Source organism: Enhydra lutris, unplaced genomic scaffold (assembly GCF_002288905.1).
Source record: "Enhydra lutris kenyoni isolate GAN:26980312 unplaced genomic scaffold, ASM228890v2 scaffoldscaffold56, whole genome shotgun sequence".
NCBI lineage: Eukaryota > Metazoa > Chordata > Mammalia > Carnivora > Mustelidae > Enhydra > Enhydra lutris.
Window position 1 is genome coordinate 10,358,517 of NW_019154140.1, and position 69,096 is coordinate 10,427,612.

The window sequence follows — 69,096 nt, forward strand, 5'->3', positions numbered from 1 at the left end:
CACAGCCCTGTGCCGTGCCTATGTGGTCTTCTCTGCAGGCTGCCCTCACTCGCAGCTCACCCACCTTCTGTCCCCTTCTTGGGCTCCAGCCTTGGCACAAGGCCCCAGCAGGATGTGACCACCTTGTGGGTGACACTGGGACTTCCGAGGATTTGAAGGAAGGGGATTTTGGGGAGATAGGGTTGGTAGGAACAGGGTTGAATAGAGGAAGGTGCCTAGAATGAGAGGGATTAAGGCTGGGGCTGGTCTGGGTTTTCTTTAGCCCCTAAGCAGGGGAGTGGCGCAGGCGCCCTGATCGTGTCCCCTTCCTCTACCCACTTTTCTCAAGGCTCAGCTCTCCACTGCCTAGGGAAATGCTCCAGGGAGACCGCAGGGGTGTCCCAGGGCTTGGAGGAAGGACTATGGCTGTGTCCTGTCCTTCTATCTGTGTGTGCCAGGCAATCCCCCCTCAACCTCCAAGGGAATGGAGAGGTGAGGGGGCTCAAGAAGGGACTCCTCTGTGGTTCACGGGTGTTGGGGAGAAGGGCTGAAGCTAAATTCTAGCCCAGTGCACGGCCCCTTGGCGCCTGTGGGCATAGAGGTGCAGGGAGAGCGGTGGTCAGCAGGGGGCGCTCGAGGTCTGCGGATCACGGGGAGCTGTGGGGCAGGAGAGACTGAACCATAGGTACAGACTCACCCACAGGTGGGGTGGGGACAGGGGTGGGAGGATGGACTTAGCACCACTTGGGGCAGATTCCCAGAGGGACAGATCTACATCCCCTCCTTAGAGGGACAGACTCAATTCTTCCACTAACAGATTCACAGGCCCTTTGAGGGACAGGCACGGAGACAGCCCCCTCCCACGCTGGAGTCTTCCCGGCCTGGCCCTAGAGTTAGACAGGCCTGGGTCAGGTGCCAGCTCTGCCCCCCCGGGTGACTTGAGGCAAGTCACTCAACCTCTCCTGAAATGGGGGCGATGTGGGCTAGACGACGTGGCCGTGGAGGTTATGACAAGTTGCCTGAGCAGGCTCTCACAGGGATGTCCTCACCCTCGTCAGCAAATATTTAATGAGCATCTGCTAAGTGCCAGGCCTTTTGTGAAGTGCTGGGGGTACAGCGATGAGCAAGTTACAAAGGCTGGCCCCTGTCTCAAGGAGCTAACATTCTGATGGCAGGGAGGTGTCCTAAGGCTTGTTGAAATGAAAACTAGTCAACACCCCCCCACCTGCCGTCTCAATGCTTTAAAATGGAAATCATGAATTAGGAATTAAAGACTGGCAGAGATGGGCCTTTCTCTCTTTTATTTCTTGTCACATGCAGGGCTGGGAAAATCCCAGATCTTACTGTTCTGCTTCAACCCTCAACCTCTTAGCACAGAGTCAGATCCAGCCACCGTCCACTCTAGACCCTGTCCTCACTTAGTCCCAGCTGGAGTCCAAAGATGGCCCACAGGGCCTGGCACAGTCTGGTCCCGGGTCTGGCCAGTCTCCTCCCGCTCTCTCCTCTCCCTCCACTGCCCCCAAGCTGGCCTCCTTGCAGGTCCTCAAACACACATCAGGGCCTTTGCCCTTGCTGTTCTCTCTGCTGGAATGCTCTCCCTGGGCATCCATGTGGCTTGCTTCTTCACTTCCTCCTGGGTTTTGATGAAATGTCTTCTTGGTGAGGCTTTCCCTGCCCTCCTGATTAACCATCCCCACCCCCTGCACTCCCTGTGCACCTGCCTCCTTTATGTTTCCCTGGGAGAATTCATTATTGCCAGCAGGCCAACTGTCTCTTTTACAATACGTTTCTTTCTCATCTTTCTTCTCCTGTGAGAATGTAAACTCCATGTGAGCAGGGTTTGGGCAGATTTGTTCCTGCTGTAACTTCAAAGCCTAAAATATGCCCGGCACATTGCAGGCATCAACAAATACTCATCATGGGAATGTGAGCACTGGCTCCAGGGCAGTATGCATTCCTTGGTGACTGGAGCATGCGTTCCCTGGAGGCGGGGGTGCCTGACTTCGCAGCTGCAGCTGGGCCACAGCAGGCACAACCCTGTTAGGGGCTGGAGGGCTGGGGGATGGGGAGAAGGCAGAAGTATTCTGGTTCTTTCTAGCTCCTTATGGGAGAGAAGCTGAATGGCTATGGTAAACTCCACCAAACTCTCATGTCTTATTTGGGACATAATTGAGAGGCAGCTTTCTCCCTTTGAAAAAAATGAAAAATGTAAAAAAATCTAGCAGTCAGAGGGGGAGGTGGTAGGTGATCATTCCCCTTTCCCTCCCGCCCTTCCTCCTCCCTCTCTTTTTCTTCCCCTCCCTCCCCCCTCTTTCCCTTCCTCCCTTCCCTTCCTCTCTCTCTTTTTCTTCCTCCCTTCCCTTCCCTTCCTCTCTCTCTCTTTCTCTTTCTTTCTTTCTTTCTTTCTTTCTTTCTTTCTTTCTTTCTTTCTTTCTTTCTTTCTTTCTTCGGGGGCCAGGCACTGGGGTGGCCATGGGCAATGGGTTGTCCTGGCCTGGCAGAGTTTTTTAAGGAGATTTGGGTCCTAGGGAGAGGTGGTCATGAAGATATTGACTGGCATCCTTTTTTCAGGAGGCCATGGGGATAGCACGTGTGGGACAGGGCACGGTGGATCTGAGGGCCTCCTACCTTTCACCTGTTTGAGGCATGGTCTCAGAAGCCTCATGCTTGTGGAGCAATGGAGCTGGGGAGAGGGCTGTCAGGCAGGCTGGAGAACCCCCAGGAGGACCTTCAGGTTTTCCCAGTCTCAGGGAAGGCCCCCTGAAGCAGCCCCAACTTGCGGTGGGTGGGGCAAAGCCTCTGATGGCTTGGAGGGTGAGTGGGTCCCCGAGTCCTCCATTTTGTGGTGGTGTCTGTGGCCAAGAGCAAGAGGGAAGGCAGCAGGAATGCAGGAATCCTGGCCAGGCCATGTCCCAACAAGCTGGGGTGGGAGGGCTCTTCAATCCGCCTCGTTGCTAAGCAGCCTGTGCAAACAGCAGAGACACACAGACAGCCTCTGTGTGTGTGCCCGTGCCGGGGGTGCCTCTGGGCTCAGGGGACCCATCGCCACACACTGCAGATGGGAGCCCTTGCTGCCATGCGCAGGCCTGGGGTGGGGGTTGGGCCTGCCGACACCTGCCGGGTGCTCACCATGTACAGGTTGGATCCATTCATTAGCTCCTTTAATCCCTACACCCCGACAAGCACCCCTCTTATCTGCTTTTATAGAGAGGGATACGGAGGCTCTGAAAAGTCACACACTCCCTAGGGCACAGAGTGGTTCAGCCAAGCCAGGGCTCACACTGAGGTCTGTCTGACTCCACAGTGTAGTCTTGCCCTAGATGCATGTGGCTGTGTGTGCCTGGGAACATCTGTGGGAGGCATGCCTGGGATGGGTGCTTTGGTGGTGGACCTGTGCTGGTCTGTGCCCAAGGACGCTGGTTTATGTGTGCATACCTGTGTCCACACCTGGCGTGTGCACATCATGCCCGCGTGTGAGCACGGGACATACATTAGCTGCGGATGTGCGCTTGCATGCACAAGCACACGCACACGTGTGTGCCGAGTGCATGTGCATCTCTGTGTGCCCACTTGTGCACGTCTGCACACAGCCCTGTGCCGTGCCTATGTGGTCTTCTCTGCAGGCTGCCCTCACTCGCAGCTCACCCACCTTCTGTCCCCTTCTTGGGCTCCAGCCTTGGCACAAGGCCCCAGCAGGATGTGACCACCTTGTGGGTGACACTGGGACTTCCGAGGATTTGAAGGAAGGGGATTTTGGGGAGATAGGGTTGGTAGGAACAGGGTTGAATAGAGGAAGGTGCCTAGAATGAGAGGGATTAAGGCTGGGGCTGGTCTGGGTTTTCTTTAGCCCCTAAGCAGGGGAGTGGCGCAGGCGCCCTGATCGTGTCCCCTTCCTCTACCCACTTTTCTCAAGGCTCAGCTCTCCACTGCCTAGGGAAATGCTCCAGGGAGACCGCAGGGGTGTCCCAGGGCTTGGAGGAAGGACTATGGCTGTGTCCTGTCCTTCTATCTGTGTGTGCCAGGCAATCCCCCCTCAACCTCCAAGGGAATGGAGAGGTGAGGGGGCTCAAGAAGGGACTCCTCTGTGGTTCACGGGTGTTGGGGAGAAGGGCTGAAGCTAAATTCTAGCCCAGTGCACGGCCCCTTGGCGCCTGTGGGCATAGAGGTGCAGGGAGAGCGGTGGTCAGCAGGGGGCGCTCGAGGTCTGCGGATCACGGGGAGCTGTGGGGCAGGAGAGACTGAACCATAGGTACAGACTCACCCACAGGTGGGGTGGGGACAGGGGTGGGAGGATGGACTTAGCACCACTTGGGGCAGATTCCCAGAGGGACAGATCTACATCCCCTCCTTAGAGGGACAGACTCAATTCTTCCACTAACAGATTCACAGGCCCTTTGAGGGACAGGCACGGAGACAGCCCCCTCCCACGCTGGAGTCTTCCCGGCCTGGCCCTAGAGTTAGACAGGCCTGGGTCAGGTGCCAGCTCTGCCCCCCCGGGTGACTTGAGGCAAGTCACTCAACCTCTCCTGAAATGGGGGCGATGTGGGCTAGACGACGTGGCCGTGGAGGTTATGACAAGTTGCCTGAGCAGGCTCTCACAGGGATGTCCTCACCCTCGTCAGCAAATATTTAATGAGCATCTGCTAAGTGCCAGGCCTTTTGTGAAGTGCTGGGGGTACAGCGATGAGCAAGTTACAAAGGCTGGCCCCTGTCTCAAGGAGCTAACATTCTGATGGCAGGGAGGTGTCCTAAGGCTTGTTGAAATGAAAACTAGTCAACACCCCCCCACCTGCCGTCTCAATGCTTTAAAATGGAAATCATGAATTAGGAATTAAAGACTGGCAGAGATGGGCCTTTCTCTCTTTTATTTCTTGTCACATGCAGGGCTGGGAAAATCCCAGATCTTACTGTTCTGCTTCAACCCTCAACCTCTTAGCACAGAGTCAGATCCAGCCACCGTCCACTCTAGACCCTGTCCTCACTTAGTCCCAGCTGGAGTCCAAAGATGGCCCACAGGGCCTGGCACAGTCTGGTCCCGGGTCTGGCCAGTCTCCTCCCGCTCTCTCCTCTCCCTCCACTGCCCCCAAGCTGGCCTCCTTGCAGGTCCTCAAACACACATCAGGGCCTTTGCCCTTGCTGTTCTCTCTGCTGGAATGCTCTCCCTGGGCATCCATGTGGCTTGCTTCTTCACTTCCTCCTGGGTTTTGATGAAATGTCTTCTTGGTGAGGCTTTCCCTGCCCTCCTGATTAACCATCCCCACCCCCTGCACTCCCTGTGCACCTGCCTCCTTTATGTTTCCCTGGGAGAATTCATTATTGCCAGCAGGCCAACTGTCTCTTTTACAATACGTTTCTTTCTCATCTTTCTTCTCCTGTGAGAATGTAAACTCCATGTGAGCAGGGTTTGGGCAGATTTGTTCCTGCTGTAACTTCAAAGCCTAAAATATGCCCGGCACATTGCAGGCATCAACAAATACTCATCATGGGAATGTGAGCACTGGCTCCAGGGCAGTATGCATTCCTTGGTGACTGGAGCATGCGTTCCCTGGAGGCGGGGGTGCCTGACTTCGCAGCTGCAGCTGGGCCACAGCAGGCACAACCCTGTTAGGGGCTGGAGGGCTGGGGGATGGGGAGAAGGCAGAAGTATTCTGGTTCTTTCTAGCTCCTTATGGGAGAGAAGCTGAATGGCTATGGTAAACTCCACCAAACTCTCATGTCTTATTTGGGACATAATTGAGAGGCAGCTTTCTCCCTTTGAAAAAAATGAAAAATGTAAAAAAATCTAGCAGTCAGAGGGGGAGGTGGTAGGTGATCATTCCCCTTTCCCTCCCGCCCTTCCTCCTCCCTCTCTTTTTCTTCCCCTCCCTCCCCCCTCTTTCCCTTCCTCCCTTCCCTTCCTCTCTCTCTTTTTCTTCCTCCCTTCCCTTCCCTTCCTCTCTCTCTCTTTCTCTTTCTTTCTTTCTTTCTTTCTTTCTTTCTTTCTTTCTTTCTTTCTTTCTTTCTTTCTTTTTTCTCCCTTCCTGCCTCTCTCTCTCTTTCTTTTGAACCCATTCCCTCTTTCTACCTCCCATCTCTGATGACCACTGGTCTGCTTTTATGAGTTTGTTTGCTTGGATTCCCCACATAAGTGAGATCATACAGTATTTGTCTCTCTGTCTGACATTTCACTTAGCATAATGCTCTCAAGGTCCATCCGTGTTCACAAATGGCAGGATTTCCTTCTTCTTGTGGCTGAATAGTATTCCATCATACATGTACAGTACATCACACTTTCCTTATGCATCCATCCATAGATGGACACTTGGTATATTTCTGTATCTTGGCTGTTGTGCATAATGCTGCCGTGAAGACGAGGGTCCAGAGATCTCTTCGAGGGTGTGGTTTTGTTTCCTTTGGATCTATTACCAGAAGTGGAATTGTTGGATCGTATGGAAGCTCTATTCTTGGTTTTTGGAGGAACCTCCATACTTTCCATAGTGCCTGCACCAATTCATATTCCCGCCAGCAGTTCACGAGGGTTCCCTTTCCTTCTGTCCTTGCTAACACTTGTGATTTCTTGTAGTTTTGTTACTAGCCATTCTGACAGATGTGCAGTGGCATCTCATTGTGGTTTCCATTTGAACTTCCCTGATGCTGAGTGATGTTGGACACTTTTCATGTATCTGTTGACCACCTCTGCCCATTTAAAAAATTGGCTTGTTTGGTTTTTTTTTGTGACGGAGTTGTATGAATTCTTTATATATTTTGGATTAGACCCTTATCAGATACTTACTTTGCAAATTTTTTCTCTCATCCCATGGGTTGCCTTTTCATTTTGTGGATGGTCTCCTGTGTTGTGCAGAATCTTTTTAGTTTGATGTGGTCCCACTTGTTTATTTTGGGGGGATGTCTGTCATTTCTGGACAGAGGGGTTCCAGCAGAGGATTTACATGTGTTACACATTCTCCACCTGGGGCATAGGTGCTGGCCGCCTTCTGGAAGCCCAGGCGGCTGTAGCCATCTTGTAAGAGCAGTTAGCCAGGCTTTAAGTCCCAACTGTTCCAGTAGAAGGAAGACACTCTGTCCAAACCCCCTGCCCCCGTGTCCAAGAACTGGCTCCTTGGGGCCCTCGTCTGAGCTCCTGGGTGTAGGTAAGCCCACCTTCTTTGGCTCTGGAGGAGTTGCTGCCTCCTGTGTTTCCTCAGCAACCCTACCCCCATCCCTGCCACCCTCCTCCTTCTTCTTTAAGTTTCCCGTACCCACTCTATCAGCTACTTGCATCGAATCCCCTCTGTGTGAAATGACTGGATACTAACTGATAGACCAGAGAAGGAAAACTCTAGAAAAGCATATTGTGCCCGATGCCCCAAAGAACACAAGATGGGGTAATAGTAAAGCAAGAAATAAAAAGTAGTGTGGAGGTGGTAGGGGGCTATTTTTGGTGGGTGGGTCTGGTGAGCTCTGAGCTGACACCTGAGAGGAGCCAGAGCCGAGGGAGCGAAGTTTCTGGTGTGCACCGGCTCTCTGGGGCTGGTGGGCTGGGGCAGCCTACTCAGTACCGGGTGCGGCCCCTGACCCGCCGGCTGGGCGGAGAGATGGCTTCGAGGGGCTCAGTCCGGGAGCCTCTGAGCTCTTAGGCCCGAGATTTGAGCTAAGTGGGTGGGGATCTGAGCTCCAGTTTGAAGGCTGGGAAGAGCAGCCCCATCTCCCTTCTCCCCTGCCTCCTCCTCCCTAAGCCAGAGGAAGCCCCGGCAGGCTCGGGGCCGGAGAAGTGCTGGTCTGGCCGCGGCCGGAAGAGGGCAGTGGTTGCCGCTGGGCGCGCCGGCGGGCGGGGGTTGGGCGTGGGGCGGTGAACTTGGGCTGTCAGCGCCTGCAGGGAACTGGAAGGAAGGGTTCCCTCCCTCCCCTCTCTAATCCTTAGCCCCCCACCCCCGCCTCAACAGAGCTTTGAGCCTGGAGGTCTCTCCTGGAGGGGGGAAGGTGAGGGTGAGGCTGGGCAGGTGGTGTGGACCCTCCCCTAGCTGCTCCCTGCCACCACCTGGGCCAGGTAGCAGGTGGAGGCCGACTCCCCTAGCGATAAGGGGGAAGAGTTTCATAATTAGCATGTTTGCTATTACTGCTGTTGTAAAGCACGGAGCATGTGCCAGGCTCTGTGCTAAATTCTCTCATCCTGCATCATCTCTTTAAATTTTTTTTTTTAAAGATTTTTTATTTATTTGTCAGAGAGAGAGGGAGAGAGAGCAAGCACAGGCAGACAGAATGGCAGGCAGAGGCAGAGGGAGAAGCAGGCTCCCCGCCAAGCAAGGAGCCCGATGTGGGACTCGATCCCAGGACACTGGGATCATGACCTGAGCCGAAGGCAGCTGCTTAACCAACTGAGCCACCCAGGCGTCCCTGCATCATCTCTTTAAAGCTGTGCAATAGACCTAGGAGACAGGAGGTCCATCTCCCAGAGTTGCCCAAGACCACGCAGCTAGAAGCAGAGCTTGCTCTCCAGGTCATGTGTCAGTTACTCTGACTGCTGCCTCTGTAGGGCGGTGAAATGCCCACAGTATCAAGGCGAGTACGGAAGGGATGGGTGGGCGTCAAGGTATGGACATCCGAGGGACCTGCATGGGCACCCAGCCAACTCTTTTATTTTACAGATGGAGAAACAGATCCAGAGAGGGGACAGTGACCTGCCCAAGGTCTGGCAGAGAGCACATGGCTAACCACAACAGAGGGGACTTGGGTACAACAACAGAGGGGAGTAGGAGCCAGATCCTGGCCAGAAGCCAGAAGCTCCTTGAGGGCAAGGACTCCTTCTAGACCCTTTATTCTCTTCTCCCTCCCTGCTGGGCCTAGCGCAGGGTGCAGCACGCAGTAGGTGCTCAAGAAGTCCTCTGTGGTGGGTGTGCCTGTCATCCTGACGTAGCTGCGATCAACTGCCATTCATGCCTTCATTCATTCGTTCAGCACTTTGTAGCCTGATGGTGTGCTTGGCACCCTGCTAGACAGGGGGATGCACAGCTGAATGACACAGTTGGCTTATCTTTTGGGGGGACTTCGGGGGTTACCCCACATTATGACCCATGCTTCCATCGTCTGGTAAACTGTAGTTTGGTCTCTGCCTCGGCTGGAGGCTGAACAAATCTGTTCCACTTCCCTCCCCCAGGCCATTTTCCCTCCTTATTCCTTGCTAGCCATAACATCCCTTCCTTTCAAGCTGCTTCCTTCCCCTCACCAAGCCCTAACTGACTACCGTCCCTTCCCCCTTCCCTGCTCTGCAGACCCCAGGGCAGAGGTCTTGGCTCTGCCCAGGTATCTCTGTTTCTGTCTCTCTGTTTCTGTGTGGGTGCCCTCCCCCACCCGCATCAGCCTCTGGAACTTCCCAGATATTGGGACCACCTCTCCTCTAGTTGTTTTTCCTCAGGCCTAAATAGTCCAGGAGAGGGGACAGGAAGGGGAGGTCGTGCAGTCCACACCAGGACCCAGGGCTGGTCCTGGGCTCTGGCTCCAGCATCCCCTTTGGGGAAAACTTCTGGAGCCCCCAGGGTGCTGACTTACTAGTCCAGGCCAAGGGCCTGAGCTCTGACCACCCACGCTGAGCCCCGGGGGCTGTGGCTGGGTACTGGCTGTTGGGTGAGTGCTCAACAACCCCCCCCACTGCCCCCTCCCTTCGAATCTGAGGATGGGGCCTGCGGTCTCCACTTCTTCAACTCTGTGGTTGGGTCCTTTGCACCGTCCATCCTACGGTGGGCAGTCTGCAGGTAACAAATGGTTCTTCGGAACCCAAATCCTTCCTTTCACCTGCTGGGTGACCAAAGTGACAGTGATTGGCCTCTCTGGGCCTCAGCTAATGATACCTGTCCTGTTGGTCTCACAGGTAGTTAGGAGGACCAGAGACCAAGGAGAAGAAAGAGCCAAACCCGGGTAAGGTCCTCGTTTTGTTATACTCAGAGCAGGGGTGGTGTCCTTGGCCGGGTGTTCAAGAATCACTCTGGAGGGCAGGAGTGGGAAAGGGGAGGAAGGAGGAAGCTTACAGAAGGGAGCAGCCAAAATGCTTCTTAAAGGGAAATTTATGGTCTTCTGAGAATCTTCTATTGAAAAAGTAGAAAGATGGAAAATTAAAGCATTCAACACAAGAAGTTGGAAAATAATAAAAATAATAAATTCAGGGGCGCCTGGGTGGCTCAGTCGGTTAAGAATCTATCTTCGGTTCAGGTCATGATTCCGGTTTCCTGGGGTCCCGGGATTGAGCCCCACATTGGGCTTCTTGCTCAGTGGGGGTTCTGCTTCTCCCCCTCCCTCTGCCCCTCCTCCTGCTTGTGTGCTCTTGCTCTCTCAAATAAACAAATAAAATCTTTAAAAAATTTCAAAGAAAATGGAAGAAAGGAAATGACAAATATGTATTTCTTGGCTACAAAATTCATATTCAGATTCAGAAATTCAGATTAGTATTCAAGAAATCCATAGGTAAGGAATGCACAGAAATAAGCAAGTAGGGAGTCAGTCTCAGTTCTGGGCCTCTCCTGGAGGGGAACATGGATTTTTCCATCAGTTTCTCCTGCGTTTCTGAGAGCGGGGCCCATCCTGCAGGGGCCTCAGAAGAATGGACAAACTCTGAGCAGAAGTCTTGTGACTTCCAGACCTGGGGCCTGGCCGTGCTGTGTGTGCCCTGAGAGGGCCAGCCAGAGGCCTACTGGCCCTTATTTGATATCCAAACTAGTGGGTTGTTTTTAATCTACAATTTGGGCTTATAATAACCATAGCAACATCACCAATAATCCTTTACACTTGTTATAGTTCAGAGTGCTGGTAAGGAAAGACATGCTGTTCCTGATAGGAATGAACACAGCGCTCTCATCAGGTCCTCAAACACCCTATCAGATAAGTAGAGAAGGTCTGTGCTCCATTTGGCGGATGAGTAAAGTGAGACTCCATTTGTCTGAGGTCTCAGTGAGTCGGTGAGTCAGGACACCAATGCTTCCAAGTCCCTTCTTTGCTCCTAAGATTCCTGTCTTGGAGACACCTGCTCTTTCTTCTTGGGGCTCACTTAAAGCCCCACTTCCTCCAGGAGGCCTGTGCTGATTATCCGGTTTCCTGAACAAGTTCTGTTCTCCTTCCTGAACTTCTCCCTTGATTAGGAAGTTTGGGATGGCTATCTTAGGTAGATAGCGTATCTCTCAATTTGAGTGTGAGCTTCCTGTGGTGGAGGGGTGGGGACAGTTGTAGGTGTCTTAGTGCAGGGCTGGGTTTGGAGAAGATCCGGGATCCTTGTTTGTTGATCTAGAATTTGGTTTGGCAGGATTAGGCCTGTACCCATCAGAATAGATTCTGGGCTGTGCCAACCCCCACGGTCGGGCAGAGTGCTTGAGAAGGAACCCGCCATCAGCTGGGGGATCCCCCATGTTTGTGCTTGCTGAGGCGGCCATGCGGTGCCTGGACACGTCAGAAAGTGCTGGGAACATAGGTCAACACTGGGAAAATCTCCTTATAGGATTGCAGGGTGGGTCGGAGACATTTTTGTGTCCAAGCTGCATGGGTCTGAAGGTATGATTAAGTCCCTGGACCCCTTCCCCCATAATTGGAGAATCCCAAAGTTCTGTGGTCAGTCTGTTTGACCAGGGGCTGACCAGTCCGGACAGGAGAGGTAAAAACAGACACACAGCTTTATCCACGGACAAATCTCAGCACTTTATTCATCCCTTGGCAGGGAGAAGGGGGCATTGCCCCAAGATAGTCAGCCAGCCAGGTGGGGTGGCTGGGATACGTATTGTCTACCCAGATAGTAAATACAGCACTGATTATGCAGAAACAGGAAGGGAAGCAATAAGTTAAAAGCCACATAAGTTACAAAAAATAACATATATATACTTTATGTATCTTGTATCCCCACTGAGGATTTGCTCCCTTGGAAACCAATAAATAGGCAGAGAAAGAGCAGCAATCAGCACCCTTTTTGGGACTTCAGGGATGAGTCTATGTCCGATTTCCCTCCAGCCTGAGCGTCAGTAGCCCTTCAGCGCCCCCCCACAGGCATGGAGGACCTTGAGGCCTTGCTGAAGCCAAGACCTTGGGGGATCATGTCCTGGAAAGTGAGATGAAGGAATCAAAGACTGGGGCTAGCAGAGGAGTGAGTCAAGGGAGAGGGAGGAAGCAGGGAGGGAAGGAGAGAGGGTGGGTGGTGGAGTGGGAAGCTGGAGCCACCAGGATGGCCCTGCAAGCCCCAAAGGTGAGAGCCAAGACAAGGAAAGAGGAATGCTCCTCCGAGCACCAAATCTTCTCTTTGGATGCAGAATTCCTTTTTGGTTGTCACTGGAGCACCCCACCTGGACCAGAAGGGCTCAGAAACTCCCAGACCTGCCTGGACTGTGCCTTCTTCATGGTCCCCCACTGGGGAGGTGAGGAGGGGGGAGTGGGTGTAGTGGGAAGAGGGGGCAGAGGGAGAAGAAAATAAGAAGTTCTAACCCCACAGGTGTGGGGTGTTCCTGGGCTCCCCAGCAAATGCAAGGAGGGATAGAAGGGAGGGCCGGGCTGTTCGGCTTGATGGAGAGAGCAGGGACCCTGAGAGGGGGAGTCATGGGAAATGGCCCATGGTTTCGTGGTGGGGGTGGGGCTGGGGGGTTCTCCAGACTTGGTCTACCAAAGCCAGATTTCAGGCTGGGTAAACACCTAGGCATGGGAAGGGGGAAAGGGTGTGGGGCTTGGGGGGGTGCAGAGAGCTTGGATCCTGGGCAGGGTGGTGAACCCTGGGGTGGCAGAGAGCAGAAGGAAGGGCCAAATTCCCCTGCCTGGTCTCGGGTTGCCATCTGGCCTCCTCCTCACAGGGGGTTTATCATGGCAAGATATCATGGAGAAGGAGCCAGAAGGGAAGGGGCACAGGCATCTGGGCTGACCTCAGAGGCCCATGCTCAGGTCCCACAGACCCGGGGAGCTTCCTCCCTTCACTCCCTAATACTGCCAGGTCTCTGGGGGCACCCAGATCTCTGGTGCAGGAAACCCAGGGGTGCTCCGCACCCAGCCTCCCCAGGAGCTGCAGATAGGGGGAGGGTGCCCAGGTCGTCCTCCTCTGCCCCTGATCCATGGCTGGCTGGGGCTGGGTGAGCGAGGGCACCAGCCTCGGTCCTGAGGCAGAGGCAAGGTAAGGCTTGATATCGGAGTTTAGGGCAAGGGTTGGGCGAAAAGTGTTGAAGGTTCCTTGGTCAGAGCCCTCTGTTTGGGGAGGAGCCTCAGAAGAGAAAGGAGGTGGAGAAAAAACTGATCCCCAGTTCCAGTTTCTCCAGTCAGAAGACCTCTGGCCAGAAGGCTGGAAGGGTAGGACTGAAATATTGAGATGGAGTGGTGTGATTCTTAATAGCTGGTGACAGTCCTGTAGCACCCTCGGCCACCCACAGAAAAGCAGTCCCGGTTTTGAACGCTCCCCCTTTCAGTTCAGGATCAGGTTTGCCTCCCCGCCCAACCCAGAGGCTCCAAGCTGCTTGCTTGAGTCCCGCTGAAGTCCCTCCAGCTGCAGGGGAGTGACCTAGGCTCCTGGGCTCCAGCTGCCTTACTCTGACACCTCTGACTCCTGCAACAGGAACTTCTCGGACATTTCGGTGATTTTGATCACAGGGCCTTTTCTGTTCTTCTTTTTCCGGGAGGGCGCTCTCGAAAGGCTGGGCTTGGAGGCGGCTACAGGGAACATAAGGGGTGGGGCAGGGAAGGGGCTGGAGGTTGGGGAACCACGTAAAATGACACCTTTAGGGTCAGGATTCCCAGCAACCGTGTTCCCTTCCCCGCCATGGGTCCCTAGGGAAGTAGACTCACCGGTTCTGGATCTGGACTGCACCACGCTGACCATGGAGGCTGAAGGCAAGTCCATTCTGGGGGAGGACAGAAATGGGAGCATGAGAAGGGGTCTGTGGCCGAAGCCCCCCCAACCCGCCCCTAGGCCTGGGGGCCCTGGGGAATGGCAGGTGGAGGGCAATTTTTGGTTGTTATTCCCAGTCCCGTGTTGCCCTGCTGTGTGACCCTGGCTAGCCCGTTTGTCCTCTGTGGGCCTCTGTTTCCTCTCCCCTGCATAAATGGGTAACATTTACAGAGCACTTAATTTTGACAGACATTTGCCTGCAGAATCGTATCAATCCTCCCCACCATAGACTGTGTTATGATCAGCCCATTTTCCAGATAGGAAAACTGACGATTTGATGAATGGGCCAAGTTTGCAAGTGGTTGAGGCTGGCCACAATCCCAGGTCTTCCTGACTCAGGGTAGCCTGATGGAGGGGAAGTCTGGGTTTGTGTGGGGGTGGCCCTCTAGTCCTGCCCTTCCCATGGCCCCTCACTGCACCCTGCCGGGGCCCCAGCCCTCACCGGCTCTCCTCGCCCTCCACCAGTTTGCGGTAGGTGGCGATCTCAATGTCCAGGGCCAGCTTGGTGTTCATGAGCTCCTGGTACTCGCGCAGCTGCCGGGCCATGTCCTTCTTGGCCTGCTGCAGGGCATCCTCCAGCTGGGCCAGCTTGGCTTTGGCGTCCTGGAAGGCCAGCTCTCCCTGTTCCTCCGCCGCCTTGATGTTCTCCTCCAGCTTCAGGCACTGCAGAGGGAAGGGGCTCGTGAGCACTGGTGGGAAGGAGGGAGTGGGCCGGGAGCCCACCTCTGCCCTCCGTCGGGGTGCACAGGGCAGGGAGGGCTGAGCAATGGAGTTCTTGGGTGTGGCAGGGGGTTGTCTTGCAGCAAGAGGGCATTCAGTGAGACCTAAGGAGATCCATTCCAGAGGCCATGAAAAAGGAAGGATCCACAGCGCCCAGAGGAGCCTGTCCCAGCTGTCCTGACAGGGCAAGCACCTTCCCCAGAGCACTGGCTGGAACCGAGGCCAAGGAGGGAGGAGGTGGGCTCTGGGTGTTTGTGGAGGTGAGGCTCTGTGTCACTCCCACAGCCCTGGCCAGTCTACGGAGCACCTTCACTTGTGACACTCTTGGGATCCTCACAGCCATCTTAGGAGGACAGGAGAGGAAACTGAGGCACAGAGCTGCTAAGTGACCTGCCCAGGGTCTTTCATGGACTCAGTGTGTGTGTGGGAGAGAGAGAGAGCCCTCGAACTCCTCCCTGCCTCACCCCCACGTGGGTCCTGCAGATACTCACATGGCTCTTGATGGAGAGGATCTGGGATCGAAGCTTCTGGATGCGCACGTTGAGGTCAGCGATCTCACTGCGGCTGCTCTGGAGGCTGTTCCCAAACTCAGCTGAGCAGGCAGCCCGCTCCTCCAGCTGGAGGGCGTGCAGGAGGTGACAGTGAGGGACAGTTGACTGTGTCCCTCCCAGCACCCTTGCCCCTTGCCCCTTGTGACTCCTTTTTTCTCTCACCTCCTAGGCCGTCCTCCTGCTCTGCCCCCCAGCACTCCCCGGGCCAGCCTCGCAACACCCAGCTCTGGCTGGGCCCACCCTTGGCCAGCTGTTACTGGGTGGCAGCACTGAGAGCTTCTGATGGGAGCAGACCCTGGCCTTTCCCCCATGGCATGGCCCCTCGGCCCCCTGCAGTGAGGGGCGCTCACATTCTCCATCGCGGCAGTGCTCCCCACTCCCCTCTCAGTGCTCAGAGCTGAAGGTGACTTCAGCCTTCCCCACTGCAGCCCCTCCTGCCCCCTCGGTCAGCCCGAACCTGTCTCCGGGAGTAGGCCTCGGCTTCCTCCAGGCTGCGGGCCGCGATGGCGTCATACTGCACCTTCACCTCCTCCACGATGCCGCTCAGGTCGATGTGGCAGCGGCTGTCCATGCCCACGGTCACCGACACGTCCTTCACTTGGGCTGCCAGGTCCTTCAGCTCCTGGCCGGGCACAGACGTGGGGGCCTCAATATTTTCATTTCTCCCCATCCTTTAGGATCCTCTTTCCTCCTCCTCTCTGTCCTTTTCTCTGCTTAGAAAATGCTAGCATTTCCCACTGGGGGACTTGTCACAGGCCAGGCTCTGGCTTTCCCGCTGTCCCCCCCACTGTCCTCGCCAGGCCCGCAAGACTGCCAGCCCCAGGTTACAGAGAGGAAAGACATGGCGGCACGGAGAGGCTATGGAGACAGCTGTGGGTGGCCCCCAGAGCCCTTGCTGCTCCCGCCAAACTCTCCTAGAGGGGCAGAGACAGGAGCCGGAGCCTCTGTCTGTCTTTCTAGCCCCAGCTTTGCAGCCGCATTGCACATTGCCCTGTCACAGTGAGTCAGGTGGCAGGGAGCAGCCAGGCACTGTGGGAGGCAGGGGTGGGGCTCACCTGGGGGAGGGAGGGCGAGGGGCCCACAATTACTCCTGCTGGCATTCACAGGTCCCCCTGTCCCTTACTTAAGTACTTCAGTCAGCAAGTCTTGGTCAGTGTTCCCATTTTTCTGATTGCCTCATATATGTGTGTGTGTGTGTGTGTGTGTGTGTATGATATACATGGTTTTTCTTTTGTTTGCTTGTTTGTTTGAATCTGTGAATCCGGACCCAAAGAAGATCCCTATATTACAAACAATCCAAGTCTCTCTTACTCTGTAGGCACGCCTCCATCTCTCTGTCTCTCTCCCCCTCTCTCTTCTTTGCTGTTTTTTGTACTGAAAACACTGGGTTGCCTGAAGCAGTCCCCACAGCCTGGACCTTACTGGCTGCACGGTGGGCTGGTGTGGAACCTGCTCTTTGGCCGTGTGCATGTCCTGAGACCTGGCAGCTGGAGCTGAGGCCTGCTCAGATCCAAGTTCAGTTTTCATCTCATGACGGCATTCTGACCTTGGGTGCTGACTTCGGGCCCCCTGCTGACCCTCAGTCTGGCCTTATGCCACAGAGTGTGTGGGGTTGAGCCTTTGGAGTCTGCAGCTGCCAAGGCCAGTGCTCTGACCCCCAGCTCGTACCCTGCAGGGTGGGCTGGGTCAGTTAGAGCCCCAGGGATGGCTGTGGAGGCCTGCTGAGGAAGGCTGCCCCTCCCTAGGCTGCTGGCTGCCCGACCCTGCCTACCCACACCCCTGGTGACCAGGATTGGCTCCCACAAAAGGAAGCTTGGGGCGAAGGTCTGCTGCGGGAACCCTGTCTCCATCCCAGAGCTGGCAGGACCCTGAGCCTAGTGGCTGGCCACCCCGTGAGGTCTCCTGATGAAGGATTTTGGTTGATCTTCAAATGAATTTAATAAACATCTCTGGGCAAAAGCAGGAGGAACGCGCGGCCCCTTGGCAGAATGAGGTGGATGGTACCTACAGACTCATGTCCCACCTTTGCTGCTCGGGTCACCCTCAGGGATTGACATTGCCCACATGGAACCGGGTCCTGGGCAGGCCTTGGCCATGGACACTTTCAGGAATGCAGCTTTGAGGCTTCCTTGGTCAACGTGCTATGGGGACGATCCGTGGGCATAGAGAGTTCCAGAGAAAGCCCTTTAGCCCAGGCCCGAGCTGGCATTTGTTATGGGCCAGGAAAAGGGCCGTTGTTATGTTGGCATTTGTTATGGGCCGGGGCCTGTCAGAATGCACTGGAGCAGGGCTTCTCCTAGCGGGGAGAAGGGACTGGCAAAACTGAGCAGACGGAGCAGCCTCAGATACTTTCTGGAAAGAGGTGGGGTAGGCATGAGCTTGGTGAGCAGGAGTAGGAAGTGGAGGGTTTAGAGCATCTGTAGGCCTGTTGAGGCACGCTGGCCCCCGCTGGGCCACAGATGGCATAATAATGCTGGCTTGCATGCTGTCACCATGGGACGGGCCCTCCAGGCTGGCAAGAACTGAGCCAAAGTGAAGTTTAAAGCTTGTCTTCAGAGCTGGGGCCCGAGCAGACGGCCTCGTGTGGGACCATCTTGTTTGTGGTCCCTGGGTTAGGGGAGGCGGTGACCCTCAGAGGGGATTTAGTGCTGCTCCATGAAATGTCATGCTTAATTAATGGCACCAGGCTCTGAATACTAACCCCTTCTTAGCAGCTGTGTAACCCTGGCCAGGTTTTTAAACCTCTTGGAGCCTCTGTTTTCTCATCTTTAGAATGGGTATGATTATAGAATTGAAACCAGCTAGCATCTGTACCAGATTCTGTTCTCACCACTTTAGGATATAGTAACAAAACAGATCCTCACCGCAGGCCAGTGAGCTGGGCTCTATCATTTCCCCCATATTACAGATGGGGAAACTGAGGTATAGAGAGATAGAAGAACGTGCTGGAGCTCACAGAATGACGGACCCAGGATTCAAATCCAAGCTGCTCTAACCATGATCCCTCCCTTTACAGGGTTGCCATGAGGAGTGAATGAGATTACACCTGGAAAGCATTTCTCACTGTGCCTGGGGCATAGTAGGTGCTGAGTAAATAGTAGCTAAGGATACTACTATTGTAACAGGTGATAAATGCGGGGGGTGGGGGTGGTGGAGAGGTCCAGGCACCGAGGAGTCTATTCCTGGAGCAGCCTCCCTGGATGCATGAAGGCAGGCACCAAAGCAGCTTAGGCACACCAGGCTCTCTCTGCAGAGAAGGGCCTTCTGGGAGGTGCGCCGGCTGCGGGGGGCTGTCAGTAGATTGCCCAGTTCGTCTCCCCAGAACAATAGCTTATGTACGAGTGGAGTGGGTAGCATTCAGGCTGGAGGCAGCCAGGCCCCAGACACACCTGGGAGCTGGCGTGTACCTTGGAAGCAGAGGGGAAATGTGAGCCCTTGGGTCCTCTCGCCAGCTCATGTCCCTGGAGGTGAAGGGCAGAGGGGTTGGCCCGGAGGCTGCAGTATATATGACGAGGCTCTGAGTGGCCCATGGCCATTAGCATCTGAGAATTTATCCTGGCCTCATGCGTGCGTACATGTGTGCATGCGGGCTAGAGGGAAGGGCTGTTTTCTGAAATGCATGAAAAGCCATGCTTTTCTGGTCTGGTGTGTGCTCCAGAGTCAAAACTAGAGTGTGCAGCCCTCCCGGGGCTCCTCGCGTCCTGCCATGTTTTTCTTTCACCCGAGACAGCCATGATGGGCACCTTCCTCTGTAGAGACCTGCTCGGTCCCACGAGCCCTGTGTGGTCATGGGCACTTGAAATTCGGCTAGTCCGAATTGAGATGAGTTGCAGGCGTAAGGTGCACATCTGATTTTGAAGACTTGATGTGGGGAAAAGATTGTAAGAGAGTCCATTAATTTTTTGTATTGGGCGCCTGGGTGACTCAGTTGGGTAAGCGTCTGCCTTCGGCTCGGGTCATGATCCCAGGGTCCTGGGATGGAGCTCCGCATCAGGCTCCCTGCTCAGTGGGAAGCCTGCTTCTCCCTCTCCCACTCTCCCGGCTTGTGTTCCCTCTCTCGCTGTCTCTCTATCTGTCAAATAAATAAAATCTTTAAAAAAATAAAATAAAATGTAGTTACTAGAGAAACAGTTGCACGTGTAACTGAAAAACAGTTACTGTTTCTCTTAGTGCCAGTTTAGAGACCCACTGGTGTGGGGAATCTTTTTACCACGGGATTAGGGCTGCCTTCTCAGCCTGCAGCAGTGCCTGGAGAGAAACACAGACCTTACGACCTGACACCAACTTGGCACCTTGCTGCCCCCAGAGTAATAATCACTGGTCCGTGCACCGAGCAAGCCCACATTCACAGCAGTCCCTCTTCTCCACAGCACTGCCGTACAGCACGAGCCATACATTTACCCTCTCTGTACCACCCCCTGCAGTACCCCCAGGAGCCGCCAGTCACAATGAGAATGAGATCCAAACCCAGCCACAGCTGCTCCTTCCTCTCCCCTTCGTCACCAGAGTCACTGCTGCCTGAGATGCTTGGCCCTCCTTCTGTCCAAAGCCTTCTTGGCTCTCCACCCGGCCGGTCCTCCCCAGTCTGGACCTTCCCTCACTTGTACCACTTGCGAGAAGCCCCCTGACCTTGACTTTCTCCTCCCCCTCCAGCAGGACCGCATCACTGGGTTCTGGGCAGCCCGGCCCTTTTCATCCTCCCAAATGATCTTGCTCAGATATCTGTTGACTTGCTTATAACCTGTCTCCCCTCTTAGCTCGGTGGCAGCCCCCGAGAGCATGGACTTGGCCCATCACGCTCATGGCTGTGATACCGGAACCAGGCACCCAGCAGGTGAGCAATAAACACTTGTTACACAGAAGAACGGATTTAGTCATCAGCAGAACCTGATGAGCCTGGTATTATCACTCTCCCCATTTTACAGATGAGGAAACAGGCAAAGAGAGGAGAAATAACTAGTCTGAAAGTCCTAGAAATGCAAAAGGAAAGCCAGGATTGGGGTCCAAGGGCTGCTAAATCCAAATGGAGCAGGGCCAAGAAGATTTGTAGGGGCGCCTCTGGCAATGCCCAGGCCTGTCCCTGGCCATGCCTGGCCTACCTCCAGTTAAGTCTCTATGCCGGCTGGGCCTCGATCCTGGCTGGGAGCTCGGGCTCTGGGCTTGCCGAGGTGCACAGAGCCCAGTGCAGAATCTGAAACACTAGGCCCACTGCTGTCTGCCTGGCTCCACAGTGAGTGTGGGCAGAGGAACTCCTAGCCCACTTCTCCGGCCCGTCAGCGGGCCCCGTGACCTGCTCATCTCCAGAGGGCTCAGCCAGGGGTGGGAAGCTGCTCAGGGCAGCCGATGTCCTGGTCTGCCTGGAACGGCTACCTTCCTGCTGCTCCCCAGGGTTGTGCTATTCTCTCCGCCAGGCCACCTCCCAGGGCCACAAACAGGTCTCAGGCCCACTGAAGACCCTGCTGGGGGCCGAGCCTGCTGGAAAGCAGAGTGGCCTGTATGCGGCCACAAGGCCCCATCTCCCTCTCCACACGACGAGGCTGCCAAGCTGTGGTCAGCAGCCCCTAGGGCCACTTTAGCAGAACCTTAAATTTAATTTAATTCTTATTTTTTTAAAGCCTTATTTATTTATTTGAGAGCGAGCGAGCGAGCGAGCAAGCAGGGGTAGGGGCAGAGGAAGAACGAGAGAGAATCTCAAAAGGCTCCCTGCACGGCGCTCGATCCCACGACCTTGAGATCATGACCTGAGCCAAAGCCAAGAGTCAGACACAAACTTAACCGACTGAGCCACCCAGGTGCCCCCATTTTAGCAGAACTTTCTGATGGCAGCGGTGACTTTGATCCCTGCTCTGATCTTGGTTGCACTGCCATAGTTTGGCACCAGCGGTTTACGGCACACTGCCTGCCAAGTCCTGCCACCCCCCCCCCCCCCCCCGCCCGCCTGCTCCTAGCTGAACTGCAACATGACGCTTCTACCTCCGGACACAGGGGATGTGGAGCCCGGAGGCGGAGTGGAGTGGAGGGGAGCATATGCAGGCAGCAGCAGGGCCCGTCTGTGGACTGCACTGGCTGCGTGCTAGGCCTTGTAGGGTCATTGTACCCCCAGGCTCAGCAGAGGACTTAGGGACACAATCAGAAGATATCTGGAGGCTCCCCGTCTGCATTTACCAGGTGCTTTTTGTTCTGGCAAAAGCTAGCATTGTCTGGGAACCCAAGAATCTGACTGCAGGTCCTCCCTGCCTAAGCCCCGAACCGGGGAAGGCCAAGGGCATGACTGTCCGGCCTAGGCCTGTGGGTGCCTGCCATTTACGCTGCAGGGGTGGGAAGAGATGAGTCCAATAAGAACAGCTATTCTCGGGTGCCTGGGTGGCTCAGTGGGTTGAGCCTCTGCCTTCGGGTCAGGTCATGGTCTCAGGGTCCTGGGGTCGAGTCCTGCATCGGGCTCTCTGCTTGGCAGGGAGCCTGCTTCCTCCTCTCTCTCTCTCTCTGCCTGCCTCTCTGCCTACTTGTGATTTCTCTCTGTCAAATAAATAAATAAAAACTAAATTAAAAAAAAAAAAAAAGAACAGCTATTCTTAAGTTGGTTCCCTGTCTCTCAAGCCACTTTCCAACCCTTGCCTGGATGCATGGGTCCCCAACATGCCCTCTGCACTCCAGCACATTCCAAGAAATAGGTCCTTCTTGAGCATGAGGCCTCTTGGGAATTTGCCTGTGCTCCATGAAAGGAGGGGTGAGGGGACGCATTGGGTTATTGACAGCAGTGCGGGAAGGGGATGGGAGAGCATTAAGTCTGTGTTATGTCTGTGATGACTGCTGAAGGTTCCATGCCCCGCTAGACACCCTTCCCTCCCCCGCATCCCTTACCCGGGGACAAGTCAACTCTTGGCTCAATGGGATGCTGGTCTCATTTTCTCACCTGCTCATAGATGTTTTTCATCAGCTCCACGAAGCTCTGCAAGCCTTTTAACTTGGTTTCCAGTTCGGTCCGACGGAGACACTCCGCATCCAGGTCCTGGGGGTGGGAGCAGTGGTGAGTGTCGGGGAGGTGTTCCAGGGTGGGAGTGGGGTGCCCATCTTCCTGAGGGAGATGGGGGTCATTCCCAAGGAAGCCCCGGCTCAGTGCCTGGGAGAAGCCGCAGGGTGAGGTCAGGTACCCATATCTGTCTGTGGTCCCGGGACTCAAGCCTTGGAGGGCTTTGCTTGGGGAGCCTGAGGGAATGAGGGCAGAGGGTCCATGAGGAAGGAGCCCCTGGGGCAGGTTGGGCTGGCTACCTTCTTTAGCTGGACGAAGGTGAACTCCATGTCTGTGCGCTTGGAGATCTCCTCCTCATACCTGGGAGGGGAGAGGGAACGAGGCAGCAGGAGAGAGAGAGAAAGAGAGAGAGAGGCCACTCAGCTACAGATGGCAGGAGCTTGGGGTATGATTATCCCTCCTGGACCGGGGCTCAGGGCCTTTGCTGCCGCATTTGGTGTCTTGCGCACCAAAACTGACCTTTGCCTTGGGTAAGATATAGCCCCTCGTCTATGACACATCCCATCTAAGCCCATGACACCATTCTCTCACTCCTTCCAGATGATCAGCTAGACCTCTCCCCAGAGGCATCTGTCTCCTTCCCGGCTCGTCGTCATAGCCACCTCCTCCAGGAAGCCTCTCCTGATTGCACAGCCCTGTCACCCTAACTTTGTTCTCTCACCTTTTCCCTCTCTCCTCTCCCAAGAATCTCCATTTCCTACAAGCTGTGCCTTTGGCGAAGTCTGCTCTGAGCTGTCTGCTCACAGATCACCCTCTCCCTCCTCCCACCCTCTCCTCTGCAATTGCTAGCTGGTAGGACACCATTCCAACACGTTCCCTCCTGAGGGGAGAGTGTGGATGTTGCAGAGAGACCCACAGTGTATTCTTGGGCAGGTAACTGCACCCTCCTTCGTCGGCTTGCCCATCTATTAGGGGTGTGTGTGTGTGCATGTGTGTGCACGTGCAGGGTTCAGACCAAGCCCAACCCTGACACGGTGACAGATGTGCATAGTAGACCCTCCACGAGGGGGGTTCCCTCTCTTACCTTTGCCTCCTCCTTGCTCTACTCCTCCTTGTGTTTGCAAGGAGGACATTGTTGGAGGAGAGACGGATCTCTGGGTCTCTGACCTTAACCCCTGGCTCTAATCAAACCTCTTGGCCCTCTCCGGGCTGGGTGTCTGCCACCACAGACTTCTCCCCCTCGGCCCTGCCTGCCTTCATGGATGTGGGGCTTCTGTGGCTTCCTGTTTTCTTCCCTCCGTTCCAGGGAATGCTTGAATCACTGGCGGCTCTAATTACAGCCGCCCGCCCGCCCCGTTCCCTGACCTCATGGGCAAGGGCAGCGTCACCCATCGCCCACGTCAGCTGGCTGGGCCCGCCATCACTCGGGCCTTGTTTCCTACCAGCCTTTACCTGAGAAGCTGAGGGGAGCAGACCCCAGCGGATGAGAGCCCGCTGGACACTGGGTCTCTGACACTCAGTGTGCTTAGCATACACGTTTTCCTGGCCACAGCCTTGGCTTCCCGGGGTCTGCAAGGGGCTCTCAGGGTGCCGGTCAAGGGCATAGTGTGGAGGGAGGACAGGGGGAACTGGTTGGCATTCTGGGGCCTACCAGAGCCAACAAAACGCCCAGGAAGCTTTTACTTGTGCCCTTTTCTTTGCAAGGAAGCTCCAGAAACTCACTACTTGGGTTAGATCCTGGCTCCTTGCTAATAGGCCATTGGACCATGGCTAAGCTGCTTGTGTGCCTCGGTCATGACAACACTGATGTCATGAGGGTTATATAAGTCAATATACGGAGCGTTTACAACAGTGCATGACACCTGCTAAATCTATCATTATTACCTGAGGTCTGTTCTAGCTAACACCAGCCTTGGCCTCTAGCATTTCTGGAGAGGAACCGTGGGAAGCCTCATGCAGAGAGTGGGTGGTTCTCTGCATTTCCATCCCAGACTTTCCACTGGGAATTTGGTAGCCTCTGAGGGGTTCTGTGCCCAAGCTGAGAAGCCCCTCACTAGCTGGCCCTCCCTGTGTAAGCCCAGTGGTCAAGGCTCTCCCCTTCTCCCCTCCCATCTGGATAACACAGTTCTGCCTGCTTGGGGGCAGGACCGTAGAGAGAGCTGTCCAGGGGGTGTTCTCTGAGGTGTCGAACCTCCCTCCTCTCTATCCCTCACTGTCCTTTTAGTCTTTTTGTATAGTCTTCCCTCCTCCTTTATCACCAGCTCCACTGGATTTCAGCCCTAGTTCACCCCCTCACCCAGATGCTCTTGTGCAGTGAACCTCCTACACAACTGTACACGACACCCCCAAGTCATTTGCTCTGTGGCCTTGGGCAAGTGGTTTCCCCTTGGGGGGCGTCAGCTTCATCCTTAGTAAATACAAGGGTTAGCTAGATGATCCTTGGGGTCCTGGCTACATCCTTTTGGAAGTCTCTATCATTATAGAGACTTAGGTAAATGCTATCTCCTCTACTCTACTCCTAATCCCCTGCCAGTCTGCCAGCCACTAGTTCCCAAAACCATTCCCTGCCCTTTTCAGCTTGTCACACCCACCCCGGGCTCCCCCCCCAACCTTGTTTATTTCTGGGAGTGAAGCTGATCTCATCAGCCTTGTAGAGGCAAGGCACACCCCTCCCTGTCAGGGCTTGGCCTGGCGTCTCCAGGCTCCTGGGGCCCCCCAGGCTCTACACAGCTAGGCTGCAGCTTCCCCAGCTCTGGCGGTGGATCTAGAAGCCCTCCAAACTCACCTCCCCCAAATCTGGTGGGTTTCCTACCCAGAGACAGGGAAGAGAGGCCCTGAGCCAAAACGGCAAGCTCAGGCTACAGGTGGAAACCAGGCGGCCGGCCAACTGAGGAGGCTGAACCAGATTAAAGCAACAAGTAGTGTTTGTACAGAACTTCCAGTTACAGTTTCTCCATGGATGTGATCTGGCTGGGCTCATGGGAGCAGCCTCCTCCCGCAGCTGGCTGGGGTTACAGATGGTCTTAGTGCACATGACTCTGTGACCCAGGACAACTCCCTGCCCTCTCTGGGCCTGTGTTTCCTTCCCCGTGAAAGGACGATCCCAGGCCCCCCTCCAGCCATTCTCTGGTTCTTTGAGGACCAAAGAGATGCCAGACATCAGTGAAATGACTCTTGGATTCTGGTGTGCTAACATGATTCCCCTCATCACCATCGGATACTGAAACTAGGCAGCTCAGAATGGGCAGTGAGGTTCCCCGTGGGTTTCTGTAGTAGGGCGGGGCTGGGGGAGAGGTGGCCCCTCGGCCATGGAGGGGCCCAGCCATGAGGAGGAGTCCAGTCCAGGGCTGCAGATCACGCTTATTGGCCAGAAAATTCCAACTAGATCCACAGATAAGGAACTTGAGGCCCCCAGAGTGGGGAGAACTTGCCACGTGACCATCTTCTCTGAATGTGGCCTGAGCAGGGGAGGTCACGTGGAGAGGGGGTGGACAAGCTGAGCCACAGCCCAGATCTGGGCTCTAGACAGGCTACCCCAGGCCCTTGGCTGCTCCCAAGACTGCAGGCCTTGCCTTGGGTTGGCAGATGCTGGGGCTGGGCCAAGCGCTGGAGGAGGGGAGGGGAGGGAGGGGTCCAGGCACATCCCACCCTCCCTCACCCAAGCTGAGGACCTCCTCAAAAGGAGACCAGACCAGAGGAAGGAGCCCAAGGACACAGCTTCTCTGCTTTGTCTCAGCTTCCCCGTCCTTGAAGCCTTGCCCGCTGTTTGGTCACAGATGTCACCTCTCCTGTGAGGGACCCAAGCACCTGGTCTGCCTCGCCACGCGGCCCAGTTTAGTTCAGCAAACCTCTGTCAAGGACTACTGTCAGCCTTCTAGGGGGTAGAAGAGTGGCCATTTATGGTGGTGTGGGGCCAGGTTGAACTCCCACTTCCTCCTCTCATGCCAGCCTCAGAACGGCTCAGCATCACCCTTCCCGCTCCACACGGCGGGTACTGAGGTTTGGATATTGAGTGACTTGCCCAAGGTCACAGAGCTAGTGAGGGGTGGAGGCCAGGAGTGAACTCCTTCCAGTCTGTGAGCACCTCACAGGCCGGGGCTGTGGCTTCCTCATCACTCTAGACCCCAAGGCGCCCACGGAGCTCAGGCAGGCATTACCCACCGAGACTGTGTCTTTATTCTGACAGACCTCACCGTTTCTGTCCCCTGCCTGTCCCTGCTTCCCTTTCCAGCCCACTTGAGATCAAGTTTCCAAACCGTATCTGAGGCAGGAGCCCATCAGTTGCTCTAGCCAGTGACAGTTTCCCATTGCCAGTGGAATGTGTGGGTGAGAGCAAGTGTGTTTACGGGCACAGGGCAGGGGACAGGGGACAGGGGACAGGGGACAGGGACTGAGGTGGTGTCTGAGGCCAGCAACCGCACGGCGTAGCTGCCAGTCAGCATGAGACTGACTTGGTTGCAAGGGCCACTATTTGAGACGGTGGCTCTGGGTTCACTGCCATCTCCTCCCGGTATTTAGAATACCGGCCGGCCCACAGTAGGTCCTCAGTAAGCACGTCTGTAGTAGATAGATGTTCTTTAAGGACCTTTTCTCATTTTCCGGCTTGGGTGCCCGAGGCCTTGCCTCGGGGCAGGTTGGTTCCCACCCTCCGTCCCTGCCCACTGCCCCTCTCGGCGCAGCCCACCTGATTCGAAACTCCTCGACCTTCTGGAGCACCTGCATCAGGCTGGCCTCCAGCTGTCCCCGCTCCTGGTTCACTTTGCGTAGCTCCTCCTGCAGCCGTGCTTGGTACCCCTCGTAGAGGTGCCCGAGGTCGAAGGTGCCAGAGTCCTGGCCTTGCAGGAAGTGCCAGCGGGTCTCCAGCAGCTGGTTGCGCTGCTCCAGGGCCTGTACCTGGGAGAGGAGGGGAGCGGCGGTGAGAGCGCCTGGCATGGACAGGTCGGGCGCCGAGGCGCCGGGCCAGGCTTCGGGCCCGCATGGGGGCTGCCCCGGGCCCGGGGAGCTCATCTGCTCTGAGCTCACCACCCGGGACCTCTCTCGGCGCATCCAGATCTCATCTCCAATTGCTGATGCTTCACACAGAAGATGGCAAGATAAGGAGGGAATCAGAAAGGGGTGGAGCCAATTAGCGAAGGTTTCCTCAGGGAGGAGCAGGGCCCAAGAGAGGAGGGAAGGGGCTGAATGTGCCAATGAGATGACAGGCCCTCCACGTCTGCCTGGGGCTTGGGTGGGAGACCCCAGGGAACATAGGGTGTCAGAGGCCTGTCTGCCATCCCCCCTCCCACCTCAAGCCGACAAGCCTTGTCTCATCTTGCCGTGGAAGCTCAGCAGGGGAGGGCCTGGTTCATCCTTCATTGTTAATCCTTCCGACAACCCGGGACTTGGAGCTTCTCCAAGCCTCAGTTTCCCTTCTAGAAGTTGGGGCTGACATGGCCTGTTCTGGCCACCTCTCAGGGCTGCCTGGGGGAGGAAGCTGGGGACAGGCCCTGGGACAGTAATACCAGCAAACATTTATGCATTCCCTACTGTGGGCCAGGCCTTGTTCTAGAGGCTGGACATCTTTGCCTCATTAGCGCCCCACAACCTGATGGGCTAGGGGTAGTTGTGGCTGCATTTTACAGAGAGGCCAAATAACTTGCCCAACGTCACTAAATTAGCAAGTGTCAGAGGCAGGTGTGGAATCCAGGGTGGTGGGAGTTTAGATTCTTTCAACCCTCAGAACTGGGGGCTCCTGTCTGTGGCTGCAGTCTCCGTGGGTGCTGGGACCCACCTGCCCTTCCTGGACCGGCTTCTGCCTCTAGTTGGAGACCAGTGTTGCTTCGAGGGTGACGACTGCGAGAGCTCTGGGCACAGCTGTTTCTCTCAAACTGCCTCCTTCCCGCTCTCCTGCTCACAAGGCTGCAGGGACCCCCAAGGCTCCCAGCTCAGCCAGCGCATGCAGTCAGGATCACTCTTGAATCCTTTCCTGCCTTCTACCCAGTCCAACCTGGGGCAGCCTGGGGTGAGGGGGGGCGTCCCCTGCCTCCCCAGCCTGCCCAGGCTGCCTGTCCTCTCCAGGCTCTAGTCTTCCTCTGACTGTCTTTTCCACCATCCCCGTCTTTCCTGTCCCTCCCCATTTGCGCTCCCAGCTCCCCTGCTGCAGGAAGCCTCTAAGAATCAGAGCTCAAAGGGCACCAGGCTGGCTTAGTCGGAAGAGGATATGACTCTTGATCTTGGGGTTGTGGGTTTGGGTGTAGTGATTACTGAAATAAAAAAAAGAAAAGGAAAGGAAAAAAGAAAGAATCGCAGCTCAGAAGAAGTCCCCAGCCCCCCGGCTTTTCTTACCAGGTCCTCAGTTTATCTGCTCCTCGTTTGTCCAGACCTCCCACCCTTCCCGTCAGACTGGGAGCCGCCTGCTCTCTTCTTGAGACCTCTACCATTTGGCGCCCACGCCAGGGGCAGCTGGGAGAGACGGCTGGGGCCTGGCTCCTGGGCAGGCTGTGGGAGCTAGGGTGTTGTGACGACCAGCCCAGTGATGTTGCCCATGACCACAAGCAAGCCTCTGGCTCTGCCTTGCCCGCTCTGGCACTGGCTCCTGGGATCACAGCTCAAAGAGCCAGAATCCTAGCCAGATCACCTGGCTTGTACTCTTCATCTACAGAGGGGGAGGTGAGGGCCCAGGGTGGTCCAGGATCCCATGGAGACTTGGGGGCCAAGCTTCCCAGGCAGGCGCATCTGATGGCCACTGCCCACTCTGGACTTTCAGGGACTCTCTGTTTCTCTTGAATTTTGGGGGCCGGGGGGGCCCTCTCTTTCTTCCTGTCCTGCCCACATTCTTGCGGTTTTCCTGTGACACCTGAGCATTCTTGCGAAGTCCCCTTTGACAATGCATTAGACAATACCGGCTGGAATCCTGGGCTAGGGCCTTCGTGGGCTGTCGTTCCCCTGCTTAGATCCCATCTGTACTGGGACCTTCTGCTCACAGCCAACCTAAGCCTGCAGTCTGCTGTTGTCAGAGCCAAATAGGTTCCATAGGGATGGCAATCAGGAGGGTTTCTGTCTTCCTGGCATGTTCGAGAAGGATCTCTGGTGGGGGGAGACACTTGCTCACTCCACCTTCCTTCTGTTTTGACAAGCTAGAGCCCTGTGTTTACACTGAGGGTGAGGTGAGAGGAGAGATGTGAGGCTCCTTCCTCCACCCATAAGCAACAAAACACCCTTGCCATCAGGAAGTTCTTCCCTTAGTCTAACCTCAATTTCCTATGCTTTTGTACTAGCCGTTGGGAGAAGGCGTGCATTTGGCCAGCCAGTCCAGTCACAGGGCACTTTTGTCCCCTGTCCCATGCTGCTGTGTGTGTGTGTGTGTATGTGTGCGTGGGGGGTGCAGTGATTGTTGTCTCAGTGGGTGGGGATGGAAACTCACCCCCATCCAGGACCTTCCCAGCCCAAGGCTCCTCCCTCTCTGGAACAAAGGCCTAGGGAGGGCTGGGTAAGCAGTTAATTGCTCTAACCTGTCAAGGCTGCTGATCACTCACCTCTTGGTCCCCTTCCTCCCCGTTCTGGCTGACCCCCCCACCCCTGAGATCATAGGCAGCACTCCAGGAGGGGCCTCAGAGAGCAAACCCCTGGTCTACTTGCCTCCCATTTTACAAGGGAAGAAACTGAAGCCCAGAAACACAGAGCTCCGTATGACCCAGCAACACCATCAGGCTGAAAAGCAGGCCCACCCCCGGATGGGGGGAGATGTGCTTTTTGTATTGGGAACTGAGCAGCCCCAATGGCCTGGAGCTCCTGGCTGGGGGGTCCCCGCGGAGGGAGGCTTCCGATCCCTGGCCCACAGTCCCGGCAGTGGCGACCTGAGTGGTGACCCCAGGTCCTTTTCCTCCCATGGGGGTGGTTATCAGTTGTCAAACTCCCAGCCCACCAGGAAGGGATTGTTTGTGCCCTTCTGCCGCAGACGCTGGCTGCGCAACGGCTCCAGTGACTTCCAGAAGCCACACGGGCCCACGGAAAGATATTGTGCCCATCCCGCTCTCTCTGGGCCTTTCACTGCCCCTCTTAGGTCCCCTTTTTATAGCCTCCTCAGGTGGGCTGCTGGTGGTCCTTTCTCTTGTCCCGTCTCCATCCCATCTGTGGTCTGGACATGCAGGAGAGAGGGTCCAGCCAGTAGCCTTCTCCCTGCCTGCCTCAGCCTCCCCCCCCCAACTGCTGCTGCTGCTCGATCTTCCTCCTCTCGGGACTGTATCCCTCTCTGTCCTGGCATGAGCTTGGGGCCATGTACAGAGCAGGAGCAGAGCAGGAAGGCAGAATGTGAAGCTCAGAGAGGGTAAGTGGCTTGCTTAAGGAAACACAGCCTGCAAAGGAAAGAACCAGACCCGCTCCAGGGACCCTCGGCCAACTCCTAGGGATCAACCCCCCAATCCTCTTTCTCTGCCTTCTCTTCCTCCTTCTCCTGCTTGGTGCTCTTTGATTTCTCTTGGTGCCTCAGAGGGCCCAGAGGGAATGAGGAGTTGAAGGGCCCCTGACTGTTTCTTCTTTGTCTAGAGCCCCCAGGCCTGCGTGGTTGTGGCATCTTGCCCCATGAGCCGCTCCTACCCATGAGGCTCTCCCACCCTCCCTCCCTCTTCTCAGGCTCCTGCCTGGAAGGGGCCAACCAGGTTCAAGAGCTCCCCATGCTGGGCCCATTGACGATATTTTTTGTTTAACAAACAGAACCCACTTGGTACATGGTAAGTGCTTCATAAATGCTTTTCAAAAATTATCCCATTTGACCCTGACCAGCCCATGACACGGATGCCTACTGAGAAACAGAAAGGTTAGATAATCTGCCTGAGGTTAAACAGCTGGCCAGAGGTGGAACCAGGATTCAAATCCAGGAATGGGGTTTCTCCTCAGGCCCTTGAGGCCTTTATAGGGAGACATGGAGGGACATGAGTTAACAGTCTGAGCTAACAGCCCCCTCTGTAGAGCTGGTGGACCAGCTGGGGCTCTTTGGCCCCAGCGATCAGGGTCCCCAAGAGGCTGGCATCCATGGCTCCTGGTGTCCTAACTTGAAGAGCACCTGTCTCAAGGCCAAGGCTCTAGGGTTGGGAGGCTCCAGTTCTGCTAAAGACCTCAGAGGGCGTCGGCTTGGCCCCTGAGCACTGGACCCCAGCCCCTTGAGCCCCCTGCCTGTGCCTATATACGTGTCTCATCCCCATGGCCCAGGCATAGGGTGATATCAGCGTTGGCATTCAGAGAGAAAAGCCACCCATCCAAGCCAAATTACATAGCTCATGAAGCATTCCTTTTAAGGGATTAAAGCGGTTTCGAGAGGAGGTGGCTTTGCAGGGACCTGCCTCCCAGGGCAGCGGGCTGTTTTCCTAGGGCACACAGCCCAGCAGTGCTGGGCTCTGCACAGGCGGCTGGGGCTGGGGGAGGGAACGCTCCACCTCAGTGGACGGTTGTCCTTCTCCAGCTGTCACTTTCCCTCCTCATCCCCCCACCCTGGTCGCCCTGGGTGTGGGTCGGGGGAGAGGAAAACAAACCTGCAGACCTGAGTTCAAGTCCCGATTGTACTCCTGGTGGTAGTGTGACCTTGGGCAAGGCACTTAACCTCTGGGATGCTGTTTCCTCATCTCTATAGTAGGGGAAATGGCCACTGCGGAGTGTGGCTGAGGGGGCTAATGACACATGTTTGCACAGTTCCTGCAGAGAGCTGGGTGCAAACAGATGCTCCATACGTGTTAACCTTTCTCCCTCTGCCCTACTCCACAGATGCCTGCCTAACGGGGGACCCTAGCAACATGCAGAGGAACACCAAGACAGGGAGACATGCACAGGAGAGGACTGAAGTGAGGGCAGAAGGATGGGGCTCTGGTGTACTGAGTAGGAGGGAGAAGTTGAGTTTTCCTCATCTGTAAAATGGGCACAAAAGGACTTCTTTCATAAGGTTGTTGAGGGAAACTGAGGGAAACATGTAAAGCTTCCAGCATGGTGTCTGACATGTAGTTAGCAGCTGATGCAGCTGTTACTATTATGACCCTTGTTTCTGGGCAGGGCAGGGGGTGCAGAGCTGGGAGGGTCAATCTGGAGAGGTCTCCTGGAGGAGGAGAATGAGGAAGGGGTTCTGGAGGTGAATAGGACTTTCTCAGAGCTCTTGAAGACCATGCCCTGGGGTGCAGATGGACAGGAGTGCCTCACACCAGCATGCCAGCCAGGGCAGTGGGGTCTAGGAAGTCTGGGTGCTGGGGACTCACTCCCTCTCTCATGTGGGTACCGGGGAGGCCTGGCTGCCTGTCTGCTTCTGACTCGAAACATCAATTCTCCGCATTCCTATCTCCTGACAGGCTACCTCCTTCTGGAGGCCCGGGTATCCCTTTGGCTCAGCTGATCCTTCTGACCTCCAGAAGCTGAGCAGGGTCAAGGCCTGGAAAGAAGGACGGACTCTTGGGAGCTCACCTCCTTTGTCCACCTGCCTTGGAGTCATATGGCAAACCATGTCTCCATCAGCCATTCCCATGAGAGGGTATCCGCCTGGCCACATTTGGGGCTCCTCCCTAGTGTCCGCCGAGGGGGACAGTGACCCCACGCCACGAAGCATGTTATTACGCAGATATCCCTCAGGGCCATCCCGGGGCCTCTTTCTCCCCCAGCGCCTGCCCGGATGGCTCAGGGACTGCCCTTGCCATCTCTCTGTTCAGAGCCAGCCTGCTGGCTCCTCATTGGCTGGGATCAGGGGTGGGGCAATCCTCCCGAAACACAGAGCTCAGCCACCTGCCCAGGTCTGAAGGTCCTTAGGTTTCAGGACCCACCCCCCTACTTCTGCTCACCTTGCCAATCAGGGAAGCAAACTTATCATTGAGGACCTTCATCTCCTCCTTCTCTTGGTTCTTCTGCTGCTGGATGGCTGGGTCCACTTTGAGGTCCAGGGGCACCAGCAGGCTGGGGTTCACGGTTACCTTGGCAATGGTGCCAGCCGCCTCACAGCCTGTGAGGCTGCGGGAGCTGAAGCCTGGCCCGGGGGTCCCGCAGATGCCCCATCCCGAGGTCCCAGGCCGGGGGCCGCCCGCAGGGGTCACCTCACAGCTGCTAAGGCTGCTGAAGCCAACGACGCAGGAGCGGCAGGCCATCGCGGCCCCCGGGCCCGGGACGCGGGAGGGCACGGGTGTGTGTGTGTGTGAATGAGCCTTTGAGGGGTGGCAGGCAGCTGGCTCTGGTCTCAGGCAGGGCAGGCTGGGGACTGAGGAGCAAACACCTGTCCTACAGTGCTCATTAGCTCCAGGAGGGCGGGACGCCTCCCAGCCCGACCAACCTGTTAGATGATGCGATGTTCCTGCCCCTCCCCCCGCACCACGCATGCATCTCCTCCCCAGGGCCTGAGACCTGCCTGCTTGAGGGGGCTCTTCACAGCACCCTCCCCCCCATGGAGCTGGGTCTGGCTCCAGGGGAGGGGGGGTGAGGCCAGGCTGGCAGGCAGGCTGGGTGGGAGTGCGGTGGTGGCCGAGGAAGGGCAGACCGGAGGAGGAAGGAGAGAGAGGCGCGGAGAGCACCTCTCAACACAGACCTCACTGCATACCTGAGGGCTGACGTAGCTGGGCTTACATACTTCTGGAAAAGATGAGGCAAGCGCGGGCTGTGCGCTCCTGGAGTGCAGGGCAGCCATCCCGGGCAGCATGCCATCCTGGCACTAGGAAACAACACCTTTTTATTTATCTTCTAGCTGCCTGAGAGTCTCCTGGGCTTATCTTCTCTTCCTGTCTTCCTCCCTCTCTCCCTCCTTCCTTCCTTTGACCTAGGGTTTATTGAGCACATACTAGCACATCCCACTGTCTTAGAAGATGGAGAGGAAAATGATGGCCGAGACCAAGAGCCCTTGGCTTTGGACAGGTGAGACTTGAGCTCCAGACTCAGCCTGGCCGTTCGCTGCCGGTGTGACCTCAGGCAGGTTAGCTGATTTCTGTGTCAAGGACGGAAATGCCCACCGCCCCTGCCAGGGGAGCCAGTGTAGCACAGAACTTAGTGGAGGGCAGGGCACGAAGCCCTCAGTAAATGGTGGCTAAGACCTGCGGTCTGCCTGCGGGGAGATGGTGGGCTCGCGGGCAGCTCTTCCTTGAGGGCTATGGGAATGTGTCCCTGGCCCCCACCCTTCCCCTCCTTGCCTTTCCTCTGTCCTCTGTTTCATCTTAAGAATGAGGTATCACAGAAAAGATGCCACGTGGTTCCCACAGAGCCTCAGATGGGGCGGCAGAAGGTTCTATGAGCCCATAGGCCCCCTCCATCACCGCTTCCCGCCCCCTTCTCTCACTTCTGCAGTCGCTGACTCTCTGGGGCCTGCTCTTCCTTCCTCCCTGGCCTGTTGTCCCTGGATACTCTTGCCCTGGCCGGCTGGCCCTGTGTGCCCTCCCTGGGTCTGGTGTGCCACTCTGGAGTGGTGGGGCCACAGCAGGGAGAGGGCTTGTCTGGGAGAGCCTCAGGTGGATAGGGATGGAAGGGACAGGCTGGAGACGGGAGCCACTGTCCTGATCACATGGCCCATTCCAGGACTCCTGCCTCCCAGGCTGGCCTTCTTTTCCACATAGTGGGCCCTTCTGGCTCCCTAGGGTACAGCAAGCTGTCCCAAGGCCACCACTGTGTCCTGAGGCTGAGTACCCGGGATCAGGTACTTTTGATTTGTGACCTGGTCACTGTGATGGTGTCTGCATCCCCACTTCTCACACATGGTGCCCCATTCCCCACTCAGCACCCATTGCCTGGCCTACCCCAACCTCCCTGACCTGGTATCTGGATGGCATGTGCTTTACCTCAGCGGCTTTACCTCCCCCACCGTGGTCGCCCCTGAGTGCTCTGTGGGGACAGGGAAGGCAGGCAATGGCCTCCGTGCTCTGCTGGGGCCAAAACAACAGCTAACATGTCCGGTATGTCCCAGATGCTTTACCTGGATTAGTTCCCTTAGTCCTCATGGCACTTGAGGTAGACGAGTTTGTTCTCATTAGCCCCAGTTTACAGAGGAGGAAACTGAGGCTCAGAGGGGGTTAAGATCTGAAGGCACACTGTCGGATTATGAGCCCCCCTTATCTTAGCCTTTAAGCCTGGGGACCCCCGGAAAGGGCAGGGGGGAATACAAGAAGAACTGTCTTCTCACTGTCCGGGGCTCGGTTCCACCGCCTTATTTTCTGTGAGCGGGATGCCCCAATTCTTGAATGTGCCTCCGCGTCTCTGAAGCCTGCCACTTCTTGCTGACTTGTGCTGACGTCTGTCAGTCTCTGAGTTGTAACAAGTCACAGTTAATGGCCAAGTCCCTGGCTTGGCGGCTGGCATGGCAGGACTGGCCTTCCTTGGGGTGGCTGGGCCTCGTGGAGGCATGGAGGGCATGCTGGCCTGGGGCTCTGGCTGGGGTGGGGCATGGGTCCTGCTGTTTTCCCTCTGGCCCCGCAGTGTCTCTTGGGTGCAGTCCTAGAGGTGTCTTTAGCTGTCACAGCTCTGGCTGCCAAACAGGAAAGGCAGCGACAAAGCTGCAAACAAACAAAACTGCTTGATGCACCCAGTCCCTCCTCCTTCCCTGCCCCTCCCCCTTTCCTCGCTAAGCTCCACCCACACCAGCCTTTAGCCCCACATGGCGGTGCGGGGCAGCGGAGGGTGGAGTGTGCAGGCCCCCGCCTCTCCAGCCTCACTGAGGACCGGACATGACCCTCTCCTGGCCTTGGTTCAGAGCTGAACCACCTAGGGTTTCTGGCCTCCAGGGGATCAGGAAGCCCTGCAGGGAGGGATGGGGAGAGAGGAAATGGAAGGTGGGCGGCATTTTCAGTCTCTGTGGGGATGTTTAAGTACCTGGGCAGTCTCCACACCCCTCCTAGATGTACTCACAAACAAACCTACTTTGGGTTTCAGGTGGGGCGCAAGCTTGGGTGACCCCAGCTGGAGATGGCATCTGGACGTCCTGGGCCCCTCTGGTCCAGGGACAGAAATCTCAGTCCCCCTTCCTCCGCCTTGAGCCTCCCTCCTGTGCTCCTGGTCTCCCGGAACTGGGGACAGGATATAATTCTGATCCTCCATGAGGCAAAGGGCTGGCAGGAGTTAGGGTACAGGCGGGGGTGGGGGTGGCTAGGGCCGGGCTGTCCGACAGGCCCCTGAAATAGGTCCTCAAAGAAGCAAAAGTTTTTTTTTTTTTTTTTTCTTTTCCTCATGTTCTCTGCTTCTTCCTTTCTTCCATTTCTCCATGGCACTTCCTCCCAACTTTGGAGCTGTCCCTGTCTTTGTCATCCGCCTCTTCTCTCTTGCGTCCCTGCCCACTCAGAGTCCAGGGGCAGGGATTCTCCTCCTCTCAGCCCTGGGGAGGAGAGGTGTCCGCCTTGGCCCACACAGTCTGGCTAGGTGGCCTTATGGGAATGGCATCCTTGTGTCACAGTTTCAGTTTCTGCTCTGTGCTCTGCTCCCTATTTGGCCCGAGGCCCGGCCCTTGGAGCCAGCAGGCCTTGGATAACTCAGAGCAGCAACACATGGTTGCTGGATGAATGTTCCAGTGAAGACATCTCAGCTCAGCTGGGGCTCTGGGGCGGGACGTGGCTCTTGGGGAGACAGGGACTCTGTGCAGGGAAGACTCTTCCTCTCATTCCCGGGCCTGATGGAAAGGTGAGGCTACTCCTCCAGGAAGACTTCCCAGATGAGCCTGCTCAGTTTCCTGTAGGCGTTTCTTCCTCTCTCCCAAAGGCATATCCACATTTGGGCTCACTGAGTCAGGGCCCTCTTGCCTGGCCAGGCTAAAAACTCCGACCTCCTTTCTCTGGACTGTCCTTTTGAGCAGGTCTGTCCTGAGGCTGCTGGAGGGAGGCCTGGCCCAGGGGCCAAGTTTTGGGAATGGGATGACCTTGTCTACGCACAAAGAATTTCTGAGGGCTCCCGAGCTGGGGGATGGAGAGCTGCGAGTAGATTTGGGAGGGACAAGGGCCAAGAAAGGGGAAATAACAGCAAAGATGGGGAGATTAAAACAATGCCTGTTATGCCTCCTCCACATGCCAGGCAGTCCATGTGGAGACCTGGGAGAGGTCCTGACCTGCATGAGGGTATCTGGGATACCTTGTTGGGGGTGGGGGCAGTGAAAGCTTGAAGGGAGGGGGAAGAGCTGTCCAGGAGGGGAGGGAAGGCTGTTTCAGGTTGGGACAGCAGCAAGGGCTGTGGGGGTGAGGGGTGGCGGCCACGACAAATAGCCACTATTCGGAATTCCGGAGGTTCGGAATTACGAAGCTCAGAGGAGCAGTGTTCCCCTTGGGAGCCCAGGGAGGCTGCCTTTAAGGCATTTCGTTACTTTGCATGAAGTCTATCAGTAGATGATGGGATTAAAGTCTAGAGGATTCTTTGGGACGTCAGACAGGATCCTTTACCCCTACTGCCCTTCTTTGTGTCTCATCTCGCTACCCTCCTTCTCCCCACGGCCCCTGCCAAGCTCCACCCCCACCGCACTGGCCCCATATCTCTGAAACCTCTGGAGTGATGTCATGAGTCTGTGCTGGAGAGTGCAGGTGTGGAATGTTTGCATTCTCACACAGGACTCCACTGGACGGCGCTGCCTGTGGAGCAGGCACCCGAACAGGCCAGGAATCCAGAGATGCCTTCAGGCTGTGAAGGGGCTAAAAGGGACACTGGCAGGGCTGCATGGTGGTGGCAGAGCCCTGGACCTGGGCATGGGAGACCTGGTTTCTGGTCTGGGCTCCGCCACTCACCGTCTGTGTGGTTTGGAGCCACATGTTTGGCCTCTCTGGGCCTCTATGGCTCTCAAATTTGGTTGTATAAGCTATGGGAATGATTGCTGTTTTTTTTTTTAATTAAAAGGTTTTTTTCCCTCCCGTTTGGTTCAACATGTTCCTCAGACTGCTGTGGACTCCTTTGCTATGCCCAGTGAATCGAGGTTCTTGGCCTGGCAGTATGTTGGGGAGAGCAGGCAGAGCTGTGGGTATCCTATAATGAGGGCAGGCCTCGGGGGCCAGGGAGAGGTGAGCATAGGCTAATTACACTTTCCTGTCTTCACAGCACTTAACCCAATTTGTAATTATTTGTTGTTGGTTGTTTATTTGTGCCTGCCTCCCCTGCCAAGTTCTGTGAGCACAGGAAGCGTGTGGTGGTTTTGTCCCCTCGGTGCCCAGCACAGAGTGGGTGCTCAGTGACCATTTCCAGAATGAGTAAAAGGCTACCCTTCTGTACAGGGCACTTGTTATCCTGTGTGGCCACACAGGAGATGGCAGAAAGCGCTTTGGCTGGTGTACAGTGACGCCAGATGGGTTGTGGAGGACAGTCAAGATGGGGAGACAGCCCCATTTCTGGAAGCTCGCTCTGGAGCCCCTGCCTTCCAGGACCTGGGTGCCTCCTTGCCAGGCTAAGCTGGGCTGACTGGGATGGGCCCACGGATTCATGGGTTCATGTTGGGTTCTCTGCCTGGGGTGTCCCACATCCCACTGTGGGTTGACTCCCAGAGGCCTGGCTTCCACTCAGCATTGGGTAGGAATTCTGATGCCCTCCTGCTCTGGCCAAATGCCTTAGGGAGATCGACAGGCCTCCCTGCAAAAGAAAGAGGCAGAAAGAAGTCTGCTGAAACTGGCAGAAGCCCTGTTATGTCTCGGGTTGGGTCAGGCGTGTGTTTGGGGCTGAGCAGGGACCAAGCCATAAGCTCCCCAGTCCTTCCCTCGCTGTAGGACCTGAGGGTGGGAGGCCTGGTGGGAGGTTCCTCCATTCCTGAGGTAGGGTAGGCCTGGCCTGCCTGGGGAACCCCAGCCCATGTCTGCCTGTGTGGGTGCTGGGTTCATGCCAGTGGCATTTCTGCATGGTTGCCAGGCGTGCTTCTGGGTGGAGAGGAGCAGGAAGGAGAATTGCACAAAGGGAAGCTGGTGGGAGGGCCCTGCTGCTTCCGTGGCTCCCTGCCTTCCAGGGAGGGCCAAAGGGCCCCTCGGTTCCCTGGGAGGAACCACACCCTGTTACCTGCTGTCTGCTGTCCGCTGTCCCCAGCAACAGGGGTCGTGGTGGCCTCCCCTCACTCCTCATGCCACCTGGTGTGCCTGGGCCCTTCCACCCCTGAGGACGGTTCCTTCCGACAGCCCTCTGTCTGCTCCCTCCCCATGAGAAGTCTTCCCAAATAGCCCCCTCACTTGCCCTCTGAGCCAGAGACCTCTCAAAAGCAGGCTTTGTTCTGTTCGCTGCTCTGGCATCAGTGGCGTGTAGTAGGTGTGCAGGAAATAGCTCTTAAACGCATAAGGTGCCCTCTATGATTTCCTTGTTTTGCTGGCTCACTTCGGCAAAGGTTTCTTCCCTCCCCCACTAGACAGGGTCTGGAGCCCTAGTTCCTCTCCTTTGAGTGCGCCCCCCCCCACTGCCACCCCAGTCCTGATCACCCCATCTGCCCCTGCCACTCACTGGCCTTCACTTGAGAAATGCTTTCTCATCCTGCGTCTCTCCTGCCTGTCGCCTGTCTCTGTGCTGAGCCGTGGGGCCAATACAAGGACAAATGAGGCAAGGTGGTGACTTGGCTGTTCTCCCCTGATCGGGGCTGCTGCTCCCCGCCGGGCCAGTGCTTGGTGAACTCTGGAATCTTCCCGTTTAGCCCCTGCCTCCAGGCCTGCCGCCCTGCTGGTTCCAGCCTCCTCAGTCTGCCATTCCTGGCATCCCGCACACAGCTATTTAAGGGATGTCCCCCTCCCTGGGGCTGCTTTCAGAGAGAAGCAAAGAGGGATGGGAGGGCTGGGGTGGCTGGCAAAGGCGGGATGGGGGAGTGGTAGGACATCTGGAGACGCTCCTTTGTAAGCCCAGACTGCTCCCCAAGCGTCAGCGGCTGCCTTTATCTGCTCTGATAATAGACCGAAACCATATTCTGCTCTCTGTTGAGCTATCTGTGCCTGGCCTCTGTGAGCCTGCCAAGACGGCTGTGGCCTGCGGTGGCGCTGGGCACTGCGCCAGCTGCCCGAGGCCTGCCAGCCTTGGGCAGCTGTGGCCGGGCGGCTACCACCTGCTCGCACGCCGCCCGCAACAGGGATGTCCTGTTATCCAGGGCTCCTCAGGGCCGCAGGGCTCTCGGGGTGGTTCTTTTTTTTTTTTTTTTAAATATTTTATTTATTTATTTGACAGACAGAGATCACAAGTAGGCAGAGAGGCAGGCAGAGAGAGAGAGAGGAGGAAGCAGGCTCCCCGCCGAGCAGAGAGCCCAATGCGGGGCTCGATCCCAGGACCCTGGGATCATGACCTGAGCCGAAGGCAGAGGCTTTAACCCACTGAGCCACCCAGGTGCCCCAACTCGGGATGGTTCTTGAGAACTGAAGCTTGAGCTGCTTCAGGGGTTCGGGTCCATCCATCCTTATATCGCCTGCACCGGGCATGGTGCCTGGCATCCAGTGGGAGCTTAGTGGGTGCCCTTTATGCACTCAGCACCCATTTATCAGGACCTACCATGAACCCGCAGCTGTGTGCTCTCCCTCCCCATCCTTCCGCGTCCGTTTCTGGCACCACTTGGGGATCCTCTGATGCAGGTAGATGCGGGGAGTCTCCAAAGCGACCTTCCGTGAAAAGCTGATGTGGGGCCAGCCCTGGCTGCTGTGTCTCAGGGAGAAAAGGAGGAGGAAATCCTTTGAGATGTCCCCGTAACTCCAACAGTATTCCCGCTGACGGAACGCACTCACACAGGTGACCTGATTTTGTCCCCCTGATGCTACTCAGCAGGCTTTTTGCAGGGCTGTGGGATTTGCATGCAGATCTTCTGCCTCTGAATGCAGCCCCCAGCCCAGGCTTCCTCCCACTGATGGGAGTCTTTGGGTGAAACCCCGAGGTTGTGGTGGGGAGCTGGGAGGAGCCAGGGGCTGGGAGGAAGGGAGAAGAGCTGGGGTCATGTGTGGCTTGAGAAGGGAGGGGAGGGTGGGTGGATGAGCCAAGGGAGCAGTGTGCAGGGCTGAGCCAGTGAGGTGCCAGTGGTGCTGGGGGAGTGGGGTAGGGGCAGGAGGGGGTGGGGGGTAATCCTGGACAGGACCCCCAGCCTGGGCCTCTGGTTGGAGCAGGGCGGCCAGTGGGAATCCGATGACCTCAGCTCCTCTCTGAGATGCCATTGCTGCCTCCCTCCCAAGCGCGCAAACAGCACTGGGCAAATCTGGGGACTAATGAGTGTTTTCCAGTGGGCAATTCCTCTATGTGGGGTGTATCTTCCTGGGTCATCGTTCTGTTGCTCTGCACTTAACAGGGTAATAGCAGCCTGGGCTGGGGCTCCTGCCCACCCGCTGGCCTGGGGGCCCTGCAAACAGATGGCAGCAGATGAGGGACAGGAAGGCAGGAACAAGCAGGTGCAGCAGGCCCAGCCCCACCCTGTTTCCCTAGTTCAGGTCACTGCTGGCGCGTGTGCCCCCAGCCTCATGGGGTGGCTCCCCTCATGGTGAGGCCCCACGGCCTCCCAGATCCGGGGACCCTCACAGACCCCTGCAGCCCCTCCCGGTCCTCGCTCCAGTTTTCAGCCCCTGCCCAAGCCCATAGAGACCCCCACTCACTGGCCTCTGCGGCCCCTTGGCCACCTTTCTCCTTTGTCCTCAGGAAGCCAAAAAGCCAAAAAGGGAGAAGGTGGTATTGTCAACCTTGCCCTCTCCGTCTCCTCCTCCCCCAGTGAGGCACAGCGCTTCCTGGTCGTGTGACCTTCTAAGTCCCCACAACCACCCATGTGGTAGGAGTGATTTCCAGATTGCTGTTGAAGATGCTGGGGCTCTGGGAGGTTAAATGGCTTGTCCAGGACCCACCAGTGTGGTAGGCAGCATAATGCACACTCCCAAAGGTCATTGTCCTAATCCCTAAGCTTGTAAGGACTTGGCTGATGTGATTAAGTTAAGGATCTTGAGGTGGGGAGATGATCCAGAATTATCTCGGTGGGCCACGTGTCCTCACAAGAGTCCTTTAAATGTGAAGGAGGGAGCAGAAGGGCGACACTATGAGACAGCCTTGTCTGGCTACTGCTTTTGAAATAGAGGGCCGAGGAAGCAGGTGGCCTGGAAAGACTGGGAAAAAATGAGGAAATGACTCTTTGTTTAATACCTTCCAAAGGGGCACCACCCTTGATTTTAGGCCCATTGAGACCCATTTTGGAATTCTGACCTTCGAACTGTAAGATGATGAAATTCTGTTGGTTGGAACCTTTAAATTCATGGCTGTCAGTTACAGTGGTGATGGGAAACCAACAAGCCCAGCTAGGGGCAGACCTAGGATTTGAACCCAGGACTCAGCCTCCCCTCGGCTCCCTTCCACCGTCCACGTCTGATGAGTAAGCTCTGCCCTCTGTTATAGGCTGTCTCTCTTTCCCTCCCATCCCTGCCCTCAGGTTCTGAGATGGAAGCTGGGCCCACGGCTTGCACACGAAAATCTACTGATGAGGAGGGTGGGAGGGAAGAGACAAAACGGGGACAGAGGTCTCTTCCGGAGGTTCTCCTAGGGGCACTCTGCTCTTCCTCGGATCCCAGGCTCCCCTTCCTGCGTCTCCCCCACCATGGGGCTCAGGAGCTCTTAGAAACATGCCTAAGGTAGCCCCTTTCCTGGAGGGTTCAAGTAAGGCAGGGCATTGCCAGCCATTAGGGCTGAGGTATGGGGGGACTACCATGTTAAAACAATCCTGGCCCCTCCCTTAGGGCACACGTAGCCTCTCTGCTTGTGTGCTTTGCGCGGTTTCCCCATCCTGGGTGCTGGTCCTTTGAAGTGGGGGGTGGGGGGATTGTAGGGGTGTCTGAGAGTCTCTTCTGGGGTCCCTGATGGTCTGTGTGTCCCTCTCAAGGCAGTGGGGAGATATCTGGGGGTCTGAGTACCTGGTGGTGGGAGCATCTAGGGCTGTGTGTGGGAGGCATCTGGTATGTGGGGGGACATCTCTGATCCTGTGGGCCCCTCTGGGCTGTGTGTCTGTTCAGCCTGTGTGTGTGTGAACATTTGAGTGTGCAAATGTGTGAATGTGTGTCCACGCATACCCCTGTGTGAGTGTGCCTGCTCATGTCCCTATGGGTGTGCTCATCTCACACCTCGTGTGTATGAATGATTGTGTGGCTCTGTAGGTGTGTGAACATGTGTCCCTTGTGCCCCCATGTGAGTGTAAAAATGTGTGAGTGTATCACATCTATGTGAGTGTGTGAACATGTGTAAGTGCCTACTCACACCTTGGTGTGAGCATGTGAGTGTGCAAGTGTGTCTGCTCATGTTCCCACATGTGAGTGTGAACACATGAGACTGTGTGTCTGTTTGCACCCCTGCATAAACAAGGGAGAATGTAAGTGTGCAGTTGAACCATTGTCCCCATGTGAACACATAGGTGTGCAAGCACATATCAGTGTGTGATCATGCCAGCGTACCTATGTGTGCCCTCCGTGGGTGTGTAAGTGTTTGAGTGTGTGACTATGCAGGTGTGTGCATGTGTGTCCACTCACATCTCCTCGTTCTTCTGTTTGTGAGTGGAATGTGTGTGCCTCCCTTCTCCTCTGTGTGTGAACATGTGCGTGTGCAAGCGCGTGCTCCCCCAGCCCAGCTCCCTGTGCCCTGCCAATGTTGCCTTAGCCCTGTGACACAGCCGCTAATGACTGTTTGCCATTGTCTGTGTGGCGGTGGCATCACCCGTGCTAATGACAGTCTCCGCCGTCTAATGACCTGGCTTCTGCCCCATCATTTAGGAGTCACGGGAGCCCTCAGCCTGTGGCCAGAGAGATGTTGACGAGCTCAACACATTTCCCACTGGGTGTCGGTGGGGGTGGGGAGGAGCCCAGATCCCACCCTCCCCTGCAGCCCTAGGGGTGCCCCGTGTGGGCCGGGAATGGTGGCTGGTGGATGGCATTCCTGGGCGGGCAGCTCCAGCTCTGGGCCCTGCCCTCTGTCTCCGTCTCCGGCGGGGCAGGGCGGCGCCCTGCTGCCCCTCCCCACAAAGTGCCCTGGAACCCAGAAGCCTGAGCTGCGCCAGCTCCCATAGACGAGTGCCTGCTCTTCCCCTGCAGACCCCCTGTCCCTCCTCTCTTCTGTAAAGGCAGGTGGCCCCTCCGAGCAGCCTCGCTGTGCCCAGGAGGTTCTGGTCTGGGGTCTCCCCTGGAGATTGAGGGCATCTGGGTGACCAAGGAGTTCATAGGGTACAGGGCAAACCACCCCGTGTGGTGTCCCACCCCCGAAGCCTCATTTGCTGACCCTACTGATCCTTCTCTTAGGATGGAAATGAAGCCCAGTAGCCTTCCTGACTGGATGGGGGAGCTGGGGGGGGCCGCTGGGGGCTTTCTATGAGCCCGCAGCCTTACTTCACCCTCTCACTCAGCTCTGAGCCTGCTCCATTCTCTCCGTGGTTCCCACCAGGTCTGTCTCCTCCTGCTGTCAGTTTATGGAGATAAGCAGATGAGCTTAGTACCCTGCTGGGCTCAGTGGGGACTCACTGAAGGTTTTCCTGGTTAATGAATACACCCCCTCCACTGGGTTTGTGACCTTGAGGTGACTCACACTGTCCTCTGCAAAATGGGCATATGACAGTGCCTGCTTCAGGCGGCTTTACGAATATCAGCTCTGGTCTCTACTACCCTTTTCAAGTGTTCTTACCGGGCTGCCTGCGTGGCTCAGTCAGTTAAGCGTCTGCCTTCAGCTCAGGCCATGATCCCAGAGTCCTGGGATCGAGCCCCACATCCGGGTCCCTACTCAGTGGGCAGCCTGCTTCTCCCTCTGCCTGCTGCTGCCCCCCTGCTTCTCTCTCTCTCTCTCTTTCTCTCTCTCTCACTCACTGTCAAATAAATAAATAATCTTAAGTGTTCTTACTATTTTGCCCATTTAATAGCTAGGGGAACCACTTAAATGATGCCTGGCTCCAGAAGCCAGGAAGAGGGAGCTCTGAAGGGTTTGCAGCACTCCAGAGGGACAAGTTTCCCTTGAGGAAAAGCTGACTTCTGCCAAGTACTCCCCAGAGATTCCTGCCCTGATTCCACCTTATCTGGGGCCTCTCTGGCAATCAAGGCAAGAACTGGGATGTGGGGAGAAGCTGCTTATTTGGGGGAATTTCATTGGAGAAACTGCTTGATTATCAAGAGAAAAAAAGTTGTAGGAAGAAGGATGGGACTTAGATTCCAGAGTCTTCCTTGGTAGTTTTAAGGGCAGAGACTCGTGTCCCAGCAAAATGGGAATTAACAGAGAGAAGGACTCGCAGCTAGCATGACCACGGAGTATGAAGCTTTATGAGAACATTTGCAAAGCAACACGTAAACCAAGGGCAACTGAATACAGGGAAAACTGTGGACCTAAGTGGCAAGGGGACGCGGAATAAGCGGCGGTAAGAGCTGGGTGGGGTTGGCTGGGGAAAGCTTCCCAGAGTGGGGTGGGGGTTGTGTGGACCAGGCTGGGGAGGGACAAGGCTTACCTTGGGCTGCAGGCAGGCACAGGGAATAGCATGCACCTCGCACCCCAGCATCATCATCATTCCAGAACTGGCCAGTCCCTGGGAGTCATGCCCCAGAGCCCTGGCTCATGACCTGTCCGCCTGGGAATCTGCCCTGACTCCTGGGTGGGGATTGCCCAGCCACACACCCGCCCGGCCCACTTGGTGCCACTTGGAAATGACATGGGAAGATGAGGTGGCCTCGAGCCAGGTCCTCTCTCCAGGAGTTTGGCCCAGTTTGACCTGCGGTCTGTCCAGATGTCTTCTCTTGGGATGTCTGGGGAGAGAGATGAGGGAGGAGTGTAGAGCCTCTGGGGAGGCTGAGGGGGATTCTGAGAAGTGCAGGGGCTGCGAATCAGGCCTGTTGCCTCTTTCTCAAGGGGACAGGGGCCTAATGGGAAGACCGCGGACCCACGGTCAGTCTGACTCCACACTTGGCTGCTTCAGGGCTGGGCATGGGCTGGGAGCAGCGGAGAGAAGCCCCAGGTTCACAGAGCTCCTGAGCGGGAAGGCCTCAGCTTCCCCACTGCCTTTACAGAGAGGGACCTGGAGGGCAGGGGTGGCGAGGGGAGGATGGACTATGTGTGGGGGTGGGGGATAGGGACAGATCCAGGGTTGGAGGAAGAGCACTGCTGTGGTTTCAGGGGTTCCCTGGAGGGTGACAGGCACATCCCAGGCCTCGGTCCAGGGCAGGAGCAGCAGATACCCCTTGGCACTGGTGCTGGGGCAGTGGGTGGGGGAGGTGCAGATCCTGGGTGTCTCCCTGTAATGGAGGTGGGCAGAGAAGAAGGGCTGAGCTGCTAGAAGGTGGAGGGGTTGGGGAGGAGCTCCCTGGTGGGGAGAGGGAGGATTTGTAGGGACCCGGGCTGAGACCAAAGTGAGATGGGGAGCAGAAACAGCACCATGAGGGACAGAGCTCTGGGCCCAGGCTGAGGGCTTCACCTTTGAATCGAGAGGCAAAGGGAGCCCCTGAAGGTCCAGGCCCCTGATGGTCACCCCTGGGAGCAGGGGGGCTGAGGCCTGGGCTCAGCACCAGGTCTCCCCTTGCTGCATTCTACAAGCTGCAGCCTAGTCCACCAGGGCTGGGTGGAGGGGTCTCTTGACCCCAGCTGTGGACTTTGTGGATCTCGTGGTGGGTGGAGGGGAGCTCTGGGGAGACACATTCGGGGTGGGCTGGGAAAGGAGTGGCAGAGGATAAGACACGGGAGAACATGGGGACTGAAGTTGACTCTTGCTCTGTCCTCACCCCCAGGGATGCCCTGAAACTGGGACAGAGACATCTCTTTGGGGCTGTGTGGTCACTTTATAAAGTGGCATTTAGATGCGTGCCTGCAGCAGCCTCAGGAATGACAGGATTCGGCCATCCGTCTCCCGCCCAACAAACTCCGTGCTTTAAAAGAGTGGCATCCTGCCTGAGGCCAGCAGTTTGGAGCAGAGAGGAGCTGAAAGAGATGCCAAAGGAGAGACTGACCCTTGGGGAGGAAGAGGGAGCCTCTGCTCTTATCCATTGTCCCTGGGGATTGGACAGTGGGAGAGGCCCTGGGAGGAGAAGCCTGGAAGTTCACTGGCCAAACGCAGCACACGGAGGCCAGAGGGACCTTGCATCCGAGCCCTTTGGGGACAGCTCTGTTGTTGGCCCAAGCAGACTTCCCGCCTTCTTGTCCTTGGGCTCAGTGCCTGGGCCATGCCATCAGTACCTGCTTTCTGAGCCAGCCCCTGGCAAGCACAGCCATGAGATCATGGGGTGGGGTAAGTTGGCAGGTTTCTCATCTTCACTGGAGCCGTGGCAGGTGCATGGTGGAGCATGGCGCTCCTGTAATCTCCCTCCTGGCCCCATCTCCTTCCAGGGAGGTGGCTTCTCCAAGCGGCTAGTGTTGTCTGGTCTGCCTCAGTCTACAGATTCTAACAACAGTGGAACTCTGGCTTGTGCCATGCCACGCAGGCTCGAGATTAGACTTCAAGAGATCAGCCAGTGGGACAAAGGGAGGAAGAGTTCCAGTGGAGGACATATATCAATAACAAGCGCAGCACTCCTCCTCGAAGGCTTATTCTGTGTGTACTCGGGGCTCTGTGCTCAGCACTGTGCAGGCCATTACGTAGTCTTCACCATGACGCTGGAGAACACGGAAACTCAGACGAAGGTTTCGCAGCTGGTACATGGGGGAGCTGGTACTCGCTCCCGAGTCTCCAGCTTTTTGATCCATCATGAGGATCCAGTGAGTTGGTCTCCCAAGTGTTCACTCATTCCTTCACTGAGTCTTCAGTGGTGAATGAGACTGGGTTCTTGAGGGCAAGAGTTGGAGGTCAAAGAGGCAGGAAAGATAAGAGGCAAGTTCACATTCCAGACAGTGGGAGTCAGACAAGCAGAGGCGGGTGGGCCTGTTTCTGTTGGGTACCTCCTGAGTCAGAAAGGAAGCCGCTGCATCAGACCTGCAGCAAGGGGAAGCAAGGTAGGGCGGCAAGATCTTCCGACTTCCAGGGCCACGTCGCTGGTACGCGGAGGGCATGTCCTCCGAAGAGCAAGAGAGGTCCGACTGGCTCAGTTTGGAGGTGGGGGTCTAAGTGCAGGGGTGGTGGTGGTGGTGGTGGTGGTGGTGGTGGTGGGTGGTGGTGGTGGTGGTGGTGGTGTGTGTGGTGTGTGTGTGTGTGTGTGTGTGTGTGTGTGTGTGTGTGTGTGTGTGTGTGTGTGTGTGTCCAGACTCTCTAGCGATGCGCTTTGTGCCCCGGCTGGCTCTGAGCCCTCTAGCGGCATTTGTGTTGTACTGCAGGCGCTCAAGGAAGAGTGGTCTGGAATGTAGTCTCTATTTGGGTGCTGTGCTATCTTAATTGGGGACCATTCTTGTTCCCCAAACATCCTCCAACTTGACAGCCACTTATTCAGGTCCTGACATCCACACCCTGACTCCCAGAAAGTTTTCTCTGCCCCTTCTCCAAGTACCCCCACTTACTTCCCCTTTCCTGGGAATGAACTGGGGCTAGGCTTAGAGCTACGGGGGGCATAGCCCATTCCTTCCCCATGAGCCCACGATTCCGCCTTGAATCATTCATCACTCTGTTTCAGGACTGGACCCACTGTGATGAGCCCAAACATGCTTCTAGCATGGATGTGTGGAGAAGAGGGATACCAACCCTTAGCTGTTCCTATCAGGGGCCATGTTGGTGGCTTATGCCTGCCTGCTCTTGGAATCCAAGTCTGCGCCCCACGTTAGTGAGCCTGGGATTAGATCTTGGGTTTTAAGGTCCAGTAGCAACATGCACAATCAGAATTCTAGGATGCTGGGGCCTGGTAGGACTCCAGAGAACACCAGGGCTCATCGGTCCTTCATTTACAAAGAGGGCATGCCCCAGAGAGGGAAGGGTCTCGTCCAACATCACATAGTAATCTGCAGGACACACTGGGTCTCCAGGCCTCCATGCCACAGTGTCCTCCCCCATGTCACACTGCCTCCCTAATTTTTTTAAAGATTTTATTTATTTATTTGTCAGAGAGAGAGAGCGAGCGAGCTGCAGGGAGAAAGGGAGAAGCAGGCTCCCTGCTGAGCAGGGAGCCCAACGAGGTACTAGATCCCAGGACCCTGGGATCATGACTTGAACCGAGGGCAGATGCTTAACTGACCCAGCTGCCCAGGCGACTCCTCCCTAATTTTGACACACCTTCCTCTCCCTTTCTTTTTCCTCTCATGTCTGTACTTTTCTTACACTTTTCTCTCTCAGGTAAGCCCATCTGAACCCTGTCATTCTTCAAGGTTTAGCCAGGTGCCCTCCACTCTGGAATTTGCCCTCTGCTCTGGAATCCACTGAATCTTTCTCCTCTACTTTCTTTGGCACCATGAGCAGCACATTCTGCTATTTCCAATTCCCTGATTGTGACACAAATTAATCCTTTATTACTTGATGCCCTAATGACCTGGGTTCTAACCACCTGTGTGACCTTGGGCTAGGTACTTCAACTTCTTAATCCTCTGTTTTCTAATCTGCAAAATGGGGCAGGCATTTGAGGCTGAGTGAATGGCAGAAGCAAGCTCAGAGAGCCTGATCTGGAGAATGTCAAGACTGAAATCTGAGGTGTGGTGGGTGTGGGCGGGGGTGACAGCGGGAAGGCAAGCAGGGGCCGGGTTGTGGGGCTCCTCAGCTGGGACACATTCTGTTATTGGCAGTGAGGAGTCCTTGAGGCTTTTTTGGAAACCCCCCACCTACGGGTTTGGGGTGGCCATGAAGTGGGGCGAGAAGGGCACCTATTTTGAGTTGGCAGATGTGGATTTGAACTTCGGCTCTCCCACTCTGTGATGCCTCACAGATTCCTAGATCTCTCCGAGCTTCCTTTTCCAGTCTACAAAATAAGGATTATAGCTACACCGTAGACTTGTGGGAAGGGTTGAATGCGAAAACATCTATAAATTGCTCAGCTTGGAGTCTTGTACTTAGTAAGTACTTAACGAGGAGTAGCCATTAGAACTGTGGGCTGTCGTCATCCAACAGCACATGTCCACCTGCCTCTTGGCCTAGTGCTGTCCCTGGGTCTGTCTGGGGTTGACAGGCTCATTCCTCACTTAGCAGTTTGGAAACTTCCCAAGGGCAGGACCCACATACATGCCTCATCTCTGGGCTCCAGCTGCTCCAGGAAGTAAAAAAGGGGAGAGCTCTTGAGAAGAAGGAGATGTTATCCTTTGGGGCCCCTAGAGGGCTCTGCAGAGGCCCAGAGACCTGCTGGCAGGTGGTGGAAGCGGAGTCTCAGGCCCCCTTGGCCACCCATTGTAGTGTCCCAGGGGATCAAAGTGCACAGGGAGCTTGGTGTTGACAAAGCGCGCACCCAAATTTCTCACTGGACTGTCAACCCAGGTCTCCTGGGTGCTGTGCTTGGGACGTCAGGAGCTATAGTGGACCTGTGCCATTTGAGAAGCTTGTGGGGAGGGGCTCCCTGAGAGGGAGCACCGGGTTGGGGGCTGAAGGGAGACTGGCTGCCAGCTACCCTACCCTACCACCCCACAACAGCATCTTCTTGGCCTGCCCTGGTGGAGGGGGGGCGCAGACACAACATCACTGGAATAGAGTCTAACCCTTATTATGCAATTTTTATAAAACACCTACTAGGTGCTGAGCGGTGTGCCACCTGCTGAGGATAGTCATTTGACAAAGATTGAGTAGTTCCACCTGCGTAAAGGGGTATTCAAACAAGCATTTGGAGAGGGAAGCAGCATGGGCTCTAGGACCTCCGAGGGCTGCCCTCGAACTGCCCAGAATGGTGGTGAGGAGTGAGGCCTAGCCGAGCCCTGTAGACTGAGCCAGGGACCTGAGAGCAGTTGTGTGGCTGGAGGGCACTGGGGTTGTTGGGCAGGGAGTGGGTGCAGATAAGGCCAGAAAATTACGCAGGATATTATGTAAAATACACATGCCGGGGAGTATGCGGTATGTCTCAAGGGGAGGTGGGAGCCATTGAAGGCTTCCTAGTGAGGGAGGAGATGTGGTTAGACACACGGACTGCTGTGCTCTGGGAATGGGTAGTCTGGGGTGGTTTGACTTCGGGTTTCATGGAGGAAGGAGTGATGAGGCGGTGGGGTGCTCCGAGGGAGGGGTAGAGGATGGGATGATTGTGGAGTGAGTAAGAATCTGGAGTGGGGAGCTGAAGTGGGCCTGCACAGGTGGGGGGATGGGTAGAGTAGGACTCCCCTGGAAGGGGGTTGGAGCCCAGGGGGGTTTGTGGGTGGGATAGGGGCAGGGGCTGAGGCAGGCTTTGCTGGAGGGGGAGGGCTGAGGCAGGGGGCCAGAACTGGAGGAAGAGCTGGCCAGCATCCTGACCATGGCCTTGTCTATACCACCTCTTCCCTGTAGGCCTCAAAGGCTAGTCTGCTCCACTAGGACTTAGATAAGACATGCTCCTTCTCAGAATGTCACTGTTCTCATCTGAGAGATGGAGAATGCAACACCTTTCTCCCTGCCACTTGGAGTATCCAATTAAGAACACTGTTTCTGTACCTGGGCCTTGTTCCAGGGTATAGGAACTGGGAGGGGCAGAGCTCATGGCCATACAGGTCCTCATTAGCCACAAAATGGCTTGAGGTGGGCTCTGAGCATGATGACCGAACTCTTGGAGTGCTTTGGGAGTGGTTGCAGGACGGGGGTCTAGGGGTGTGTCTAGGGTAAAGAGCAGTGAACATGGTTCTGGCTAAGACCAGAACCATGGCTAAGACCTTCTCTCCTCTGTGACCTGAGCTGCTCTCTCATTACCCAGGCCCCCAGGGCTTGGAGGGGAAGCCTCCAAGGGGAGGTGGGGTGATGGTTTAGGCATAAAAGGGTGAGGAGCTTGGACAAGCCTAGCTCTGAAAGTCTCCAAATCTTTGCATTTTACCACTTGTCTTCTGACTCTACAGAACCAGGAATAGGAGGAAAAAGTGCTCACTTGTAGTGGGGCGGGGGGGGGACGGGGGTTGTTCAGGCAATAAGAAGAACTTCCAGCTCCATCTCAGGGGTCCCAGCTTTCCCCGTACCCCAGAGGAACCGCTGAGTGAGTAGGGTCAAGTGATGCTCTGGCCGAGGAAAGGGAGGCCCCCATGAGGAGTTCCTGGCTCCTCGAGTAATCTCTGTGAATCCTTGTTCTACCTTTTTTCTTCATCCTCCTCTTCTCTCCCACTCTCCTCCCCTACTTCTCTCTCTATGGTTTCCTTCCTTCCTTCCTTCCTTCCTTCCTCCCTTTTAAAGATTTTATTTATTTATCTGACAGGGAGATAGAGAGAGAGCACAAGCAGGCAGAGCAGCAGGCAGAGGGAGAGGGAGAAGCAGGCTCTCCGAGGATCAGGGAGCCTGATGTGGGGCTTGATCCCAGGACCCCGGGATCATGACCTGAGACAAAGGTGGATGCTTAACCAACTGAGCCACCCAGGTGCGCCTTTGGTTTCCTTTCTAGCTCTCTTCTCCTCCTTGTTCCCTCAGGTTCTCATCCACTCACTTGCCCCGACTCTGACTCTCCCCTTCCCGAGTTCAAGCTGCCTATTATCACCTCTTGGAGCCCATCTTGGCAGGACATAAGCCAACATAAGACAGGGAGTCTGGCTGTCTCCTCTCCAGAATGTCCCTGTCCTGTGAAGCCCAGCCAGCCACCTGCAGCCCCACTGTGCCACCTGCTGCCTGAGGCCAGCTGTCACTCTTTGGAGCCCAGGGCTGGGGCTGCTGTCACACGCTCCACAGCCCCTGGGGCTAGGCTGGGGATGGTGGCTTCCTGCCAGCTTTGGCTCCCTCCCCGCTCCTGTTCTCACCCCAGGCATCCCCAAGGCCACATGTGTGTGGATGCACGTGAGCGTGCGTGCGACTGGTGTGCAGTCACTCACATATGCATGTGTGGGTCCGGTGGGGTAGTGCGATCGAATGTGTACGTCCTGCCTGCTGTCTGTGTGTGTGTGAGTAGAGAGTGCACACAGGAATGTGGGAGTGGAATGTGGGCTCTGTTGAGTTTTGTCTGTAAGCCCCTTGTGTACTTACGAGCATGTATACGCGAGGGCACGTTAAGTAGTGGAAGGGCACGTGTGTCTGGGTTACTTGGAGAAGCTTGAGGGCAATGTCAGGTGGGAGCTCATCGGTGCCTGGGGGGCACTGGTGAGCAAAGGAGCAGCATGAAGACACATGAGTATATGCATGAGGGAGGGAGAGCTCAGCTCATCACAAGCACCTGTGTGTCACACCGGCCTGCGTGTAGAGTTTAGGCTGATGTGGGCCTGTTTTCACCATGGGGTGGGGGCCAGGAGGGTGTCCGTTTGGTTCTGTGAGCCCACATGTGAGCATCCTGGAGGGCCTGGAGGAAGCTGTCTTTGTGTACGGGAAGATGAGTCCTCCCAGGCCAGGGATAGGGCTGGGCTAAAAGGGGAAGTAGTGATTTATAGGCTTTTAAAGAAATGCCCCAGCCTCCAACTGGTCCCCAGATTCAGTGAGTCCCACGCCTGACATCACTCATGAACCTGAAACCACAGGAACAAGAGGAGGCCACCTCCCCCACCTGCCCACCCCCTGCAGGCTGAGGCCAAGGCCAGGGGAGAGCTAGCATATCTTCAGCCCTGGAGCTCCTGCTGGGTGTAGCCCTGCCCAGCTGAGGCTCCAGTCCCAACCAGAGACCCCCTCCCCCAGCGCCGGAGCAGCGGGCCAGCAAGGAGTGCAACACTGGTCTCTGTCTTGGTGCCCCCTTCACCAGCCAAGCCTGGCTCCTCTAGAGCTAGGTGGGCCTTCTCCAGGCTGCCTTCAGGGACTCAGAGGGAGGAAGCCCTAGATAGATGCTGGCTATGGAAGGAAGAGCAAATGGTAGTGCCCAGGGGTGTCGTCCCAGGGAGTCCCATCCCCTGAGACTAAGTGGGTGGCTGTGCTTAGCGCTGGGAGATTGTCCTTTGAATTCACTTCTGCATGATCATTTCTGAAACTCACTTTCTTCTTGTCAAAAAAAGTGCAGAAATCCCCCCTGATCAGTATACCCACGAAATGAGGCAGTGTGGCACATGGCATGTGCTCACGGAATGACAGGTATCTCCTCCCTGAACCCCTTCCACAGCTACCCCTGGACCAGCTATGAGTCATCTCCTGCTGGGCAGCAGGAATCCCTGGGTTCCCATTCTGGAAGCATGAGTCAGGACAAGATTGGGGAGGAGAAGGGTCACACTGGGGTCAGATGCTGGACCCAGGCAGGAAGAGACACGTGCCTGGCTGCCACCTTATCACGATCGGATGTGATGTCCGCTGCCAGTAACTGGTTCTCAAGGGCTGGGAAGGCAAGGCCCTGGGGCTGAACGGAGCACCCCTCAGCTCTGTGGGCTGAAGGTGTTGTTGATTCGGGCTCTGTGATATGAAGATGCATTTCAGATAGAACAGTCTGAATAGGGCCTGGGCAAGCCCCAGAAGGCATTGTGTTCATGGCTGCTGCTTTTGCAGCTGCTGCTACAGGACCTCTAGCCCTGGGGCTGAGCCCAGCCTGAGGACTCCCTCACCTACCTCAGAGCTTCCAAATCCATCTTGCTAGATCTGGAGCCCCATCCTGGTTCCCTGAGAGCCTCTCTTCTTTATCTAGATTCTAGCAGTTTCCAATCAGGGCCCAGATGAGCTTTCTCCAGGCTTTGGCAAGTATCTAAGATGGGGAAACCGTACTGTCAGCTCTCACTCCTATACTCCGGACTCTGAGGAGGGGATCGCTCCTTCCTTGTTGCTGCAAACTTACCATTCAGCACAACGGACAGCGCCCCATGTGGGTGGGCCACGGTGGGGAGGAGGGTCTCCGTGCCTTGCAGTAATCAATATTTTAGCCACACTATTTGTATCCCACAATGCCTGGCTTCTTATCTCTGACAGCAGAACTTAGGGCTCTTAGGTTTCTTAGGGCAGCTAACTATGGCTTATCCATGTCTCAGTAACTAAACACACCATGCTAGGCATTCACATAGGTGATGGGATTTAAGATGAGGTGCCTCAGACAACCTTTACAGATGGAAGAATGGAGGGAAGTGGTATAGTGACATGCCACCCTGACATGAAGAAAGTTAACTGAAACACAGGCAGAAAAAGAATCATTCACTGAGCACCTGCTGTGGACCAGTCCTTGCTGGGGACTGGGAGGGAGTGGAAAAAGTGCAGAGAGGTTGTCTTTCCATTAGCTCTGGCCTTAAAGTGGCTTACATGTGCACTGAGGAGGCATTGACAAAGGTTTCTTTCTTTCCCGTTTATGAAATTTGCAGAACTCTTTTGGGGAAGATACCAAACCTGTTAAAATATGCAAAGAAACCGAAGCAGCAATTTTGCTGGGTGGAAATAAACAAACCTCGCAAACCCTCAGTGACTAGCAGCTAGACTACCTGCTTTCAACGGCCCTCTCCTGGCTCCTCGGGCTACTGCCCCAGCAGGGCCCCTGCCTGCTCCTGCTGGGGACACAGCCCAAAGAAATGGTGTGGAGGTCCGAGGAAAACAGAATTTGATGACTTTATGGATTAAATACATACCGATGTGTCAACGGTGTGACAATACCAGAAATCAAAGGTTATAGTCTCTCCTCTCTCTCCCTCGTCCTCTCCCCTTCTCTTCCCTGGGCCTTTGGGGCCCAATAGGATGAGCTTGGTCCTAGTGGGGTGTGGGAAGGAACATGGCTTGCTTCTCCTCCTATCCCAAGCCCTGGAGGCCATAGCTTTTAATATCCTCCCTAATGCTCGGTGCTGAGGCTCCTTGTGCAAACCATGGCTCAAGCTGCCATTCCAGCCCTCCCCCTCCCAGCCTCCAGTCTGATCTTCTGGAAGAGAACTGTTTGCCCAGCCCACGCCTGGCAGCCTGTTCCAGACCATCAGGATGAACAGGTTTGGCCGACCAAACTGGCTACAGTCTTTGTTTTTAGTGAGATAAAGAAAGAGTCATAGCTTTTAGCCACAGCTGAAATAAACTTTTTGGATTTACTTTCTTTTGAATCATCTCTAATGTATGGAAAAGTGATAAGAACAGTACCAAGAATTTATTTTTTCTGGCCATTTGAGAGTTAGTTGCTGACCTGATGATATCTTACCCCCAAATACTTTCATGTGTATCTTCTACAAACAAGGACAGTCTCTCTCTCTTAGCCATAAGATATCCATCAAAATCAGGAGATTACAATGGATACATTATTGCCATCTAACTCTGAGACCCCATTCAAATTTTACCAGTTGCCCAATAATGTCCTTTATAGCAAAAGGACCCCATTCAGAATCATGAGCTAGTTGTCAATCTTCTTGGTCCCCTTCAGCCTGGAACAGCTCCTCAGTTTTGATTTTCATGACCTTGGCACTTCTGAGGATGATAAGCCAGTGATTTTGTAGAATGTCCCTCGTTTCTGGCTTGTCTCCTGTCTTGTCGTGTTTAGACTTGGGTTCTGCATTTTTGGCAGGAATATCACAGAAATGACCGCATCCCATCACGTGCTGTGAGATTGCAACTTATCCCATTTCTGGTGCCGTTCACTTGACTGGGTTCAGATGGTATCTTCCAGCTTCCTCCACTGTAAATTATTTTTTCCCCCTTTGTAATTAAAATGGCATTGTGGAGAGATACTTTGAGACTGTGTACATGTCCCAAGCCTCATCAAATCTCCTGCTCGTTCTAGCATCGTTGATGTTTCTGGCTTAATTATGACTATGATGTCTGCCAAATCCGTGATTGCTTCTACATCTGTTGCTTAGGATCTTCTGTATGGAAAAAAATTGTTTCTCTTCTTCACATTTATTTATTCATTTATTTATATTTATTAGTATAGATTCAGGGATTCCTATTTTGTTCATTTATTTTGATGCTCGGATAGTCCTGGTTTTGTCAGTGGCTGCTTCTTCAAGCCAGCTTTAGTGTTCTTTTGATATATCTCCTCTGTTCTTGAGGGGAACTTTCTGGAACAAATGATCCGGACTCATCTTGTGATATCCTTGCCAGACAGCACTGGAATTAGCCATTTCTCCCAGGAACTTTAGTTCCTTTTGGGAGGAATGGTATTTGGAAACCATATCTGGGCTAATAGCTTTTGAAATCTTGTCAGTGATTTTTAAACCCTTAAGACAGGAAAGAGGGTTGCCTTCAAGCTCCAATACTCTAGACCAACATTCCAGACCAGTGATTCTAAAACCTGTGCAGGTAGTGGACAAGTCGAAGAAAGAGACTTTTAATGGAAATATATATCGAGTAATATTTTAAAGAATCTCAAACATCATCAGTGGAGAGAGGGAATATATGTACATATATGTATGTGTATATGTATATACACAGACATGGTTTAAATCTGTGTATTTTCGGGGCGTCTGGGTGGCTCAGTGGGTTAAAGCCTCTGCCTTTGGCTCAGGTCATGATCCCAGGGTCCCGGGATTGAGCCCTGCATTGGACTCTCTGCTTAGCAGGGAGCTTGCTTCCCTTCCTCTCTCTCTGCCTGCCTCTCTGCCTACTTGTGATCTCTGTCTGTCAAATAAATAAATAAAATCTTAAAAAAAATAAATCTGTGTATTTTCATCTACCTATCTTGAAGGCCATAGGTCCACACTTGCACTTTTAATCTCAATATCAGTACTGCATGGTTCATTCTAGTTTCCTCTGTGTGTACAACCGATCTCACTTTGTGGCCACTGTTCCCAGATGCCACCTTCTGTTCTGGGACAGGAAAACCCCCCACCACACCCTGGCCTGCTTTCCCCATCTAATAGCACCGGGACTGAACAGTGCAGGAAGAAATGCAGGTAGGTAGGCAGGCAGCATATTGAACTTTTTTACTGGCCAGTAAATTATGGCTTTTTTCTGATCCTTGGAAGGTTTTGTTCAAAACCTGTCCTTATTTTTTTTTTTAAGATTTATTTATTTATTTATTTATTTGACAGACAGAGATCACAAGTAGGCAGAGAGGCAGGCAGAGAGAGAGGGAGGGGGAAGCAGGCTCCCCGCTGAGCAGAGAGCCCAATGCGGGTCTCAATCCTAGGACCCTGAGATCATGACCTGAGACGAAGGCAGAGGCTTTAACCCACTGAGCCACCCAGGTGCCCTCAAAACCCGTCTTTAAAAAAATGATGAATATTTTGCCATTTTTTAAAGTGCCAAACTGTGTGATTGATACTTGGGAAACAGAAAGAGACACATCATCTATAATTTTACCACTTGGATAGAACCAAGTTTATCTTTATTTATTATCTTTATTGTTTAGGATTTTAGCATATTTCTTTTCAGTTATTCTCCAGTGCATCAGTTTTCTTTTAAATATAATTAGAACTGAAATGCTACACCTTCCCTTCCTGCATGTTTACTGAAGACAAGAAGAAAAACATTCACTACTTATGAAATACCAGTGTGTGCCAGGCTCTGCACACATTGTTTTCTCTGTCTCATTTAATCCTTAATGTGATCTTGCAAAGTAGCTCTTCTTCTGATATTAGAGATAAAGAAATCAAGGCTCAGGGAAACAGCACAAAATGATTCTTCTAGGACTGGAACCCAGGTGTCTCTCTTTCCACTCTCTCTGAAAGTCAAATATTTTTGTCTGTATTACAACATTCTTTGCATAACTCTTATTTTAAATGAAGGCATTTTATAATCAGGAGGGACTGTTTCATAACTTACTCAACTACTCCCCTATTGTAGAATCTGTGGGCCGCTTCCTTCCCTCTTTCCCTCTCTCAGGCTATATAAACAATATATAAACAACAATGAACATCTTCGTAGATACCATTTTTCACTAATTGTTTTTTTTTTTAAAGGTTTATTTATTTTAGAGAGAGAGAGCATATGAGCAGGGGGAGGGGCAGAGGGAGGGAGAGAAGCAGACCCCCCGCTGAGTGTGGAGTCAGATGCCTGGCTCAGGTCCATCCTAGAAACCCAAGATCATGACCTGGGCTGAACCCAAGGCAGACGCTTAACTGACTGAGCCACCCAGGCATCCCTGCTAATTGTTTTCTAAGGGGTTGACTTCATCTGAATTCCATACTCAAACAACATTGGCATATTATTATTTCAAAAGATAGCCGATACTTTAATAAGCAGAAAAGCATCTTGATGTAATTAGCCTACATGTGAATACATTTGGTTTTAGTCAAGAAACATTTCAGGGGTACCCGCTGTGTATCAGCGATGATGGCAGGAACGGAAGATACCAAGACATTTTTATTGTACAACTCAGCCAGAAATCCAACACCAAGGTATCTCAGTTAAGTCAACCCATGACTACAGCTGATGGTTTCAGGAGCTGTGTCAGTGAGGCTCCCACTGAAAGGCTGAGGGGTGATGTGGGCGGAAAATAACGGGCTGGTTTCGTCAGCTCAGGGGAAATGATGTGGGGTGGATGGGATTCCCAGCTGACCGCTCTGATAGACTTCCTTACTGGGTCTTAGCGCCCAACCATCACACTTAATTTGGGGTTGGGACCGGCTTTGCTGGCCGGCTCTGTTAGCTTCTGCCAATAGGGGGCGCCAGAGGGAGCCCGGAAGGTGCTTGCTTTCTGTGCTTTTCGCTTTTCGTGGGAGCTTGGCTTCACAACAGCCTTCACCTTGCCTGCCACAGGGCCTTCCTGTATCAGCAGCTGAATCCAGTTGGCAGTCTTCCCAACACTTGGAGACTCGGCTTCATCGTGGCTTCATCACTCCCCGTGTGACTGTTGTCTCCTTGTCGGAGTCTGGCTGACAGAGGGCAGGCCTTGAGCCCCAGCACACAGAAGCTGGTGGGGTGTCTCCAGGCTCTCTCCCTAGATCAGCGTACACTCAGATACGGGGAAGATCCCAGGCCAGTTCGCTTGTGGGAGCTGCCATGTTGGCTGAGAGAAGGCAGCCTCTTCCAGAACATTCTGGGGCCTCTCTTGTCAGGTTTCAAATAGAATGTGTCTCGCTAGGCTGAGGCACTTCAGACAGAGAAATTGTAGCTGGAACAGCTGGCTCCTGTCCCTTCCTTGAAGTCACCGGCGTCTCCTGGATGAGAATCTATTTAAAATAGTCTGTCTTCATAAATGTCCACAAATATTTTGTGTTTGAAGCCTGACCTGGTTCCACAATAGCTTTCATTTCAGCTCCACTTCATGAAACTAAGTGAGCACCAAATGAAGATCAGATGCTGTGCAGACCAGAGGGGAGTTGCAGATAGAATCACCAGTCCTTGGTCCTGAATTCCCACTGGCTACTTGTGGGTGACACTCAGGTAAAAAAAAAAAAAAAAAAAAAAAAAAAGACAGCTTCCAGTTAAATCTGGTAGATGGAACACACATATTTAACTTTGCTTCCTTCTGGAAACCCATAAGACTGCAGTGAGGTTTGTTTATTTAAAAAAATTTATTTAGATACAAATATAGTTGGTTGTTTGGAAAATGAGAGCTGGTTTCCACATGATTGGTATATTATGGGTCAATCTGTGCATACTGTGAATTTTGCATTTCCTTACGCACAATTTTGTGTGTGAGGAACGTGGGTGAATGCCGAAAACAGCACCCAGTCTAACCGAGTCACGGAGGATTACACAAAATGCAAACAACTCTGACACGTACCCGCTGCCAGCCCTCCCTGCCAGGCGGTACCCCCCTTCCCTGGACCTCAGATCACCCTCCTCCTGACGGTAACTCACAGTAACTTCATGGTAACTGACAAGCTCTGACCCATCTGATGCCCATGTCCACAAGCAAACTTAGTCTCTTGCCGGATAAAATGCCTAATTTATGGTAGTCATTATGAACTTCTTAACGGTTAAATAGGTGTAAAACTGTTTTACCCTTTTCATTAAGTTTCTATCTTTTTTTAATGTGTCACTGATGATGTTTCTTAGTATGGTGTCCCTAACCCGACTATTTCCCCCATAAGCCTTGTGGTTGTGTTGCATGCTTTTGTATAGTGTGGTGATTTTTAGGAATGCATATGTTATGGCATAGCAGAACTGGCTAGCCATAAGACAAAGAAAATAGCAACAGAGATGATCGTAGAACACTTCTGGAAGCTAGAAAGAAAAACAACTTGTAACTAACTGTGAGGTAATACCAAAAAAAGTGTATATTGGTCACTGCCCCCAGTTTCCAGGACAGAACTCCTAAAACCCTTGTAAATTCCTAAGTGACAAGAACATTAGGAGCGTCTCTTGTTTAATATTTGGTCTTTGACCTGTCCCTGACACAGGACTCCTAAAACCCTTGTAAATTCCTAAGTGATAAGAGCACTAGGAGCACCTTTTATTCTATTGAGGCAACTTTGGATGGGCTCCTCGATGGCTCCCGGATGGGGGCCAGTCACCAGACCAAACCATGATTAGAAATTTGGAATTTTCAGCACCCCCCCATCCTCCAGAGCGGGGAGAGGGGCTGGAAATGGAGTTAATAATTGATTGTACCTACATGAGAAGCCTCCATAAAATCCCAATAGTAGGGGTTTTGAGGAACTCCCAGGTTAATGAACATATCCACGTACTGAGAGGGTGACATACCCCAACTCTATGGGGACAGAAGCTCCTGGACTCAGGACCTTCCCAGACTTTGCTCTTTGTCCTGTCTTGCTGTTCGTATGTATCCTTTATCATATCCTTTAATAAACTGGTAAACTAAGTGTTTCCCTTAGTTCTGTGAGCCACTCTAGCAAAATAACGAAATCAAAGGATTTTGACCTGAGCTGATGGCAGGCTCTCAACCCATTGAGCCACCTTGTTGCCCTTGTTCTCTTTTCATTTTCCCTATTGAATTTTAAATTCAGGATTCTTTTTTAGTTGCCCAAACCTCTTATTCCCAGATCATTCTTAGCAATGTGTCATTGAATCCTCATAGAAGTCTCTCTGTTGGGGCACATTCAATTCTACCTCACTTGTTCCCATATATTTTTCCCAGTGGGAGGCACTGGTTCTAATTTTCACCATGGTGTCCTCCCTTCAGGCTGCTGCAAGTGGTGGGTAGACAGGACTCCCTTGCCTGAAATATGGAGAGAGATTCTAGGCTCTTTGGGGTCCTCAGGTATGAACAGTTCTGTCCCAGCTCAGTTACAGAGTGGATCCTCTCTGGGGCGACCATCATCAGTAGGTTTAGGGGGCTTCTTTCCAGAATTTTTGCGGAGTGGCCAGGGCTGAGTCCTTTCCTTGCACTGAGGAAGTGGATCCCAGGATCATAAGCCTACCAAGATTAATAAAAACAAGCTATATACCTCATCATATCCTGGTGAATTTCAGAACTTAAAAAGAAAGAAAGAAAAAGAAAAACAAAGTGAAAATCCTAAACAAAATCCAGGTGTAAAAACAAGAAACCACAAAAACAGGTGACCTGAAAAGGACAGAGAAAGAGAATTAGACTTTCACAACTGGAAAAGCCCCAGGAATGTGGAACAGTGCCTACCACTTCTGGGGAAAAGATTCAGATCTATGAATATTCTGAAGTATGAGGGAGGAGACAGACATTTTCAGGTCTGCAAGGATGTCTCCATCCATGAACAATTTCTTAAGAAGCGATTCAAGAAGGTAGTTAGTACAGGGGTGCCTGGGTGGCTCAAGTTGTTAAGTGTCTGCCTTAGGCTCAGGTCATGATTCCAGGGTCTTGGGATTGAGCCCAGCATTGGGCTTCCTGCTCAGCGGGGAGCCTGCTTCTCCTTCTCCCACTCCCCCTGTTTGTGTTTTCTTCTCACCGTGTCTCTCTATCAAATAACTAAATAAAATTAAAAAAAAAAAAGGTGGTTAAGACAAATGAAAATTAAATTTGAGAAAACACAAAAATACCTCACGACAGGGGTAGACAAAGAGAATGTGAAACAGTGGAGAGCAAGAAATCTAGTAAAATCTGTAGCAAATTGATGGGTGATGATAAATGGATTCTAAGCTGTATTATAAATTAGAAAAGATCTTTGAAACAGAACCCAAGGGGGAAAGTCCTCAGTAACAGGTTGAAACTGAGGTTACCCATTGACCAAGCCTGGGTTATGAGATGGACATACTGTTGGGGTGGAGAGGAAAGAGGGGATAAGTCTAGAGAAGGAAAGCGGTTGAGGTCTGCTCAAAGTTGAGGGAGGTCATTGAACTATATAATTTTGGTGTGTTGATAGTGAAGTACAGGTTGAACTATAACTTGAAATATAACAGTAACTGTTAGTAAACTTGAGATAGGTAGACAAATTCCCAAATACTAGGAAGGTATTTAAAAAAGAAAAATCTTAAAAAAAAGTTTGGAATGATACCTATTAATAATAACGACTTATGGGATATGTGCGGGGATTTAGGGAAGTAAGGGAGAACTTGCATTTTCCCTTTCCATGTTCTTTGATTTTCCATTCTTTTGAACAGTTGGAATGCACTGATCAATTGCCTTTAAAATTAAGACAACAGAGCAAGAAACACTGAAAAATTAACAGTGTTCACAGGGGCAAGGTCATGCCATGTCTCTAGAGAAACTTTCTCCAATTCCTCCTTTTTCCCCCCCAGGGTGATTTTTCATTCTTCCACAAATGAATAATGACTAACTAGAGAAAAAGCCCAGAGAATGGCATGCAGAGAATTTCTGAGCCCCACAGGAGAAACTGAACATACGCCATAAATAGAGATAGTTATCTGCGTACTTGTGGGTCCACATTTGCTGGAGAAGGGTGATGTTCTGGCATGCCCTGTGGTGGGTTCACTGTTGTCATCTTTAGGAGACAGAACTCTATGATGGGAGTTAGAAGACACCGGGTTTGAAGTCACCAGAGATGATGAAATCTCTGGCCTGGTTCTTGACATCAAGGTTAAGGTGCCTAAAGTTCAGTTGTATCTGCCATTTCTGTGAACTGTGCGCCTTTGTGCAAGTCATCTGACCTCTCTGAGATGAAGTGATCTCCCCAGACATACTGGGTTGTGGCACACAGTCAACATTTCCCAAATCTTTTTTTAAAAAAGATTTTATTTATTTATTAGAGAGAGAGAGAGCAGACTGAAGAGTGGGAGAGGGAGAAGCAAACTCTGCTGAGCAGGGAGCCTGATGTGGGGCTCAATCCCAGGATTCCAGGATCATGACCTGAGCAGAAGGCAGGCACTTAACTGACTGAGCCACCCAGGCACTCCATCCAAATGTTTACTGAATATATAAGTGGTTAAAGGAAAAAGTGAAGAGACTTGCTTAAGGTCACCCTTTGTGGGAGCTGTTCCTGAAGCCCAGAGGTGTCCCACTGAGCACGCAGTGAAGATGGGTCTCTCCCATTGGCCTCAGCACTCGGTGCACCTCCTGGAGGAGGCACTCCTGGCTGTCCACGGAGCACAGGACCAGGGTGCAGACCATCTCGTCCACAGAGCCATCGGCCACCTGCGGCATGTTCTCCCCCGCGGCCACCACGAAGCGCTCCAACTGCAGGTGTCGGTTCTCCGCAACGCTCTTGATCAAGAACTTCTCAAAGTTGGGGTTGGGGTCAACACAAGTCACCCGGCATCCGGGCGGGTAGAACTTGAAGTTGGCCCCGGTGCCACAGCCCACCTCCAGCAGGGACAGCTTCCCAGAGGGGCCCACAAAGTCCTGCAGGCTGCCGAAGAGCTCCCGCTTCTTGCTTGCCATCTGCTCGTTGTAGATCACGGTGAACCTCTGCATGAAGTGGGGGAACCATTTTTTGCATATCCAGTTCCACAAGCCCAGAAAGTTCAGCAGGAACGTGGGAGATGGATGTACCAGAAGGTGGGTGAGGATTGCTGGTGTGCAGGAAGGAGAGCGCAGAAACTCTTTTAAGATTTTATTTATTTGACAGAGAGAGAGAGAGGGAGGAAGAAGCAGGCTTCCTGCCGAGCAGGGAGCCCGATGCAGGGATCAATCCCAGGACCCCAGGATCATGACCCAAGCCAAAGGCAGGTGCTTAACGAGTGAGCCACCCAGGTGCCCCTGAATATCTATATCCTTGTCCATCTTTAGCTCCTTCCTGCCACACAGAGGTGTTTCTCCTGTGCGCCAAGGCCGGTCCCACCTGGACTCTTAAAGCCACCTGCCCCTTAAGGAGCTCCTCCCGACCCCCATATTTAACCTCTCTCCTTATGGTCTATCTCCTTTTTCTCCACCAACTCGTAGGCTTGAGCCTCTCCAACCTATAAAAATCCTTTCCTTTAGCTTGCTTTCCATGCAAGCTAACTTCCCACTTTGCTTTCTCTTACCGCCAAACTTCGTGAGAAATTGTAGCTGGCGCTCGTGGTTTCCACATTCTTGCCCCATTCGAGCCTCTGCCCGCTGACAAGGGGCTGGTGTCCCCACAGCCCCAGTGAAGTGCATGCAAACGGGAAGGCAGGCAGAGGGAGAGGAGAAAGAGAAGGTGACGGTCTTCAGAAGTAGTGACCAGTGAACGGAATGTTCTCTCTGAGGTGTTGAGGGAGGGCGGTGTCCTGGTGGAGAGAGAGTCTGTCCTTAGAACCTGGAGGAAGGAAGAGAAAGATGGGTGCAGAGCTAAGTTTGGGTGGAGGAGGGAAGGGAAGGAGTTTTTACCAGAAAGTCTGATTTTCTCAGTGAGGAAGAATGCTGTGTTACGTTGTTGAAGGCAACGGTGGAGAGGGTAGGATGGAGCACAGGGGGAGAGTGGAGAAGCTTTGCCGTAGCAACTAGGGGGACTGCAAAACTTGTTGACCAAAGGCAGAGAGAGGTGCCCAGGAGCAGGGAGGATGCAGCTGAGCCTGGGGACTGGGAACGAGTGGTGATGCCGCACCTTGAGGGTACGGTGTTCACCGAGGCTGTGCGGTTGGGAATTCAAGCGGAGTTCAGCATTGAGCCTGATCCAGGCTGGGGGTTTGTCCAGGTGGAGGACACTGAAGGGTAAGAGCTCAGAGACAGAGAGGAGTGAAGGGCCCAGGTTGGAAAGGAAGTCGGAGGCAGGGGTAACCTGTAACAGGTAACAGGTGGGGAGAAAACAGAAAAATGGGGTTCATGCCTGGGGATGCTGGCACAGCAGAAGAACCCATCTGCTGAGTGGGATGGTTATGGCTGGCTCCATAGGAAGAGACCAGAGTTTGACACTCCTGAGATGCATCAGGTGAGGTTCTAGAGCGTGGCCACGTGCAGAGATAAGAGGAAAAGGATGGATGTGAAGGTCACCGGAATTGAGGAGTTAAGGAACGGTCAGGCTAGGATGCTGGGTGGAGAGTTGGGGTGCCAGGCTGGAGAGGAGCTCCCGGAACCAGGTGTTAGAGTGAGAGGGAGAGAGTGGCCAGGAGGTCAGGAGGTGACTGTGGGGCCGGCAGGGGACCAGCCACAGGGGAGGGGGGAAGGTGGCATAGTTGGATGGCACTAGCCTTTTGGGTTTTAAAAAATAGCAGTGATCTGTGCAATCAGTATGTAAAGGCAAAAACTCAATCAGCTTGAAAGGATTTCATTTTAGTTTTTTTCAATAAATAGCACCCCTTGAATGTATGTAACTTAAAAAAAAAAGATTTTATTTATTTATTTGACAAGGAGAGAACACAAGCAGAGGGAGGGGCAGGTAGAGGGAGAGGGAGAAGCAGCCTCTCTGCTGAGTAGGGAGCCTGATGTGGGATTCAATCCCAGGACCCCGAGATCATGACCTGAACTGAAGGTAGATGCTTAACCAACCGAGCCACCGAGATGTCCTGAATATATGTAACTTAATCCATTTAATCTCCTTCCACTAATGGGCATTTGTGTCACTGCCTGGTTTTCACCTATGGAAAAGGATGGCATCAGAGACCACATGTGTGCTCTTTGGGTGAGAGCATCTGTGGGATAAGTTCCTGGCAGTGAAGTACTTAGTCAAGAACAAGTGTATTCATTTCGTTTGTCTTATTTATTGAAGGAAGGGCAAATGACTTTAATTTTGAGAACGAAGCCTACCAGCCCTCCAAAGAGGATGTGCCAGTGGACGATCCCATGAACAAGGGACAAGACCCGCACGCTCGCCATCAGTTAGCAAGCTCTGTAGCTATCAGTGTGACAGGTGACAAGGGACAAGGGCCTTTCATTGTTTCTTGTTGTATTTTTTTTTTTTAAGATTTACTTATTTATTTGAGAGAGAAAGTGAGAGAGAGAGTGACAACATGCAATCAAGGGAGGAGGAGAGGGAGAGAGAGAACCCTCAAGCCAGCTCTCCGGCGAGCACTGAGCCCGACGTGATGTGGTGGGGGGTGGGGTGCTCCATCCCACAACCCTGAGATTATGACCTGAGCTGAAAGCAAGAGTTGGACGCTTAACTGACTGGGCCACCCAGGCGCCACTTGTCGTATCCCTTTAAGTGATGTTGAGCATTTTTTTTTCCCCCATGTTTGCTATTTGATTTTCTTTCCTTTTCCTTTTTTGTAAGCAAACTAGTGGCTCAAACTGCCAGAGTTCAAATCCTGGATTCTCGACATCTTCGCTGGGTGACCTTGGGCATTTACTCAACTTTGTTGTGCCTCTGTCTCCTTTCTTAGGATGGGGAGGATCACGCTGTACCAAGGAGTTGTGGTGGGAGCCGCCTGGGCTCACAGAGGCGGTGCATCTGCAGACAGGCCCAGCACCGGTGGAGTAAGCACTCTAGAAGGACCACTAGCTCTTGCCATCTCTGCCTGTTCCCCACTTTCCTGCTGCATCGTTTGTGTTTTGCTTATGGATTCGTGCGTTCAGGAGAGCAGCCTGCTGGCTGTCCTTTATGTCGCTTTCTTGTCTTTCATTATTTGGCATAAAAAAAAGTACTACATTCTATGCGGAAATGTGAAATGCTTTTTGTTATGATTACAAACATCTAAGGTACCGAAAACAGATCTTCTTGAGGAATGAGAGGCTGTGTTTTCAGGGGATGGACATGAGTCATGGCTCTAAAGTGTAGCAGGGAGACAAAGACTACCCCCCTTGACCCCGGCACCCCCCACTGGCTCTCTGGAGGGGAGCAGCCTGTTCCCCTGCAGGGACTGTAAGACCACTGTGTCTTCGTGAGGCCCGGCTGCTTGCTGGTTCCTCGCTGGGGTCCAGAGGGTGAGGCTGGAAGCCAGGCTGGGAGCCAGAGGGCCAGGGAATGTGGGGTGGGTGTGTGTGTGTCTGTGTGTGTGTGTGTGTGTGTGTGTGACAGAACACTGCAGAGATAGGGGTGAGCCTCTGGGCAGGAAGAGGATGACTAGGAAAAGTGTTGAGGATTATCTTGTTAGAAGATTCTGTCCAGGGGCACCTGCGTGGCTCCATCATTAAGTGTCTACAGCTCAGGACATGATCCCAGGGTCCTGGGATGGAGCCCTATATTGGGCTCCCTGATCAGTGGAAAGCCTGCTTCTCCCTCTCCCACTCCCCCTGCTTGTGTTCCCTCTCTCATTGTCTCTATGTGTCAAATAAATAAATAAAATCTTAAAAAAAAAAAAAGATTCTGCCAAGAATGCCTTAAGGGGTCTCCTTGAGGCTGGGGCAGCAGAGGGAGTTGAGATGACCCCCTGTGCTGTGCACCCTGCAGACAGGAATGTGAGCTCCCAGGAAGCCCTACCGAGGGTGTTTGTTTGCGGCCTGGCACAGAGTGGGCCCATGGTGTTGGCCGTTAGATGCAGAGACCGGAGGAGACGGGCGGGCAGGGCTGGAACTGCCAGGAATATTTCAGGGAGGGGATGGGGAGGCTGAGGGCTGGATACTGGGAGGGCCCTGGAACGGGGAGATGCCTCTCAAGGCAGTGGGTGGGGTGGGGGGGGTGCCGAGGCCTGGTAAGCCTGAAGACCTTTTCTTCTTTGCAATGTCCTCCCAGTTCCTTCCCCTCCGTGGAACCCAGGGATTTCTTCTTTGGTGAAGAAAACATGCCCAGGGAGGAGCAGTGACTTGTCCAGGGTCACAAGGCAGGTCACCAGCAGTGTTGTGCCCAAGATCTCTCAGGCCAGGCTCTAGGGGAGAAGTGGAAGGGTTGGGGGGACAGATCCTGTGGGGGCTGTGGGTGGGAGAGGGCAGGAGTGGCCAGCTGCAGAGCACGGATGGGGTTGTGGGGGTCGAGTGGTATGGGGCTGGCATGGCAGGTGGTAGGAGAGGGCTGAGGATGAGCCCTGAGGGGTTAGGGAGTTATAGTGTGTGTGTGTGTGTGTGTGTGTTTGAGCCATGTGTTATGTATGCATGTATGAGTATACGTGAGTGATATGTACACGCCTGTGTAGATAGGCATGTGAGTGTGCATGTATATATGTGTGGAAATTAAACAGCTGGTCTCTTTAGGCTGCTTGGGGTGGGGCCTGGGGAGGAGTGGGCTCCCTGCACCTGCAAATATCACACAGCCATGAACTCTGCGTGCTCTTTAAACTACAACTGAGAATTCCAGGTAAAATCTCAATC

General features: G+C 54.1%; 1 protein-coding gene and 1 pseudogene across 2 annotated transcripts; both read right to left on the reverse strand.

Annotated features, from left to right (window-relative positions):
- Positions 1–13,486: 13,486 nt before the first annotated feature.
- LOC111157969 (keratin 80) lies at positions 13,487–33,408 on the reverse strand. Of its 2 annotated transcripts, none has more exons than XM_022519736.1 (9): positions 32,881–33,408; positions 26,775–26,983; positions 22,390–22,450; positions 22,034–22,129; positions 15,578–15,742; positions 15,061–15,186; positions 14,292–14,512; positions 13,747–13,802; positions 13,487–13,611 (listed from the first exon to the last, which is right to left on the reverse strand). In XM_022519736.1, exons 1-9 carry the CDS (start codon positions 33,406–33,408, stop codon positions 13,487–13,489), a joined length of 1,587 nt encoding a protein of 528 aa, XP_022375444.1. The 2 variants fall into 2 exon arrangements, with proteins under 2 accessions (XP_022375444.1, XP_022375445.1); XM_022519737.1 differs by lacking the exon at positions 13,487–13,611 and adding an exon at positions 13,612–13,646 and having other exon boundaries at positions 32,881–33,180.
- A 30,564-nt stretch (positions 33,409–63,972) lies between these two features.
- On the reverse strand, positions 63,973–65,037 carry LOC111157752 (annotated as a pseudogene).
- Positions 65,038–69,096: the final 4,059 nt, after the last annotated feature.

Coding starts and splice junctions, on each gene's coding strand:
- LOC111157969 (XM_022519736.1), bottom strand. CDS start 33,408: ATGCGTGGTGCGGGGGGAGGGGCAGGAACATCGCATCATCTAACAGGT. Junction 22,130..22,389: donor CCTTCGTCCAGCTAAAGAAG/GTAGCCAGCCCA, acceptor TCCCACCCCCAG/GACCTGGATGCGGAGTGTCT. Junction 15,743..22,033: donor TGAAAAACATCTATGAGCAG/GTGAGAAAATGA, acceptor GTGCCCGGCCAG/GAGCTGAAGGACCTGGCAGC.